Source organism: Hakea prostrata, chromosome 1 (genome assembly GCF_041222555.1).
Source record: "Hakea prostrata isolate BN-2017 chromosome 1, UWA_Hpros_2, whole genome shotgun sequence".
NCBI classification, from domain to species: domain Eukaryota; kingdom Viridiplantae; phylum Streptophyta; class Magnoliopsida; order Proteales; family Proteaceae; genus Hakea; species Hakea prostrata.
In genome coordinates, this window is record NC_142600.1 from 23,862,943 (window position 1) to 23,935,031 (window position 72,089).

Genomic DNA, 72,089 nt, shown 5'->3' on the forward strand with positions numbered 1-72,089 from the left:
AAATAGTTCAACACCAAATCAAGAAAAGATTTCCATAAGGAAAACACCATCATCAATATCCATGGGTTTTGGGTCAAACACCATATCTTCTAATGAGATGGCCCACAAAGACATCTTCCTCATTTTCAAAGATAGTAAAACTGAAATCACGGTCAAACTTCAAAGTCAACATTAAACAAAACCCGACTTCACCCAAAACACATCGGGTTTCCGGGCTAGATTTGGGCTGGGTGTCACATCTTTACATCAGGTGGAGGTGATCAAGGATTGTCTTGATTGTTTCTGCGTGTCTTCAAGTAACAAGGTTAGTGTGGAGAAAACTAAAATATTCTTCTTTAATAGTGTGGATGTTGGTCTTGCGCAAACTCTTTCTCTTGCAAGTGGCTTTGTTGAGACGAAGGAAATTGGGAAGTATCTTGGGGTGCCGATTTGGAGTGGGCATGTTAAGAGAAGGGATTATAAGTATATAATTTCAAATGTGAAAGGGAGGTTAGCAGGGTGGAAAACTAGCCACCTCTCATTAGCAGAGAGAGTGACTTTGGCTAGGTCACTGTCGTCCCAATCTAAAGGGGGGATTGGGTTTCAAGAAACTTTCTCTCATGAATGAAGAATTTATGATGAAGGTAGCTTGGGGTTTTTTGAAACAAAATACACTTTGGGCGATAGTCCTTAATGCCAAGTATGGTTCCACAAGGAGGAAGGGTATTTTCTAGGTATCAACACTTGATTCTCCACTTTGGCGAGCTGTTTGTAAAGTTGCCCTTCTCGTGGTGGATAATTGCTATCATAATTTAGGAAAGGGGGGTTCTACATACTTTTGGTTGGATGATTGGTTGGGGTTGGGCTACAATCTTGAGCGTATGGCTAAAGATCCGATTCCTCAATGTTTAAAGTGGAAGGAGGTAATAAATGTCATCTCTCCCGAGGGGCAATGGAGGTTTGAGGAGTTTGAACATTATCTTGATGCTCAGGTTTTTAGATAAAATTTGTATTTTCCCTCCTCCCACGGTGGATGGAGGAAGATATTTTATCTTTTCGAAGGCTATTGAAGAGGGATTTTGTCCATTCGATAAACTTATGATCTTTTGGTGGAAGTGAACAAATGGTGGTTGGGTAGGTGATATGAAACTATGGGAGGTGATTTGGAGTCTCCAAGTACTAATGAGGATTTCCTTTATTCTTTGGTTAACGCTTCATGGCAGACTGCTTACTAGAGCTCGATTGAAAATTATGCACCTGTCTTTCCATGACAGCTGCAATTTTTGTTTGGGGGGGGGTGTGTGTAGAGGATTTCTTATTGGGACTGTGGGTTTACTAAAGGGGTGTGGTGGGGAATGTTAGCAAAAAGTGCATAGAGTTTTGTTCTTTAATGGGGACCTTGAAGAATGGATGGAATTAATTTGGTGTTTTAGCTAAGGAAATAGATGGGTGGGCGATACTTTTTGCTTGCATAGTCTCACTTTTGTGGTTCTGGAGGAATCGAGATGTACATGAGGAAGAATTTGGTAGACCTCAAGACGGTCGGAGATTGGCCCTGAGTTATAGTGACTTAGTGGTGGAGGCTTGGGGAGCCTGCACTCTAGCTAGTTGTGATGATTTTGCGGGGCGGGGATGAAGTGGCCGGGGGGGCGGCCGGGGCCCCCCCCCCCCCCCCCCCCCCCCCCCCCCTCCCCCTTGGGAGACCCTCCCTGCGCCAGGAAGAAGAAGGCCTAGGGTGTAGACAGGCAAGGCAGCGGACCTCCCCACCGGGTGGATAAAGGTTAATGTTGACGCTGCGGTGTCTTTCAAGGGTGAAGAAGTGAAGATTGGTGGTGTCTTCCGTAACTCGGATGGCGTATTCATGGGGGGGGGGTTTGTTCGCAATGTTTTCATTGGCAGCATGATTGAAGAGGAGATGATGGCAATTTATGAGGATTTGAGGTTGGTGGTGGAGAGAAGTTACTTGCCTCTATAGTTTGGATCTGATTCCCTCAATGCCATCAACTTGTTGAATCCATGTTGTGTGGATCGAGGTAAGACTGGCAGGCTCATTGATGAGATTGGTTCTTTCCTTGGTGGTATGGATTGCATCTGATGTATCCATGTGAAGCGTGATGCAAATAAGGCTGTTGATTGGATGCCAAAGGTGTTTCTCAATCTTGAGACTGCTTGGACATTCTTTCAGATGCTCCCCTAAAGCTGAGGAGATCCTTTAGGCGGATCGTGTTTCTTCTATGGCTTAGGTTTTCCCTTCTTTTGGGTCTATGACCAGGTTTCTTTATACCTAAAAAGAAAAAAAGAAGTAGTTTATTACTATTTTTTTAATAAAGAAAGAAAAGAAAAAAAGAAGAAGCAGATAACTCAAACCTAACTGAATGAATCGTAATTGAACCAAGCCCACCACTCAATCCAACTCAATTGCGATCACTCAGATGGAACCCTAAGTATATATACGTGCATCCGCAGTCTGAATCCAATTTGCTGGGGATTAGGGTTGTTAGCTTTTCATCGTTTCGGAGTAGTTTGCTACTTCCCTGCGATCATGGTGAGCTGGAGAATGTTTGCTTTTACTCGGTTTACTTCTGTATGCTAATTCTGTTATCCATTGTTCTGTGTAGGCGGACGCGGACATCGATGTTACATCAGGGCAGCCGAAGAGAAGGACGTTTAAGAAGTTCAGTTTCAGAGGTGTCGACTTGGATGCTTTGCTTGACATGTCTACTGATGAGCTTGTTAAGCTCTTCCAGGCCCGGGCTCGCCGAAGGTAAAGCTCGCAAGCATCATCTGTTGTATGAATTTGCCGGTTTTTTTTCTTCTTTTCTTTTCATATCTACAACCCTTGGCTGGTCATTGTTATGGCAGGTTCCAACGGGGTCTAAAACGAAAGCCTATGGCTCTGATCAAGAAACTGCGCAAGGCGGTGAGTTTTCTTTCGTTTGTTTCTGGTTCTGCTTCGTCTCTTTTGAGATTTAGCTGTTTAGGTTTTAATTAGCTTTCCTCGGTGATTACTACTATGTCATGACTTGTGATCAGATTTATATTTCGACTTTCAACATGTGGTGAAGCTATTATTTTCCAGCAGGCATTTTTGCATTGCTTTTTGGTGTTTTATCTGTTTCTTGTCTTTCGACCATGAGCGTTATTTGTTTCTACCGTCTGTCATGTTATCTGCAGTTGAAAGAAAAGTGGACTTCAGTTTGTGGAATCGAGAAGATATATTTTGGGCTTCTCTCCTAAGTCTTCTATTTTGTTTGGGGAACATAGAGTGTTCGCCAGTTTGCTGTATTTCTGGGGGTCTTAATGGTGAACGGATTTTTCTTTACACATTTCAATTAAATTACCGTATCCTAATGTCTCCATCTACCTCAATACCACGCCCTAGAAGAGCGACAAGGCTGAGATCTACCTGTTCGGTATCATTATGGAGATCCAAGGCTGGCTGATTCTTAGTAGTTATTGGCAAGGATTTTAATGGGGCCTCAATGAAATTAAGTGAAAAAAAGGAGCATTTAAATTTTTTTAGGGGCAGGAGTGAGGGTTTTTCTGTTATGTAGGATGTTTCCCGTTTCCCGCAGGGTGATCTGTTGTTGCATTTCGTAAATGATGCTTTGTTACCTTTGCATAGCTCAATAGCATATATAGACTTGACACTTAGTGGCTTGAGGACGCTCATGATTTTGTCAGCTAATCTTGTTGCATGTGTTATGCATCCTGACCCACGTTTTAATCATAATCCTTCTGTGTGGCATTATGTTCTATATAGTTGTGGAAGCTTGTCCCTTATGCAAGATATTGGAGTTCAATTCTTCACTTAGATGACTATTAGAGAGCTGACTATGCTTGCATTCTGCTAGTGCTTTATAGGTTGGCATCTTTGAGTATAGAGAATTCTGCTATTGCTTTATAGGTTGGATTCCTTGAGTATAGAGTGGGACATTATATATTCAGAGGTTGAGAAGCTTTGGCTTGCTGATTGGGGGGGGGGGTGTTTTGTATGTGTATTAGAATCAAACTTATTTGGAGAATTAATGGAAGGAACTAATCAAGTGCTCTTTGTTAGAATTCAGAATTTGTTTTCAATATTGAATGGAATGTCATTGCTCAGCTTGGGGCTAGCAATGATGAACATGGGTTGTAACTTTCGTGTAATGACTAATGAGCTACTTAAACCTCGACTGTTTTTTTGTGAACCTATTTCCTAAACACCGGTTGGGTTCTTACTTGCAGTTATTATTGTTATGATTTATTATGATCTTCTTTAAGCTTGTCTAGAGTGTTGCTGATCCATGCATGATGAAAATTGCTTACAAAAAAGGAGTTTATTGGTGTTGTCATCTTGCAAGGTTCTCTTGCTATTTTTTTTTTTTGGGGGGGGGGGGAGAGTTTGGTTTGTTGGATTGGGAGGAGATTCTTTTCTACTGTTGCAGCTTCTGTTTGTTTATCAACGTTTTTTCAGTGGGATGTCCTTGTGTAGTTGCTAATTAGGGCTTTTATTGCCCTCCTGTCCGTTGTGTTCTATTTTATGCTTATTTACACATTATCTTTTAGATGCAGTTGGCTGTCAAAACTATTCTTAAAATGAGAACCCTTCTCCTTGCTTAAACTAAGTTGGCTTGGTAGTCTATTATTGATACCATCTTCAATCAGAATGATGTTTTTTGGAAAACATGTTTTATTTTCTTACGAGGTTCTTGCAGGAATTATTTTCTTCAATCAGAATGATGTTTTTTGGAAAACATGTTTTATGACTCTGTTTTCTTTTTATCTGGGCACTTTCTTGTGATCTTTTGATTGGAGACTTTATTATTGGCATTAGTAAGAAACAAACCATTTTTCTGATAATACAATTATAGCTTCTAAAGAAGGCACCATTTTCTCTTGGCTTTTTCTTCTTCCACTGGGTTGAGATTTTTGTTACATGATGGATCCCTCTTAAAAAAATAAAAATTACCATCATTTGATTCTAGTCATTTTTAAGTTTGTTTATAGTCTCTAGATGACTGCATCATTTTCTCCTGGTTCGTCTTCTTTGATACTAGTCAGGGGATGCCATGTCAGCATCCAATACACCAGGGGCTCCACGCCGAAGCTCCCGTATAACCAAACAGCCTACCTTTTTTAATGACTATACCATGTGATCTGTTATACACCATGTAATTTGTTATAACCAATTCTGTTTGTTATAATCGATTCTAGTAGGTGCTTCTATGAGTAATACTCGTAATATAAATGTATTAGCATATTTCATTGCCTTCTGAGTATTACTCATAGAAGAACCTACTAGAATCGGTTATAACAAACAGAATTGGTTATAACAGATCACATGGTATAGTCATTAAAAAAGGTAGGCTGTTTGGTTTTACGAGAGCTTTGGCGTAGAGTCCCTGGTGGATTGGCTGTTGATGTGGCATCCCTTATAGGCTGACTTGTATCATTCTTCCTCTGGGTTGAAGATATTTGGTGTGCAGGATCTATCCCTTGTTACTGATTCAGTGAAATTATGTAAGTAACAATGTTGGCTTGAATGGATTTTAGTTATAACAATTTACTGTTTTGTATTGGTCTTGGAACAGAAGCGAGAGGCCCCTCCTGGTGAGAAGCCTGAGCCAGTTAGAACTCACCTACGGAACATGATCATAGTACCTGAGATGATTGGAAGTATCATCGGCGTTTACAATGGCAAGACCTTCAACCAGGTTGAAATCAAGCCTGAGATGATTGGGCATTACTTGGCTGAGTTCTCAATCTCTTACAAGCCGGTCAAGCATGGAAGGCCTGGTATTGGTGCTACCCACTCTTCTAGGTTCATTCCTCTCAAGTGAGACATATATAGTGACGCACATGAGCTACTTTGGAAGACTGATGTGTGGTGCAAGGTCCTCCCTCTCTCGCTTTTTTTTCTTGTTTATAGAATTTTGACCAATTTCTGTTTAGGGTTGTCCTTTACCTCTATTAGTTGGACTGGAAGCTAGATTCCACCCCCCCCCCCACAAAAAAAAAAAAAAAAAAAAAAAGAAAAAAGAAAAAAGAAGGTACCTATTGTGTAGCCAAATTTTGAGTCTTGTGGCTTCAGTTGCTTTGAGTAGCTTAAGAGATCGTTGCCTTATTTGTTACTGGTTCAATAGGATAGGAAGTTTTCCTTGTTACTGGTTGAATAGGATAGAAAAATGAAAATCAATATATTTGCTATTTGGGAATGCTTTGCTCAAAGGGAAGCATGAAGTTTACCTGTACTTTGATGCTTTTGCCTGACTAATGCGGTACAACAGGGTTGAGTTGTTGCTGCCTACAATGTCGTTAGCTGGATCAAGGTTTAAAGTATTGTATGGGTCGGCCGGGTGATTTTGCGCATTGATGCGTGTAGAATGAACGGAAAGATAGGCTTTAGAGCCACAAAAAATAGATGATTATATTTATATCCCTTGGACCGCAATAGTGAATGCCAGTGAACCAAGTGGAAATCGCTAATAATTTTTGTTCTTTCTCGTCCTCGTCTTCTCTTGCGCTCGCTCACCATCCTTTCGTCTGGCCTTTTTCTGCTGCCGTCTTTTCTAATACGTCTTCACAAATTTTTTGTTTTTAATTTTTTGGGTGTCAGACAAAGTACTTGTACGTCACTAATGCATCATTGTGGAAATCCAAACAAACAAAAGAAAGGGGTGGAGGCATATGGATCTTGTGTTTGGGACCCAGAGAACGGGGAAAAAAGAAAAAGCCGTAGATGATATTGTGATAAATAATTGGCCTCTCTGCACTGAAATAGCGAGAAGATTTTTGTAAATTGTACTCAAATCAGCGTAGCAACAAACGATTTTTCTCAGGGATCAGTGGTATTTATCGAATTTATAACCAATCGTACCCAATAACCTATGAAGGAGGAACTTTCCATAATTTAATACTCCCATTTACTCTTCCATTCGTTAGAATAATCAGAACCACAACTATAGGATTTATTGACAATAAGACAGCAAACAAGCTCTCTGAGAGGCCAGATTTTATATTTGTAAAAAGTGATCTAAGGCAGGGATCTACTTGATCTAAATTATTCCTCACACGGAATGCAATATTTCTAGGGAAAAAGAAATCAAATATTAAGTCAGTCGCTACAAAGACTAAACTTGGACACTGAATGGACATATTTTGTTCATCCTTCAAGTTGCAGATGCTAATAGAGTTCCTCTGTGTGTGACAAAGAGACGAGTGACACACTGCTAAGTATGGAACCAAAATTCATTTTATCTAATTTGATTCTTTCACTTACATAAATATTGAGATAGCAATGGCTGCCTTAGCCAGGAGGAAGAAGAAAGCAGAAGGGACTGGGGGTGAACAAGAAGATGAACAAAGGAGAAGTCACCGGAGCAGTGGAGCTGCAGCTGAAGAGGAGGCTATTACTCTACGTCTGAGATAGCAAGAGATTACCTTTGTTTTCTCCCCTTCAAAGCCTTTACGATATGTATCAATAAATAATACATTCTTTTAAAACGATAAAAAAGATACATAGTATCATATTGCATCATTTCGATCCGGTCATCCAATAAGTAATTCTTTGTATCGTTATTGGAATTTAGAATGAAAATGATTTTGAAAAAAAAAAAAAATACTGAAACATGTGGGTGCAGTATCATATTGCAAGTTTGCTATAGAGATACGAAAGAATATGGGCCGATACTTTGATAGTCTTCCAAATTTACTATCACAAGTATGGCCAACAGTTCTTCACAAAGAGGACATAGGTTAGACTCGCCAAGATATTCACAAAGCTACCAGAATGATAAAATGAGCTTTCTTGAGTGTCTTTGTCGTTTTTACATTTTTTCTTTCAAATTGGGTACCTAGATCGTCAGGAATTTCATTTTCAACTAATTAGAAATTATTTTCGTGGAGTTGTAAGGGGTTTTCCAAATTGTTGTAACATAATCCCCTGAAAAAAAAACAGAAGGGGTCCCAGGCCCCAGGGAAAACAATTCTTTTTATGTTGGAGTCTAATAGCATAGTGTACATGTTATTTGCTAAGAAAAGACAGCGAGCGGTTTTTCGCAACGTAGAGCTACCGGACGACGACGCTTCTTGTTCTCGCCTAGCCGCATGAGAGTCCTCTTTATGAATGAAAAAGAGATTTGAATCGGTTTAGTTTAGCTTGAATTTAGGAGCGAAAAGGAAAGCACACAATCTACATTGCCTCTATTTGATGGAGATCTTTCGATCAATAGATAGGAGTGAGTGTTTTATATAGGGTATCCATAGATAGCTGCTCTTTCTCTCTCATTTAGAGAGCTCGTGGCGATTCCATTTTGTGTTGGAAGGGCGCCAAAATTGACGGTCTATTGGATTCTATAGATCAAAGGAGTTTTTGGTCTATCTACCTCTTCTCGGGAGCGAGGCCAAAGCCGAGCAAAAGATATAGATAAAAGGGATATTTCTGTAATTTGATCGAAGGCTGGCTTCGAACCAGACATTGAAGGTGTAATGTTTTTTGGGAGGAATAGTAGGATGGTTAGGAACCTGATTTCTCAGAGGTCATGGGTTCAACTCCTATATGTAATATCTTTATACCTATATATAAGAAAACAGCCCAAAAAAAAAAAAAAAAAAAAAAAACAAAACAAAACATTGAAGGTGACACTGAGGTTTAAGACAACTCGAAAAATATAACCGAGCAATTTGCTGATTTTGAATTCGGTAGATGGAGGCGGCGCCATTTGTTTCTGCAAAAGCTCACCCCTTTCGATCATGTTCCCCTGCTCTCCCCTTCAGCCGCAATGACATCACTTACAGAAGAAGTTTCAAATTCAGATCAAGAAAATTTTCAGTTCGCTCAGCCGCCAACGATGGGGGCTCCGGTGATAATGTCTCCTTCACTTGTTTTACTTCCCTTTCTCTGGTTAGTTCTCTCGCTAACTTGATTATTCTTCGTTTTCAGTGGTTACTCTGTTGGACTACGGTGCAGGCAATGTTCGAAGTGTCAGGAATGCAATTCAATCTCTCGGTTACGACATCAAGGATGTGAGCATTACTTCTTATTCTTCATTTGCATCTTTTGCTAATTTCGAAGACATGGCTATCATCCACTAGACTGCCTTTCATGCGGCATCTGGTGCAGGAAATTCATAGTTTGTAGTCAGATGATGGCTATCTTTGATAGAATTGCATGAATTAGACAAGTTTGATGGGAAATATTAGATCAAGTTCACTTGCATTTCCAAGTTCCAATTTCGTTTATTTTAACAGGTGCAAACTCCTCAAGACATTCTGAATGCAAATCGCCTTATCTTTCCTGGTGTTGGGGCGTTTGCTGCTGCAATGGACGTGCTGAACCAGACAGGGTAAGAGCTTCATCTCAAGTATGTTAGCTCAAGAAATATGTTTCTTCACGTTTCTTTTTGTAATATCATGATGCGGAGGATAGCCTGGAGCATAGAGCAGTACCCAGGCCACGTCTGGGGATGATGATTTATAGGACCTGTAGAGTGTAGAAAATCTTGGGAAGGTCTCAGGCTTAAAGTGGATTCTTTGTAAAGTTCTAGATACATGTAATCAGACCAGGGTGTCCTTTCATTTTGAAGATGAAGCATGAAAATAAAACCACTTATGACTGTTGATCTTGAGTTTGCATTGATAAATTTTCACCTCAATTGATCAACAATCTGCAATCTTTACATCTTCAATGGAAACAACAACGCCAGTGATCTTGGAAATGTGAGAGAATGCACTAGACTTGTTACTATTGTTACATGTAAAGAGCCAAAAGGAGGAAGCGAATTAAGGAATATGACAATCAGTAGTGCCCACTAATTCTTTTTTCTAGTAGTATAAGTTTAAGATATAATATTTCATAATCAAGAGTTTAAAGAATTATGGATGGATATATGAGAGGACGCATGGAAAATATTGGGTTTTAACTTTGAACATTTTAGGGGATGGAGATGGAGAAAAGTATGCAGCTTGATCCTTCATCCTTGACTTTGCGATGTTATGCACATTGAGTAGGAAGAGTTATGAAAATTTATTGGTTATCAAGATTCAAAAGTTCATGGTTTGGATGTATGCAGGCTTGTTAGCCTGAGGGAAGAGCCAGTAACATGCAAAAGTTACAGAGTGATAGAAATCATAGAACTATAAAGTTAATATTTTTTTTGGGGGAAATGGGGAATGCAAAACAGTCTTTGGCATTTTGCCATAAGAGAGCAAGCAGCTTTGTTCGGACTGGGAGAGTTTATTGTAAAATTTCTTCCAAGAGGCTAGGAAAAGGTTTTGGACTAAGAACTGTATAAGTATGTGAAACTCACACTAACACAAATTATATGGCCAAAATAGATTGAAATATTAGAATATTTTCTTGCAATGGGCTCTAAATTTTTGGGATATGGGTCAGACGTCAAGAACAGTGATGATGATGTTAGAAAATAAATTTATTGGTTCTAAAGCACAAGTTATGGTATGCTGTAAATTGTTACTGTTTGTTTGATGAAATAAAATGGGGTCGGAAAAGTGTTCTCTTTCCTATAAAATCCCAAAAATTGAATTTGTTTGGTTCACTACGGTGGGAGAATGAGCAGACAGGCTTCCTATATTAGGAGCATGTATGCTGATGTGGCATCCATTTTCCCACCTTATGTCTAAAAAAATGTCCTACTCAAAATGGTGAGACTTTAAACATAAAAATTAGTTTGTAGAGCCCACCTATTCTATTTTTCCCTCACTTTTCTATCCTTTACTTTTCTGCCCCCTCACCACCACTTCACATGGGTCCCACACTTTTAATTATGCTACCCCTTTTTCTCCTGTAAATAAATTGTCTCGTAGTGGATCAAGTTTCCTTGAAATGTTGCATCATGTGGTTCAAAGAATTGAACATCTATATTGTGGACAAGTGAGCATAATTCTGTAGTTTGGATGTAAATCATTAACCTTGCTGCTACCAAATTTTGTTATATATATATATATATATATATAATAGTGATGATTGACCTTCCCCCCAACCTCCACCTCCGCTCCCTCTAGAGTCTAGACCACCTCCCTTCAGTTATCCTTGCTCCGCCCTCCTATCCACCCCTTCATGTTCCTCTTTCTTTACCTCATCTTCCCATTAGCCAGATTTAGTTATCCCTAGTGCTTAATACACGCCACCATTATCGATGGCTAGATCATCGTGTTTTGTCCAGATGGAGTGCTAGATGAAGAAGCCTCTAAGTGGAGCACGTCTCTTGTAGGTCACTTCTTAGGATCAATACCTCCTTTTCACGTTGTCAAAGCCTCATGGTCAAGGAATGGAAGCCTCTGTTTCCTAGATACCCTACCTCTCGATCAAGGATTTTTTTTTCTCTTCAGATGTTGTGATGAAGAAGACCTACGTAAGGCCCTTGGATGGTTGGCAAGAGACCCCTCTTCCTTAGGAAATGACATTGCAAGTTGCTTCTTACTCGCGAGAACCACACTTCTCTGCTTCTTTGAGTCTCCCTCATAGGCTTACCGTTTCACTATTGGAACGCTAATGGGCTGAGTATTATAGGATCTACCCTTGGTACCCCTCTCTTCTCTAATTCCAGAAATATGAAGAAAGAGCAGCTCATGTTTTTGCTTGTCTGTGTATTGACGTCATTGCTGATTCTTCTCTTCCATCTTCCATCACCATTAATGAAGAAAATGGCCACTACTTCAAATAAACTGTGAAGTTCAAAGGGAAGCCCCCTTTGTGTTTAACCTGTAGATATTTTGGGCATCATTTATGCTCTAAAAATCATCAGTCAGCACCTTCGTTCCCTTGCTTGCTCCTCCGGTCAGCCCTAGCCTGCAATTCATCACCACTTTTGTTGGAAACCAAGGCAAAGTGCAAATTTTGCTATTCTAGTTGATCTCTTCGATGTAATAGCTCCTCTGTCCGCTCTTCTTCTGCAGTGTCCATTGCTGTTCAACCCATTTCTCTCTCTTCCATCGCTGCTAGAAACCTTCTCCTGGCGAATCCTAACCGGTTTGCCGTTGTTTCCTCTACTGATGGAGTCACGGCCTCTGACCATCCCCTTGACTCCTTGGTCCCTCCTTTATTCTCTTTTGTTGCTTCCTTACCTGCCCATTCCTTGTTTCCTGCTGATCCCTTTCCTCTTTTTGGATCTGTACCCTTTGCCCCCTTCACCATGCCACCCTGTCCCAACCTTTCTTTCTCCTGCTTCCTCCCCTGCCTTGTCGCCATCATCTTTGTGTGGTCTGAACTCTAGGGTTTAGGTGTTGGAATTATGCCTTAGAGTTAAGCTTTCCCCATGATCCTCTCTCTTGGGAACCAGCAGTCTTCTAGGGTTGAGAATGCCTTCGATGGTAGGTTTTTGGATGTTTTTGAGTTTACAAGGGTTAAGTATAGGCCTAGAAGAATTCGGCCAAGCTTTAGGGTTAAGGGGCTATTGTAAGTCAAGATTTTAAGTAAGTAGGGTAGTTTGGTCTGTTAGGATGCTTTATTGTTTTTAGTCTTACATCGGGTATTATTGTGTTCTTTCTTGCATTCTAGTACTATAAATAAGGGCTGCTATGTCACACTGAAATAAGTTAGGATTCTCTCAAGATTTCAATATGATATCAAAGCCATGACAAATGTAGGGCATCAACACTCCATCACAGAGTTCAGAAGAACCAAAAAAAGCTTCCGCCACCTTTAAACCTCCATACTTACCATCACCGACACCTCCAATAGGCCTTCGCTACCCATAATAAGCATCGCCTAAGCCTCCAACATCATTCTAGCCTAAATTAAACCACCAATCATCCCTTCTACACCCAACAATTGATCCTAGAAGTGTCTCTACATCATTTTGATCCTTTTAGGACCATCACGTACTCCTATTTGATCTAAAAACCTTGCGATCACTTCTAGGAGCATGATGTACTGCAACTCTCCTAGAATGATCGACATCCCCTTTTAAGCCAAAAATACCATTTGGTTGCCTCTATTTCTTTACCTTTTACCTGCAATAGTGGCTAGAAGGGTTTCTAGTATTCAACAGTCCTTGAAGTACCTATTGCCAAGCCTAACCAGACCTTGTGGATGTTTTTATAACCATCAATGTCTCCTAAGGGTGCTTCTAGCATCATCGTAGATTCCCTTTTTGATAAAATTTTTCTTCTTCTTCGAAAAAAAACCTATGTATGACATATTTTAAGTGGTGAGTAGTTTTTCTCGTACCAATTTTTTTCTTCATTCCTAATTAATTCTTGGTTTCTGCGATGGTTGAACAAACTACACCCAACTCATCTAATATATCTGATGATTTTCCTGTTTCATTTGTTCCTCGGGATCACGAGTTTTATCTGCTTCAGATGACTACTGTCAAGCTTAATGGGACCAATTATCTATGGTGCTCTCGTTCTGACTTTCTTGCAGTTGGTGCTCGTGGTTTTACTAGCCATTTTGATGGAACCTCTACCAAACCTTCTTCTCCAGGTCCCTAATATACAAAGTGGTATTCAAATGAGTGTTTGGTTATAGGACTTCTTCTTAGTTCCATTAAACCAAGCATAGCAGAGAGCTATCTTATTCTCCTAGATGCTGCTACTATTTGGAAGGTTGCTCAGGTTACATACTCTAAAGTAGTTAATGATGCACAATGCTTTGAAATCAGATTGAAGATCCATTAGTTGTAATAGAAGGACCTTACTCTCTCTCATTATTATAGTACACTTAGAGGATACTATAAGATACGAGATTTCTATGGGAAATTTACACCAACCAATGTTGTGGATGCTGCCGTTTATCAGAATTGGGAAGACAAACTTCAAGTTTATGATTTTTTGGCAAGTTTAAAGATAGTATGACCAGATTTGGGCACACATTCTTTCCCGGGAGCCTTTTCTTTCTCTAAAGCAAGCTTATGCCATGGTTGATATAGAGGACAGTCGGTTAACAGCTATGGTGCATACAAAGACTCTTGATAGGTCCACATTAGCTGTTGGTTTTGGTAATAATAAGCCTAGTTCAGGTGATTCTCGGCCAGTTGTGAAGTGTGAGTATTGCGGGGAAGAATGCCATACAAAGGAGAAGTTTTGGAAGTTACATGGACGTCCAACAAGTTCTCGTGGAGGAGGTAGGAGTGGAAATAGGGGCAGCAATCTTGCATCTGCAAATCAGGCTATTCCGGACACCCAAAGTACCCCAACACCAGTTTCATTTGATGAGATTCAGAATCTCTTTCATCAGTTGATGACCAGGCTTGATGGATCCTCTTCCGGTCAGCTCCTAATGCAAGTGTAGCATTTACTATTACATCTTCCACTGATTCCCAGCATGCTACAGGTATTTTCGGTTGTCACTATGTCAATTCCATTTATCCCTCCTAGATAATTGACTTTGGGGGCGACCAACCACATGACAGGCTCGTCTTATTTTCATATTTACTTCTTTATCCTTTTGCTCAGGATGTTCAAACAATTGATGGATCTCTATTTCCCATTTCTAGAAAGGGTTCCATTATCTATTCACCTACCCTCACCCTTTCTTCTATTTTGTATATTCCTAATTTTTGGCTAACCTATTGTCCATTAGTGGCCTTACCTGTGATATGAACTGCAAAATAATGTTCTTTCCATCTCATTGTGTTTTTTAAGATCTTGAAATGGGGCATACGATTGGCAGTGGTAAACAAAAGGGGGGGGGACTCTACTTATTGGATGGCTCTCCATCAGCTCTTTTAATGGCCCTCTACATCGTCCTCTCCTACATTAGTGTCCTTATTGCAGAATTTCTTTACTAGTTTTGTCTAGACTATTTCTTGACTTAGTTAAAAGATGTAACTTAAATGATTTTTATTGTAATGCTTGTATTTCGGCTAAGCAAACTATAAACATGCTTATCCCATTTCTGATAAAAGAAGTAAAGTTCCTTTTTTTTGTTATTCATTCTAATGTGTGGGGTTGCAGTCAGAATGTGTCTGTATCTAGTCATAGATGGTTTGCTACATTCATTGATTGTTGCATTAGAACTACATGGGTTTATCTTTTACACCAAAAGAGGGATGTGTTTTCCTGTTTCTAGAATTTTCACAATATGGTTAAAACCCAGTTTGGAGCTATCAAAATCCTTAGGATTGATTACAGGACTGAATACTTGAGTGGGGGTTTTCTCTTCTATCTTGCTCACCATGGGATTATACATCAAAACCGGTTGCATAGATATCTCTCCTCAAAATGGGGTAGTAGAGCGCAAAAATAGGCATCTTTTAGATGTGGCATGGTCTTTTATGTTTACCATGCATGTGCCTCCTCGTTTTTGGGTTGATGCAGTTCAAACCACCACCAATCTAATTAATAGGATGCCTTCCCGTGTTTTAGATTAGCGTTGTCCTCTTGGGGTTCTTTTAGGGACAACCAACTTTATAGTTCCTCCTAAGGTCTTTGGGTATGTTGCTTTTGTTCACAACTATCATAGTCATGGTAAGTTTGACCCCTGTGGGTTATGGTGTATATTCTTAGGCTATCCTCCATTCCTCCTACACAAAAGGGATATAAATGTTATCATATTGGCTCTCATAGGTTTGTTGTGTCTATAAATGTTGTCTTTCAGGAACATGTTCTTTTCTTTTCCCTTACTCTTCTTTAAGGGGAGAGTGTTAGTGAAGAAGCTTTGATGTTTCTTAAGATTCCTCTTGAGGTTCCTACTATTGAGTTTCTTTTGGTATATTCTCCTTTAAAAGATGGAGTGACTGGACAGGAACAACTGGTGGATGATGTGCAAGGGGAGACTAGACCTCCTCTAAAGAACTACCAAAGGAAGCAGAAAATACGCCCTTCTGAGCCACGCTAGTTGGAAGCATTGGCTCTTAGTCTTGAAAAATATTCTCCTCCTACCGAGTTTGTCTTTGACTTTGATTTACCTATTGTATTAAGAAAGCAGTTACATATTTGCACTAAGCACCCTATTTTTAATCATGTGTCATATCAGTCCCTATCTTTAGAGTTTTAAAGCTTTATTTACTCTGTCTTCCACCTCTATTCCTAACTCATGGTAGGAAGTAGTGTCTCACTCAACTTGGAAGAAAGCTATGGATGAGGAAATGCAAGCCCTGGGAAAAAACAAGACATGGGATTTGGTGTCTTTGCCTCTAAGGAAGAAGACTGTTGGGTGCAAATAGGTTTTCGTAATAAAAAGAAAAACAGATGGAACCATTGAGATGTATAAGGCAAGATTAGTAGCCAAGGGCTTTATTCAGACCTATGGCATTAATTACTAGTAGACATTTGCCCCTGTTGCCAAGATGAGCACAGTTCGGGCTGTTCTCTTATGTGCTATGAATCAAGGGTGGAATCTTCAACAATTAGATGTGAAGAATGCTTTCCTACATGGAGAGCTTCGGAAGAAGTGTATGTGGATGTGCCTTTTGGCTATTCTAGTTTAGAGACCCATGGGAAAGTGTGCAAATTAAGAAGAGCCTTATATGGACTCAAGCAGTTCCCTAGGGCATGGTTTGGAAGATTTCACAAGGCTATGATCTCCTGTGGCTACAAGTAGAGTAATGTAGACCATACCCTATTTGTCAAGTGGAATGGGTCTCATACAATAGTACTCCTAGTGTATGTGGACGATATTGTTATCACAGGAAGAAGTGAGGAGGAAATTGCAACCTTGAAGACCTTCGTGGGGACAAAGTTTGAGATAAAAGACATGGGCAAGCTTATGTATTTTCTCGGGTTAGATTTGGCCTACTGTGCTAATGGTGTCTCCCTCTCTTTGAGAGAAAGTGTACCTTGGACTTACTAGAAGAGACTGGGATGTTAGGGTGTAGAATTGCGGAGAGCCCAGTGGAGCCCAATCAACACTTGAGGGCAAAGGAAGGAGGACCAATTGACAAGAGTAGCTTTAAAAAACTGGTTGAGAAGTTGATTTATTTGTCACACATTTTGGCTTGACATTACTTTTGCTGTTAGCTTGTTGGTCAGTACATGCACGATCCTTTTCACATCTTGATGCAATATATCACATCTTGAGGTACTTAAAGGCATCGAGAAAACAAACAACAACAACAACAACAACAACAATAAGCCTTGTCCCAACTAAATGAGGTCGGCTGCATGGATTCTTGCCTTCCAATCAGTTCTGTTCGAGGCCATGCTAGATACTAGGCCTAAGCTATGCATATCCTTTCTCACCACTTCTCTTAAGGTTATCTTAGGTCCACCCTTAGCTCTTCTAGTTCCTTCAATCTGGATTATATCACTTCTCCGTACAGAGGCATTTATAGGTCTCCGTTGAACGTGGTCGTGCCACCTCAAACGACTTTCTTGAAGCTTATCCCTTATAGGAGCAACTCCCAAACCAACTCTAATATGATCATTCCTTATCTTATCCATCCTAGTTTTGCCACTCATCCATCTTAGCATTCTCATTTCTGCCACACTGAGTTTATCTATATGATTCTTTTTAACAGCCCAACACTCTGCACCGTACATCATAGTTGGTCAAACAATGGTCCTATAAAATTTTCCTTTAAGCTTTAATGGAATATGCCGATCACACAAGACCCCAGACGCACCTCTCCACTTCATCCACCCTATTTTAATTCTTTGGGAAACATCATCCTCTAAATCACCTCTTTTACTTATGATTGAACCTAGGTACCTAAAACATTCACTCTGAGGAATCTCCTTATCATCAAGTATCACCACCTCATCGTCTACCCGATCATGACTAAAGTTACAAACTAGATATTTTGTCTTCGTTCTACTTAGTTTAAAGCCTTTTGATTCCAAAGCTGCTCTCCATGATTCTAATTTGGTATTAATCCCCACTCGAGTTTCATTAATCAACACAAAATCATCAGCAAAAAGCATACACCAAGGGACCTCATCTTGAATGTCTCTGGTTAATTCATCCATTACAAGTGCAAATAGATATGGACTTAAAGTTGATCCTTGATGTAGCCCAATTGTAATTGGGAATTCATTACTTTGTCCTCCCACTTTTCTTACACATGTCACCGAACCATCATACATATCCTTAACTATATCTACATATTTACTTGCAACACTTATTTGCTGTGGTACTTGCCAAATTAACGCTCTAGGGACTCTATCATAAGCTTTTTCTAGGTCAATAAAAACCATGTGAAGGTCTTTCCTACATTCTCTATACTTTTCCATAAGTCTCCTAATTAGGTAAATAGCCTCCGTTGTAGATCTTCCCGGCATAAACCCAAACTGATTCTCCATAATTGTAGTTAAGTGTCTCAAATGGGTTTCAATTATTCTCTCCCATAATTTCATAGTATGGCTCATCAATTTAATGCCCCTATAGTTATTACAACTTTGAATATCTCCTTTATTTTTGTAAATTTGAACCACAATGCTTCTCCTCCATTCATCTGGCATTTTCCCTGTGCTCATAATCTTATTAAACAACTTAGTCAACCAAACTAGTCCTTGGGTCCCTAAGCTCTTCCATACTTTTATTGGGATTTCATCAGGACCTTGTGTCTTGTCGAGTTTCATCCTCCTTAGTGCTTCTTTTACTTTCGGACATCGAAATTCTATGTATATAAGTTTGAAAATTGGTGCCTTGGTGAAAGGTGTGATCTTCCGAATCATAAGTGCTTGAAGTAAAAGGCATCGCGAGAAAAATGTATCTTAATTTCTTCTCATGGACATTTTAGAGTTGAAGCATACACAAATGTAGATTGGGCGGGATGTCCGGATGATAGTAGATCTACCTTTGGTTATTGTGCTTATGTGGGGGATAACTTGGTGTCATGGAGAAGTAAAAAACAGGATGTAGTGGCACAGTTCAGTGTTGAAGCAGAATTTAGAGCTTTGGCTCAACTGCTTAAGGCATTTGTGAGGTATTATGGTTGAAGGGCCATCTTCAGGAACTTTGGGTAGATCTAGAAGAACCTATAAGGTCGTATTCTGACAGCAAATCGGCCAACAGTATAACCCATAATCCAGTTTAGCATGATAGGACTAAACATGTAGAGATGATAGGCATTTTATCAAGGGAAAGGTTGAGTCTGGGCTGGTTCAGATTTCTTTTGTCACATTTGACAATTAGCGTGCAGACGTGTTCACAAAGAGTTTGAGTGTCAAGTTGTTTAGTGGCATTATTAGCAAGTTGGGCATGATAGACATCTATGCACCAACTTGAGGGGGAGTGTTGTAAGTCAAGAGTTTAGGTAAGAAGGGTAGTTTGATCTGGTAGGATGCTTTATTGTTTTTAGTCCCACATCGGGATTCTTTCAAGATTTCAACAGAGACTTTAGGGTTTTAAACTTGAAACCTTGCTGTAAAGATAGTTTCAGATCTGAATTTGTGATTCAGGTTTAGGTTTTAAGGAATTTTAGGGTTGAGTTGAAGGAAACTAGGTTCAACTGCTGCTGTTTTGTATTTTCAGGAAGGTAGGGTTTAGAAAATAGGGTCTTAGTGTTTCGGTTTGTCTAGGAATGGGGTTGTTTTTTTTATTTTTTATAATTGAGCAAATTGCACTGGCACCCAAAATGGAGGCCTTAAAGCACTAACACCCCAAATTGGATTTTCATTTGACACATTAGTCCAATTTGTCACTGAAAACCGTTAAATCACTGTTTTTTTTTTCCTTCATATTTTGATAGGGATATTTTTGGAATTGAAAGAAAATAAATAGTGATTTAATGGTTTTCAGTGACAAATTGGACTAATGTGTCCAATGAAAATCCAATTTTGGTGTGTCTATGTTTTTCAAACATAAAGTGGGGTTTCATTGCTTTAAGGCCTCCATTTTAGGGTGCTGGTGCAATTTGCTCTTTATAATTTCAGGTCTAATCCTAATGGGTTTTGGTTTGAGGTTTCCTACTTGGGTTAGGACTCTTAAGAAGTCAACTAAGGTTAGGTCTTGGAAGGGGAAGTAGAGTAGCTGTGGGAGATATCTAAAAGTGTTTGAAGTTTGGTTGAGGGTTTTGGGAATTTTAAGGTTTTTAGTAAAACCAGGGTTTAGAGTTTCTAAAGGTTGAAGATGAAGTGCAGGAAATTCTAAAACCTAATGGAGGATGGCTTAGTGGAGAAACTAGGAGTAGGACAAGGGTCTAGGAAGGGCATGATCCAACTAGAAGGGAAAGGGGTGGATTGGGTTTGGGGATGTAAGAGTTTAGAAGAGAAGGGGGGTGGCTGCTGCCGTAGGGAAGATTGGAGGGACTTGGAAGTCTTATGGGTGCTAGGTGAGAGGGAAAAGGGGGCCTCGGAAAGGGTTGCGGATGTGGGAAATTCGGAATGAGAGAAGGCTGCTGGAGATTGAAGAAACTTGCTGTAGATGGAAGAAACTGCGGAAGTTGATCACACTAGAAGTGGCGCAAGCTCCCTCTAGGAGTGCACAACTTCCTCTCATGCCTCTGAACTCAATCGTCAATTTTATTAATCATATGATTCATATTAACTCCCAAATGCAGAGATTGGAGGCTTTACTTATGGCCTCAAAAAGGAAAACAAACTAGGACTCAATTTAAAAACCAACTTGGTTTCAACTAACGCTCTAATTCTACGTATGACTCTTACTTGACTAAAGACTCTAACTTAAACAAGGATTTTATCATATCTTACTTCCGGAGTATCCAATTTGGAATCTAAGAGTAGATATGGAATTCTAACAAGAAGTAGAATGGATTAGGGGGTTCCTATGCAACCAAGGAATCATACCCTTACAAGGACTCTTCAATAACTCACAAAATATTGACTTAAGTCGAAAAACAAAAATAGATCTAGGGTTCTAATAACATGTTGGATCCGATGACACCCTAACCTTGGATTCCACAAAATCATTAAAATGACTAGAGTACCCCTGGTATGACTAGGGGCCATAGGGTTTGGGAAAAGTAATCATAGGCCTTATGCTGCCCCTGTAAATAGTTTGCAGCATTGTTCCCTGATTGTGAGCCCCTCTTCCTCGCTCTTGTTCCCTCTTTGGCCACCCTCTCCTTTCACCCTCAGGTGGACCTGGCCCACCCTTGCCCAGCCCGCTCTTGTCTCTTCCCCCTTTCTCTCTCTTTCCTGCCCAACACACTCCCCCAATGGCCCAAATACCCTTTATCCCAACCCAAGCCATCTTGTCCCTCAATTCTTCTTCCCCTTCTTTAACTCCCCCCCTCCTTGGGTCCAGCCTATTAACCCTCCTCCCTCCTCTCTCTCCACTCCTCACTCCCCCTGTCCTTTGGTCTTCCCCCATCCTCCACCCTTTGGCGAGGTTCCTTCTTCTTCCCCCTTTCTTTCCCTCCCTCCCTCCTCTCTCTCCCTGTCCTCTTTCTCCCCTCCTCCTTTGCCTCTGGCCCCTAGGTCCACTCTGGATCCTTTTCAGGTGGTTGTGGGTGGCAATGTGGGCTCTGCCAACTTTGAGACACCTCCTCCTTGATGTGAACACAAAGACCCCCTTGGCCGAACCCTAAGTGGAACAATTGTTTTACTAGAGGGTGCTGCCACGTTGACAAAGACTTTATAATGGAGCTCAATAAGTCTTATAGGAGGCAGGAAAAGAAAAATAGGTGAAATTAGTGTCACACCTGACCTGAACCATCATGTTCAAGGCATGATTTTTATGCTACCCAGCACACCACACAATCTAAGATTGCATAGTTTTGGGCCAATCTCACGTCCACACCATAGATCTCAACATTAAGAGAATCTATTAATCATTAGCAGTGGAAAGAACCTAAATTATATTAATGAATGATTAAGGTTCTTGTGACTAATATCAGAGATTGTCTACTATCTTATTACGTTTAAAGTGCCGTTACATGGCATAAAAAACTAAGTAGGGTTGATGGATAGAAAATAACATCAATGTTAATTAAGTCTCTTGTGCCTATAAGTGCAGTCATCACATGCCAAACAAGAGTTGTATGCCTCTGCCTCCTGTGCCAACCAAGTGCACTCTTCCAAGGCTGGAGGTCTCTTGCAACACAATCTAAAAAGAAACATTTCCCCCAAGGGGTAAGCTTTCTAAACAAGCTTAGCGAGGACATATGCAAATTCATGCAACCCCTGACACATCATATCTTTACGTGCGCTGATAAAGCCATCAATATGAATAATCACGCAAGCAAGGGATAAAACAAAACCCCATTGTCCATGATAATGCACAATCAATTTATTAGAAAATAGAACAATTCAACCTAGCAGTCCATGACTGAGTCTATGCTGGTATGGTACTACTACAACAGATTAGGTAGGATTATGCCGCCCTCTCCACGTGCAATGAGGTGTAACAAACCCTGGTCGCCTTGGAAGCCGTCTAGGTGAACACCTGATAACCCTGAGATAATCCTGTGTTGTTGTCCCCTCATGGTACAAACTCACAATGGGCCACCTGTTTTTGAAAAAGGGGAATCAACATTATACTCTAGGACAAGTTTCTGATCTCATTGACATTCGACAATGCTTGCATTTCTAAGGATTATCCAGCACCTAAACCCCTGTTGGCAAGGGTCGAAGTACTGGGCATGTTCACTCAACCAAATGCACACACAACTCACGTAATGTTATGACCTATTATAGTTATACATGAGTCCCATCCCAAATGTAATCCTATAGTAAGTGTAGCAGAGAATCAATGATAAACCTCAACCAGATCAATTGCAGTATCTCATAATCTCATCACAACATAATCAATGACAATTCATAACCCATGCTGTATGATCTCATAAGGAAGATGATGCATAACATATAAACTTATACAGATAAACTTAAAAAACAAAACGGATCCCATTCTCCTGTGGTGATGGTCAATGTGTGTCAGGAATCAAGCACCTGATACAACCCCACAACCTCTGGACTTTGGACCTAATAAGATATCACCGGTAAACCAAAAATATACTTAGGTTCTGACTATCAAACCTAAAAGCAGAGGACTTAAATCTCCACATTATGCGGCAGTAACCACTTCACAGTTTCAGTTTCACAGATTCTGCTGATTCTATGCACCGAAACCGTAAGATATGGTATAAATGGATCCCACACTCTAGTTGCTCTAAATTTAATTCCAATTAAAACTAGGCTTCTAAATCTAACATCCCTCAAAAGACCAGAGTCATAATCAACTCCAGAATTGGGTTTCAGATCTCCTAAACTACAGTGTCCAGATTCATTCAGATTCTGCTCCTAGTAGAAAGACAACTCTAGAACCTAATCCTTGTGATTTTTAATATTTCTGTCTGATTTATTAAAGAAAATAGGTTTACTTAGAAACCTTCCCTAAAAATTTCAGATTAAAATTCATTATATAATGTCAGATATGATTTTTACAAAATTCAGATTCAAAAAGCATATTCAGTCTGTTCGTCTAAATTCTGTCATTTTATTACTCTATCAGATGAGATCAGAATGGTTTCAAATTTGGTATGACAGTTCATTTATGAGTTCTCAACGTACGAAAAAGGTTTCATGTAAAAATTCAAAGTGGATTAGGAGATATACACATTCTCCCATGATTCAACAGAATCTGTCCACAGTTGACATAAGATCAAACCCTAACATATCAGTAATATTGGAAGTTGGGTTTTGTCAATTTTAAACGTCAATGGGATGATTAAAATAAACTATTATTGGCACCAAATCATTCCTGTGGTCATATAGGAGCAATCCTTGGACAATCATACTTCTGCCTCAAATTTCTATTATGGTCCTAGGTTGAAGTTAAAGGTCAAAGGTCTTGATTCTCATAAGGTTCAGCCATCATCCCAAAAGGGATTAATGAACAACTAGCTAGGTTTATCCCATTGATAGAAGAAACCCACAAATGAGGTTTAGATTATTAGGGTTTCAAAAGTAAAAGGGAAAATGAGGGAAAAACAAAACATATCGTAAAGTTGTAGCTTTTTTTCCTATTCAGGATTTTCTTAATCTGTTCTTATTTCCTTTCTTTTTCCTTCCTTCTGTTTTTTGTTCTCTCTCTCTCTCTCTCTCTGTCTCTCTCTCTTTCTCTCTGTCTCTCTCTCAATCTCAAGTTTCCACTCTCTATAACTTCCTCCCCCCCCCGGTTGTGCGTTAAACTCCCCCACCACCCTCTTTTTATAATCTTTCCTTTTCCTAGTTTATTAGGATTCCTTCTTCTCCAGTCTCCACGATTTCTTTTCCTACTAACCTATTTTATCTAGGACTCAAGAACGTGAAGTACTGAACGTTTTATTTATTTATTGTTTTTTCTTTAATAATAGACACCAAAAGTAAAGAATTTTCACCTCTTAAGATTTGAACCCTTGACCTGATGTATAAAATTTATTGTTTTAACTATTGAGCTATATCACAATTCATATTAAAAATTCATATAAAATATAAATGTGAAGTGTTCAGCATGGATATTGCAATTATTTCTTTTTCCTTGAGTTTGTTTTGGCTTTTGGTTTCAGTTTTGCCTTGTTGCTTTTTGTTTTTCTTCTTTGCTTGATGCGTTGTTGGCTTTGGTATGGCTTTGGCCCTCGCACCTTGTTCTCTTCCCCACCTCCTTTTCTTTTGGTTAGTGAAATTTTTATTCATTCAATTTTTTTTTATATTATATAGCAATTTTGATTCATTGTCTGCTAAAATAATTATGTGTAGAATAAATATAAAATGCTAAAGAATGCTGGAGTTAATATCTTCATGTCATTCAGTAATTGGATTATGTGCATTAGCATTGCCTCTTCTCCCCCCCTTGCAAATGTATTAGCATTGCCACTTGTCACATAAATATATATGACTGTCTAATTTTATTCTGGATTTCATGTTTTGCAGGATGGCTGAAGCACTCTGTACTTACATAGAAAACGATCGACCCTTTTTAGGGATTTGTCTTGGGCTTCAGCTCCTCTTTGAAAGTAGTGAAGAAAATGGACCAGGTTATGTTGGATTCACATTTTTCCCACTATAATCTTCTTTCCTACCAGTTGTTCCTTTGAGAACTTCCTTGTGTTGAAATCGTTGATAGTCAGTTGATCTCTTTTGTAGGAAACAGTATGGGATAGTAGTCTCTCTTTTCCTCCTTTGTTTGATTACGTGATGGCAGATATTTCTGGTTGATCCCCTTCCATTATATGTACACGTGCGTGCACACGCACACGCACACGCGCACACATGCACATGCACACACACACACTTACTCTTACACACATATATATAATATTGTCTACATCCTTCTACGGTAAGTCATCATATGTGTGTTGGTCCAAAGAATGTGGAGGTGACTTACTCCCTCTAGTTTGGTTACCTGATGTATTCAAGTACTCTTGATGCATAGTGGTTCACATGTGGAGGTTACTTACTCCCTCTGGTTTGGTTGCCTGATGTATTTGGGTACTCTTTTAATTGTTAGTATTCTACTCTAAGTCATCATATGCGTATTTGGTCCAAAGAATGTGGAGGTGACTTACTCCCTCTAGTTTGGTTACCTGATGTATTCAAGTACTCTTGATGCATAGTGGTTCACATGTGGAGGTTACTTACTCCCTCTGGTTTGGTTGCCTGATGTATTTGGGTACTCTTTTAATTGTTAGTATTCTACTCTAAGATACTGCCTTATGCAGAAATCTTGGAGCCATTATTCATTTGAGGTCCTAGATTTTGAAGTAAAAATAATGAGTCCTTTTTTCACAAATTAAATTGACAGTTGCATCACATTCTTCTCAGTAAAAGGTCTTGGCTTGATTCCTGGTGTGGTGGGACGTTTTGACTCATCTAGGGGTTTCAGAGTACCTCATATTGGCTGGAATGCTGTTCAAATTACAAAGGACTCAGGAATTTTGGATGATGTTGGAGGCAGCCATGTCTATTTTGTTCACTCATACCGTGCAATGCCTGTATCAGTCTCCTTGTCTAATTCTTGATGATTATTTTTGTGCAGTATTTAGGTTTTTAGCCTGATTAATCGTTGTATTTCTTTTTGTGGTGTAGACAAATGCTAACAAAGACTGGATCTCATCAACATGCAATTATGGAGATAATTTCATTGCCTCTATCAAAAGGGGAAATGTGCATGCTGTTCAGTTTCACCCTGAAAAGAGTGGAAGTGAGAATTTGTTTCTTCTAAATAGTTCTCAGTTATCATTAATTTCTGCACTTCTTTCCCCCCTCCAAATAAAAGATAAAAAAATGAAAAGAATTCTATCCTCTTATATTTTGACGCTTAGCCACTTAAGGTTCTTAGTTGTCAAATTTCTGTGGAAGTTCTTGCTTCAATTTTTACTGATATGTTTTAGAAAAGTCAAATTGGAAAGCAAGTGTAGTAACTTTTCATGGGCCTTTCCATAAAGTGTATGCTTCTTTTTAAAGTAATTCCCTGCTCTCAATTTCTCAACTAATACTTAAATCTCTGTTCATCATTTAAAATTTAGTCTGCTTTAGAAATTCTTGTGGTATGCCAGAATGAATCTAAACTAGCCTCAGCTTCTTGTTCTCCTCACTCTGTCTGCCAACAACTCAATCTGGTAGCCTTTTGATTTTGCTTAATCATCTTTTTATGTCTTCATACTCATCTGAAATTGATATTAATTTTTCAGATGTTGGCCTTTCCATATTGAGCAGATTCTTGCATGCAAATTCTGATGTGACAAAGGTAGCTTCAAGAGTGATGTATGCATATAAAGATTCTATTATTGCTCTGTTGTATTGCCTGACATTTGCAAGTTTCATGTTATTACAGAAGCTGGGTAAAAGAAAAGCTTCAAAACTTGCAAAGAGAGTAAGAAGCTTTCGACTTGAATTATGTGTCGACTTAGTTGCTTTCTTTCCATGGGATCTTTATGTCATTATGTGCATAATTTCTTCTATGAGGATGAATATTAACTGCTTGGAAATGCCCTTACTTTATTAGACTTTTTTTTTCCCTATACCAAATGTAGTTTTATTAACCACTCTTGCTCTAAGATCAGGTTATTGCATGCCTTGATGTGAGGGCAAATGACAAAGGAGATCTTGTTGTAACAAAAGGAGACCAATATGATGTAAGAGAGCATACAGAGGGGAATGAGGTAAGGCAAGGAATATTTAGTTTTATATCATTGATTCTAGATATCCATTTAATATTTTATTTGTTTCAGCAACTCATAGTGATGATTAGGGGAGAAGCATACAAAGAGTATATTATGAGCTCATGGTACTCTCCATTAACAGAGAAAATGGCTTTACTGATAAGACAATTTGGAAGTCTTTTACAATATAACCTCCAAGACTCTTGTTAGAAAATAAACCTTAATGAGCAAAACCATGCAGCAACAAAAAGAAATGAGAAGAAGAAAAGAGAAGAAGAATTGAGAGGAACCACACAAGCCTGCGAGTCTAGCAAGCGGGACTAGAATCGCAGGCGGCCTTATTTATAGCTTTAACTTTACAACTTGAGAGACAAATAACTTGTCCTCCAAAAAAGGAATAAGAAATTACGAATGGACAGAAAATACTAGCATTCATAAGATCTGTCTGAAATAGAAACAATAAAAAAGGAAAGTTCTAGAATTAGTTACTAACAGAAAAATAGAAAGTAAGACTTCCAAAAATCCCAAACCTTGTTCACCAAGACTCCTACACCAAAATTAGAAAGTAATGCACATATCTAAAAGAGGAAAGACCCTCTTCTAGAAGCTTGCGCACCAAGGCATAGTGTCTTTTTGGCTTTCTACGCTTTCTTCAACACTCCCCCTCAAGTTGGAGCATACAAGTCTCCCATGCTTAGCTTGCAACAAATAGTCTAGAAACTTGGTTTGAATAGAGCTTTAGTGAACAAATCCGCTAATTGGTCAATTGAACTCACAAAGGGAGTCTCAATAATTTTCTTTTTGATTGCATTATGAATAAAGTGACCGTCAACCTTTATATGCTTTGTCCTCTCATGGAACACTGGATTACTGGTAATATAGGTAGCAGCCTGATTATCACAGAACATTTTTACAGGCGCAACAATAGGGAATCCCATTTCCCCCAACTAGGAACAAAGCCACATCAACTCGACAGCCGTGTGAGCCATAGCTCCACACTTTGCTTCAGCACTAGATCGGACAATAGTAGATTGCTTCTTACTCCTCCAAGTTACAATATTTCCACACAAAAAAAGTGCAATGACCTGTTGTAGACCGATGATCACGTGTAGCATCAGAAAAAGCCACCAAATCCATACTCTGATTTGGCCGATAAATTAGTCCCTTCCCTGGCGCATTCTTGAGATATTGAAGTACTCATCGCAACATCCCAATGGGCCTTTCTAGGAGACTGCATAAATTGGCTTAACACACCAACATAATAGGAAATATTAGGACGAGTAACGGTGAGATAAATAAGCTTTCCAATAATACTTTTGTAACGATGGACATCCTCTAGCAAGTCATCATCATCCACTCTAAATTTTTACTGAGGGTCTATGGGAATATCAAGTTTAGAAGCAAGCATACTAGTATCTATCAAAATATCTAATACATACTTTCTTTGTGACAACCTAACTCCTTGTTTACTAAGAACTACCTCAATTCCTAAGAAATACTGTATTTCACCCAAGTCTTTGGTTTGGAAAGACTTCTGTAAGTATGCCTTACCTATATTGATAGTTTCAATATCATTGCCTAAAAGAACAATATCATCAACATATACTACCATAATAACACCATCACCATCTTGTCATCTAACAAATATAGTGTGGTTAGAATAACATTAAACAAAGTCATAGGACTCCACAGTTTTGCTAAATTTCTTAAACCAAGCCCGTGGAGATTGTTTGAGCCCATAGATAGCTTTGTGAAGCCTACAAACACGAGTATTGTCCTCCCCTTGAACAACATAACCTGGAGGTTGCTCCATGGAAGAAAATTCGATCGAAATGGTTGAAATTTCAACCGAAATGCCTGCAAAAATCCAAATCGAAACGAAATGTAGTAGTAGGCACGAAATGTATCCATATCGTTTCGTATCGACTGAAATTTCGACCAAAATTTCGACATATCAGCATTCCAAGTTGTTTTTCCTTAGCTTTTGTTGATTTCTATCCCATTTTCACCTAATTTTTACTACTCCTTTGCCTTCAAACTCCACTTTTGCTCATTTTTTGCCTCCAAACACCTCCTAAGCCACAACAGCTACAAAGGAAACTCCAGCAACAATAGAATATGAAGCATGAGCCACACCCAACAGTTCCAAACTTCCCCTTTTTTTATTTTTGTTTTGTTCATGCCTTAAATGATCTTGTATTGCCTTGAAATTAATATATGTTTAGCCTAGGACTATGATCTATAATTGTGTTTTGTTAAACTTATCTTTTTATTATTTGCTACCATTTTTTCATTTTAATAATTATTTTCTAAAATTATGTATTTTTATTTTATGTATATATGATGTATAGGCTTTAGCTTAATATATTTGAGACACCATCACTTGATCTAGTCGGTCATTTTATTTTGTTGACTTGTTGTATATGTCCCCTGGTGTATGCTTTTTGCGGATGATATTGTGTTGATTGATGAGACCCAAGTGGGGATTAATACCAAATTAGAATCACGGAGAGTAGCTTTGGAATCAAAAGGCTTTAAACTTAGTAGATCGAAGACAAAATATCTAGTTTGTAACTTTAGTCATGATCGGGCAGATGATGAAGTGGTGATACTTGACGATAAAGAGATTCCTCAGAGTGATTGTTTTAGGTACCTAGGTTCAATCATAAGTAAAAGAGGTGATGTAGAAGATGAGGTTCCCCAAAGAATTAAAATAGGGTGGATGAAGTGGAGAGGTGCATCCGGGGTCTTATGTGATCGGCGTATTCCATTAAAGCTTAAAGGAAAATTTTATAGGACCGTTGTCCGACCAGCTATGATGTACGGTGCAAAGTGTTGGGCTGTTAAAAGAATCATATAGATAAACCGTGTAGCAGAAATGAGAATGCTAAGATGGATGAGTGGCAAAACTAGGATGGATAAGATAAGAAACGATCATATTAGAGTTGGTTTGGGAGTTGCTCCCATAAGTGATAAGCTTAGAGAAAGTCGTTTGAGGTGGCTCGGCCACGTTCAACGGAGACCTATAAATGCTCCTGTTCGGAGAAGTGATATAATCCATATTGAAGGAACTACAAGAGCTAGGGGTAGACCTAAGATAACCTTAGGAGAAGTGGTGAGAAAGGATATGTATAGCTTAGGCCTTGTATCTAGCATGGCCTTGAACAGAACCGATTGGAGGGCAAGAATCCATGTAACCGACCCCATTTAGTTGGGAAAAGGCTTATTGTTGTTGTTGTTGTTGACTTGTTGTATATGTAACCATTCTACCAAACAATCCATGTATGTTGTTGATTCTATGCATGTATGCAATACAGTTTGCACTTGTCGAAACCAGTCATTTGTTAGTATACTTGAATGATAAATTTTCAATAGTTTTGTTTTTTACAAAATACTAGTTCCATTGTGTTTATTATGTTTGAAATAGGTAGTATACAAGAATCCAAATCATTTTGAGTCCATATGAGGCCCGAAATTGAAGTTCCAATTTTCAGAAAAAGTGTCCAGTTTCGATCGAAATTTCGGCCTTTTGCAAGGTCGAAATTCCTGTTTCGGCCTTTTGCAAGGTCGAAATTCCTGTTTGGTCGAATTTTCTTCCTTGGGTTGCTCCATATAAACCTCTTCGTTGAGGTCACCATACAAGAAGGCATTCTTTATGTCAAGTTGAAACGGAGGCCAATCATAATTATCGGCTAAAGAAACCAACACCCGAACAAAATTAAGCCTAGCTATAGGAGAGTCTCAAAATAGTCCACACTATATGTTTGCGTATAGCCCTTAGCTACCAAGTAAGCTTTGAGCTGTTCAACTATACCATCAGAATGATATTTAACAGTATACACCCACTGACAATGGACCACACTTTTCCAGGAGGCAAGTCTACCAAAGACCATGTATGACGAGATTGTAAAGTGTCCATTTCCACATCCATTGCAGCTTTCCAGCCAGGGTTTTGAAGGGACTCATTATGATGGTTTGGAATACGAATAGCAGATAGAGAAAGGGCAAGACAACAGAATTTGGGAGGTAAATGTGAAACAAACACATAATGAGAAATAATATAAACAATGTTAAAACGTAAAATGCAAATAAGGGTACCTTTTCTCAAAGCAATTGTTAAGTCATTTGAAGCAAGGATTGGATCTCCACTAGAAAAATATGTTGGTGGAGAGGGTGAAGAAGGAACTTCTGTGGGACCAACATCAACCTCCACTAAGGGAGAGCTGCTAGTATCAACAGGAGGAATTGTACTATTCACAATACGCTCCGCTAACTTATGTCGCCGTTGATAAATCTGTAGAGGGACCCTTGCCACTGCCCGTTGAAGGAGCAAGAGAAGAATGGGAGGAGCATCATTCAAAACATGGTTTTCATTAGATATAGACATTAAAAATCACAATTTGTCCTTAATTGATATTTTTGGATACTTTAGGGGAGGCAAATGCAACGTGTCCATCTATTTGGACTAAAAGTGACATGGACCAAACCTTAGAGGGTCCAGTTGAAAATTAACCCCTTTTTTTATTTTTTATTTATTTTTTATCATACTTCCATAGAAATGTAGCATATAAATATGTTCATCTCGAAGAAATTAGATTGGTCAAACAATTTTATTTTTCCATGATAGAGCATAAATATAGCTTTTGAACAAATCCTAGATTGCTTGGTGTATATTGAAGGAGTTATGCTCCGCGAATCCAGTCAAACCTTGTTTGGTGTGCACAAATGTTATTATGATAAAAAATTTTACATACAAAAAAAATGGAAATTTGGTTTTGTAACAATTTTTACCATCTTAAGATTGATAGAAAGAAAAACCCCATCATGAGAAAATTGAAATTTTCACCAAAGTGGTGAAAATCCAGTTTTCCCCCCCTTCTTCCTCTCTCTTGATATTTGGTTGACTTTTGTGCCTTTTGAAATTTGATGTTTTAAAGTCTTCTTTTTCGGACTCAAATTGGGGATTATTGCTTAATTATGAATAATATCTTAAGTAATTAAATATAAAAATAAGGGCCAAAACAGGATTTGACACCTATTCAAATAGTGTAAGGCTCCTTGCAACAAGGGGACCAACTGCCTACCTCAAAAATGGCCTTGACGCTAGGGCAACACTTTGAGTACTATGGTCCGTAGCTCTAAACTTTGCCCCTCCACTAGATCTGGCCATCACGGATTGTTCTTTTTCTGCTCCATTTGACTAAATTATCTGCCATAAATGTGTAGTAACCAGATGTTGACCTTCAGTCAGAAATGGATCCAGCCCAATCAGCGTTGGTAAAGCCTTCTACTCTGAAGAGATTCTTTCAAGTATACAGTCGTTTTCTCTTTGGAGGGCAACATCCTTGTACGTGTTTTTGGTGTGATGAGAATTGGCTTCAGTCTTTATTTACTCTGTGGTGATTTGGAATACTCACTGTGGTGATTTCCATCTTGGCCATAGATGATGATTACTTTGGTCACGTTCCTCTCCTCTCTTCTATCTTATTTGTCAGATTATTAAACCTTGAATGCTTTCTTCTTTTGACTCTCAGTTTCTGTTGGATAATTGTGCTCTCTATTAGTTGCTGATTAGTTTCGGTGCATCATCCTTTCCAAGTTCAGGAATTCCTGGCCATCGACTGTTTTCATACTTGAGATTCCTTGTTCCAGCAAGAAATCTCAAGATCTCCCAGTTTCACAGTTGGAATTGATTGAATTTTATGGAGTTATTCTCTTTTACCAATAAGAGCCTTGACAAATTTTTGAGCATTTCTGAGTTATGCTTGATAAGGTATTATTAGGTTTCTCTGTGTTCTGGTTCTGAGATTCTGTATTTGGATTCGGAGGATTCTTCAGTGCTCATATTCCAATCAGTTGAATTGCTCTAAGCTTTTGATATCTGATCCTTTCATCAAGTTAAAGCCTTAGACAAGTTTCTGATTCTGTTTTATTGGTTTTCCTTGAATAAAGAAAATTTCCTTAGACTGCGATCTTCCTGTTTTGCTGATTTTTTAAACTTGTTGGCTTGTTCATTGGAGAACACACGTGAGCAGATTTTGAATTAAACTTTTCATTATTTTCATTTCATAGTTTACAAAGCAAAAATGAGTTTTTCTGGTTTCTTTGTGATATACTTGTATCAATGTAGTGTAATTGCATGTTATCTTTTACTGATTCAGTCACTTTAATCTAAAGGTGAGGAACCTTGGCAAGCCTGTGGAACTTGCTGGACAATATTATAAAGATGGGGCTGATGAGGTGTGCTTCCTCATTTATGTAATCTTCCTTTATAGTTATACACCTGGATTTTAAAGTTGTAATACTTTAAGCGTTTCATTACTGCTGCAGATTAGTTTTCTGAATATAACTGGCTTCCGTGACTTCCCTCTAGGTGATCTGCCAATGTTGCAGGTGACCAAATTAATTTTGGACAGCTCTTCCTATATCTTTTTTGATGGGATTCCATGTTGCTTTTAACATCTTGTTTCATCTGTGCCCATAATCATCTAGTGCTTGACATGCATTTTAGGTGCTACGCAACACATCAGAAAATGTTTTTGTGCCTTTAACTGTTGGTGGTGGAATACGAGATTTCACGGATGGGAATGGAAGGTAACCATTTAGTTCTCAAATTGGACCTGTTTGGATTTGACTGTTTGGTTGTAGTTCGTTTCCTTTTTATGATCTTTTTCATGAATACCTTGGCATGTGCTTGGCATGTTAGTGGTAGAAAATTAATTAAAAATTGGCTCTTCAGTGAGTAAAAATAATTCATGTGTTATCTATCCTCAGGCATTATTCTAGTTTGGAGGTTGCTTCAGAATATTTTAGGTCTGGTGCAGATAAGATTTCCATTGGAAGTGATGCTGTTTATGCTGCAGAAGCATATATAAAAACTGGAGTATGTGCCCTCAGCTTTTCATAAAATGTTTTTCTTTGATTTCTTGCTTTCTCCTTTGTTTTTTCTGCTGATATTTTCGAAAATGAATTTTAAGGTGAAGACTGGAAAGAGCAGCTTAGAACAAATTTCTAGAGTTTATGGAAATCAGGTATATGAAATTGTCCAGTTATTCTGAAACTGCTAATGGCTGTAACTTGTCATGAGTTGTCCTATTTCTCTAACTTATGTTGACACTCGAAGTGACTGGATCAGGTTGATTCATACTTGCCTTGTGGTAGAGTTTAGTCTCCCGGTATCCCATCCTTTTTAACTCATCCTTCTCATCTGAGGACTTGAATCTTCATGCTGATATCTTTATTAGGATATAGGTGTATCTCAAAGCTGTCATCTTGGTACCAGACTAGCAGTCCAATTGATGACTTTTTTTTTGGCAGATGAAAACTTATAAGCCTTTATGCTTGATCTTATTTGTGTGATGTTACCAGGATTTAAGGTATTGATATCAGATATCATACCACACAATACTATACTCCTATTATAAAAGAATGAACTAGAGAAGAAAAGCTACATTTTCTTTCCTAAAATACCCTCTATCTCACTGATTAATTGGATATCGTTAATATGTCTATTACTTAATATAACATATAGCATTTGATAATTAATATTGGATATGATTATTAAATCTGCTATTAAATAGAATTTGAAAGGGCATCTAAAACTGCAATCAAGTCACACTCCTTTGCATTCAATTTTTCTTTGAAAATGTGGATGCATTTTTCAAATAGAAGTTGAAAAGGCATCCAACTCACAGTCCTTCATTCCTTTTGTTAATTAACTTATATGTACACATTTTAATTTATTATCGGGGAAAACCCAGAAAATTTCTCGTACGATCAATCAATCATAACATTTGTTGCAAACCTTTTCTTTCCCCCTTTGACCCTAGAACCAACAAATCGAATCAAACGGTTTAACATTGACTTGATCCTAGATTAACACGTGTCTGCATGCGCAATTTTACTACTTGTATTGAACAGTTAATTACTAGAAACAAGTCATATTGTATCATATCATATTGAGAGATGCAAGATGTGCAAAAAATGTGCATTGAAATGCTTAGGTTTTTTGCGGAACACACAAGTATAAAGCAATATAAATAACATGTCAAATTATCATGTTTAAAGTGGAGATTAAAGTACAACGAGAGATGCATTTTATTGATTATGTATAAACTCAAAGTTCAGATGGTGGTGTTAATAAGGGGCTGTTAAAATACTGGGGAAGTTTCAACAGTTTGAGGTAGAGAGATCAAATGAAAATGAGGCTGATAACTAGAGGCAGAGGGAGATATTCTAGAGGTGAAACAACAACTAGAGACGGAGAAAGTAGGGGTTATAAAGAAACCCTCCTAAAGCCCATCAAGCTTATAAAACCCTCTAAGTGCCTCACCACCTGTCATGCTTATTGAAAGTAGGATTGTCTTTTTATTCTTCAAAATTGTCAATTATTGAGGTTGACACTTTCCTCTCATATGTTGTGTGCTGAAAGAATTTACTCAATTTCTGAAAGGTCCTCATGATGTGTGCATTTCTTTTTTCAAAAAGAATATCTGACTCTTTATGCTGATGCATTATCTGTACAGTGAACTGATTTAATGCTGTCATCTTAGGCAGTGGTTGTAAGTATAGATCCCCGTAGAGTGTATGTTAAGGACCCAAATGAAGTGGAGTGCAAGGCTGTAAAAGTAACAACTCCAGGTGAGTTTGTGGCCTTACTTCCTGGATTTAATTTGGCTGTTGCTGGGGAGCATTGTCCATACCTCATCCACTGTTGGTTCTGTGGCTGGCTAGTTCTACTAGCTCTTCATATCTCACTAAAATCATTCTTTCTTTTCCTTTTAACTTCCTTTTCCCACCTTCAACTGAATGGTCTCGGCTGAAATCTTTATTGTTACCTTTGGTTTCAGGTCCAAATGGAGAAGAATATGCCTGGTATCAGTGCACGGTGAGTTTTTTTTTTTTTTTTTTTTCTCTTTAAATCTTATGCTAGGGTTTCTGGTGTTTTGGAATAATGATAACCTAAATTTTTTGATAATCATTTAAACTATGTACTAGAACTCCCAAGATGCAGCTGCTCTTGAAATAAGTACGATTTTTTTTTCAAAAGCAGTTGAAAGTTTGTAAAGTACTATTAGTGTTAAAATAGATGATGTAGGCTGTATGTCTCCAAGAAGATGACATTACTGGTGCTACTGTTTGCCTTGCGATTTGATACGTGGCAACTAGGTGGAAAGAAAAATTTGAAAACCACATTGAGCTTGAAAAGAACTGGGGAAGTTCTAGTCTCCAGTTGCATCTATCGCAATCACCGATGCCAGTGGGTGCATGGGAGAGAGTGCCTAACTGTTGGTATGCAGGTAAGTTCATGTGTTCATAGAGGGGGGAGAGAGCGTGTATGATAGCAATACGCACGCCAGTTATGATTGGCAGAGGAAGTCTGTTCAGTGCTTTGATTCCATAGCATGTGAGGAATACTAAACTTCCTATTCTAGTTTGTCATTCTTATGAATTTAACAATAGAAAAGGTCTTGCTTTAGATTGAAATTGTGGGTGGGAAAGGAGAATGAGCTCCATAGGTTGTTGGAGTTCCTAGCCATACAGCTTTGGCTTCAGCTACATGGTTTGATGATGTTGACTACACACATGATGACATCAGCACTGCCTTAACAAAACTCAGGTTATATTTCTTTTGAGTACCTTCAGGTCTTATATTTATTTGTAAGCCAATGCTGGAAATATATGGAATAAAAAATTTAGGGTGAAGAAAAGCAAACGAAAAGAGAATTGTGATAGTATGTTACCGTTAGATAGTTCCCTTAACTCTATTTTTTGTTATTCTTAAGTTTTTGCTAGTGTATATTATATAGAGCAAATTGCATTGGCACCCCAAAATGGAGGCCTTAAAGCATTGACACCCCACTTTATGTTTAAAAAGCATAGAGACCCCAAAGTTGGATTTTCATTGCATATATTTGTCCAATTTGTCAACACTGTTTATTGTAGGGATATTTTTGAAAATAAACAGTGTTTAACTGTTTTCAGTGATAAATTTGACAAATATATCAAATAAAAATCTAATTTTGGGGTCTTTGTGCATTTTAAACGTTAAGTGGGATGTCAGTGCTTTAAGGCCTCCATTTTGGGGTGCCAGTGTAATTTTCTCTATTATATAACTACAATTTTGTTAATGTTGTAAGAAATAAGTTAAGAGAGGAAGGGTTCTCATGGCTTGAATCGAACGGGAGACTACGTCGGTTTAGCTGGGGCCCCTTTGGTCCACTTCCATGGTTGTATTTTCTAGTTTGGTTGTATGGCTATGGGCCACTTGTGCCGTGCAACTAGTTTGCTTTTATTGTTGCTCTTAGATAGTTGCTAGGCTTGATGCTTCTTAGTTTGGCTTTGGGCCACTTGTGCTTGTGTAACTAGTTTGCTTTAATTGTTGCTCTTAGGTAGTTGCTAGGCTCAATGCCTCTTAGGTTGCTTGTTAGTTGAGGCCTCTGTCTCGCTTTGCCTGGGCTTTGTCCATTGTGCTCTTGTATTTGCTTTTATTCTCTTTGGTAATGAATTATTTATTCATTAAAAAAAAAAGTTAGAGAGGACAATTTTTAGCATCATCACAAAAGATTTAATCTTCTGCAATGGAGACCTCCATGTAACTCAAAAAGATGCTGTGGGGTTATCAGGAGAAACTAATGGGGGAACGGTGCAGATGTTGATGAGATGGGGAGGAAGACAAGTGCTCGAGGGCATTCATTGCAACTCTTCTAGGCTGTTGTGTTGCGAGTTCTTATTGACCTGAAAAGGTAGAACTCTTTGAGGTTCTGATACACCAAGAGACAATTGATGTAACCCTGGTTTATGGGGCCAGTGATAGGGTCTTTTCTAAGAAAGCAGCAAGCAATCTAGGTCTCAATACCTTGCTGTGAATTAACAGACTGCAACTAAAGTTTTCCTATGCTCACAGTAGGTCAATAAGTCAATTAGAGCTTAGCACCTTGCTGCCCAGGTCTGAATCTCAATGAACAGTAGCTAAATCACACCCAAAATAGTCTGAAAACCCTGCGGCAAGGGTTGGGTGTGACTTCCTCACCTTGGGTATTGAAGGGAGGGGTTTAGGATTAGGTTTAGGTTTTGGCCAAGCAAAAAACTAATGAATTCAATTCCTTTTTTTTTTTTTTTTTTTCTTTTTTCTTTTCAGAATTGATCCTAAGAGGCTAGGTTTAGAAAATAGGTCTCCTAGTTGGTTTAGGACTCTCCACTGCCCAACATGAGTACCAGTGACAACCCATCCCTTACCCTAGAGCAAGTGAATGCTTAAATGCTTAAGGTGTTGAATAGGGTTAGGGTTTAGAGTGGAGGTAGAGAAGGTGTCGGAGAAGGTGATCATAAAAGGGTTTAGGGTTTGGTTGAGAGGTTAGGGAGATATAAGTGTTTAAGTGAAACTAGGGCTTGCGGTTTCTAGAGGAAGAAGATGAATTGCAGAAAAATTCTAACCTAATGAAATGCAGGTTTAATAATGAAACCAAAAGTAGGAATGAGGTTGAGGGAGGGAGGGATGCAATCCTATAGGGGGAGAGAGAGGCGTGGGGACCCTTCTTGGAACCCACAACTCCAGCAATCCTATAGGGGGAGAGAGGGGTGTGGGGACCCTTCTTGGAAACCACAACTCCAATTCTTCTTCAAATCAGCTTGCAAATTTTATTAATCCAGTTTGAACAGTTACAAGGCATAGCCTTATCACATTGAAGGAACATAACTAGGACTCAATAAAGAAAACTGATAGGAACTTGTGTGTCGAATGTGAAAATTACTAAGATTTAATTACCAAAATAACAAGAACAAACACAAAGACAAATAACGCTGGTTACAATGGTGCCAGTCACCCCTACACCTCATAGTGCCCTCAGCCAAAGGCTGCCCAAAACCTTAAAATGTTTGATATGCGTCCTCACATATTTCCCTCTATTAATAACCCCCCCGGTTAGTTATGGTAACTCCCCCCCTCCCAATTCTCTTTCTTATCCTAGGGCCCTAACATTACCGACCTGGAATTCACCTTGTCTTCAAGGTGAAGGAAAAGCAAAAGCTTAGTCTTCACATGTTTGCCACATAACCATGCTAGTTCAGAGTCTTCAAGAACTACCATCCTTGTACATCTCCAAATCAGCATAATATGGATGGTCAATATCTTCGCCCACATTGTGAAACCCCTCGTTATAGCCTTGAATTCCAGTTTTCTTGAGGTGTTGAAATGACTCTTTGTGAGAGGATACTAGACCTCCTCCCTCGCCCCTTATTCTAAACTTGACCATGGAAAAGATTTTATCTGCAAAAACTTCACAGGCCGATTCTATGAGTGAAAGCTGGGCACCTCAATCACCAACAGTTAAGTCCATACTCTCACGAATCATCTCTGCTAGGGATAGCAACAACTTGAAATCATGTGCAAGGTCCTCTTCTGCTCCTGTGAAGTCAAGCCAATTTGGCTTAAGTAAAAGAATGAGAATCCAACAACCATATGGGTTCCCACTTTGGTACTTGGTTTTTATGACCTCTGAGATTACCTGATTGAGAGATGAAAATAGGTAATCTTCAAAGTGAATCTGATTTTGTGCTCGACATCCTATCGCCTTAAGACCAACCCCTTATCCAAGAATCCTTGTTTTGTGAAGAGGAGTTTTACAACTCCTAATCTCAATTGCAAACCTGCACACATGAGCCATCATCCTCCCCATTGCTGGAATCTACAAAGACTAAGTGGAATAGCGCCGGTCGCCAACTTCTTTTAGTAGATTTTTCCCCTTCCTTTGCGGCTACTTTAGGTCACACCTCCGTTGGTGTGAGGTTGAAGGTGGAAGAAAAAGAAACAATTACTGCCACTGCCATCGGCTTTCGGGGGCTCTACGACGATTGGTTGCCAGTCTTCGACTCCTGGTTTCCGCCTGCCTATGTGGGTCTCCTTGGTGCACAGATCTGGTGGAGAAGCCGGAGGTAAGGGATGAGGAAACAATATTGTTCCCGAGTTGCCCTTGGGCATAACCCTTATCAATGGCTCATAAGCTTTTTGGGCTGGCTGTGTGTTTTTTAGCCCCTTTACTAAGCTTAGCCTAACAATATATCTTTCAATGGACCCAACACTAGTGACACTAATATTCAGCCCATGGCCTGAGTAATTGGGTCTTTGGTCTTTTGAGTGGCTTGGGCTTCTTATGGCTCAATTACCTTATTTTAATATTTCGAGCCAATTCAATCAACCAGACCCAAATCAAGGGTTCAGCTTCCCACTGATCCAACCGTGTCTTCTTCCTCACTTCCCTTGCAATGAGAAACCTAACATTGTCCCTAAATACTGCCGCCGACTTTGTAACTCCCAACCCATCACTTGAACGTGGCCTTTATGAATTAGGAACCCTTTTCATAACCGCCACCAAGTCGCAACATGTTTTCTTCCTTCTTGGCATCACAACCAAACATGGTTTTCCGTTGTTGCTACCATCCTTAGCCATGGAGGCTTCTCTAGTGGTTGCACCCTCCAGCCAAAGTAGTCTCTAGTTTGACATTGTCCCGTTATCTCTCCAACCCCATCGTCCTCATCTTCTTTTGCTTCACTCTTCACCTTTTTGCATCCTTCCCGAAGTCCTTTGTTGTTGGCCTAAGGCACTTGACCGATTGGGCTTCTGCTAGGGGCATCGAACCTGAATCGATCACCACAATGGCAGTCGACATTCTCTTTTGAACTCCCCACTGAAAACATGCTTTTCTCATTCTCATGAGTCTCGTTGCTTTGTACGGAGTCTGAATGGCAGATCTTCTATCTTTCTCATCGCTTTAGTATTGTGCTTCACCCTCTAAGTCAACTTGCTCTCGGAACCCTTTCACTCTGCCCAACCTCTCTTCTTTGCCATGAAAGCTTCTCTAATCGGTACCAAGCATGCTATAGGCTCCACTGTGGACGCCAAATTCAAGTAGAGGGGCTCCTTGAAGCTTGCCCAATTGAACCCTAGCCATTTCCTTTGATAGACCAACTTGAGTGCATCTCCTTCTAGGTGTTGGAGAGCCACACCCAACCAATAATCATACTCAACCTCATGCTGCCAACATAAAATTATAATCTCCATAAACCATGCATTCACATTCTCTTTACTAGAAAACATAGACAATTTGGTCTCCATCATCTTCCCTTGGATCGATACACGCTTTGATACTAATTTGATAAGATCTCGCGTATTGACTACGAAAATTACTAAGATTTAATTACTGAAATAGTAAGAACAAATACAAAGACAAATAACACTGGTTACAATGGTGCCAGTCACCCCCTACACCTCATAGTACCCTCAGCCAAAGGCTGCCCAAAACCTTACATAAAGCGTCTGATGTCCTTCCTTGCATATTTTCCTCCATTTATAACCCCCTCCACTTGTTAGTTATGGTAACTGCCCCCTCACTCTCTTTCTTATCCCAAGGCCCTAACAAAAACCCACTTGAACTCAACTTGGAAAATCTACTTGGACTCAACTTAGGGAATCCCATTGGGGTTGGAATTCCATAGTACATCTAGACTTAACTTTTAAACTAGAAAGGACTCTTAAGTAAGAGTTCCTAAACAAATAAAACTTGCGAATAAGAGATCAACTTGAATGAGGAATCCCACTTGAAATTGGATCCCAACTAGGAATCCTAATTACATCATGACTCTCACAACTAACTTAATTAAGAAAATAGAATTAAATTCTAACTCCTAACAGTATGGGGAAACCGACTACCTCTTTGACCCCAAGGGGTTGGTAAAGTGACCAAAATACCCCTTTAGGGTTTTTGGCCAGCTCTAGGTGGCACACAGTCTGGGGTTTCTTTTGGGCCCAAAATATGGGGTGCCCTATACTTGCTGACCCTGGTTACATCAATGATAATAATTTCAACTGTGTAATCTGCTTTATTGATATGCCTTGTATGTATTTACAAATTATAGTATGAACCTTAGAAAAGAAATTCCAAAAGAACGAGGAAACTGATGCACAAACTAAATCAAAGACCAACTAAACTTGAAAAGAATCCAAAGCCAACTCTACTTTATCAAACCCAACTGAAGAATTATATTTAAAGAATAAAACTAGATGTACTCCGATTTGGTCGCTTGACGTGACTAGATTGACTCAAAAACCGACGCTGCATCGTTCGTCCTGGGTTGTCATGAATTCGTACCTGAATTTGAACCATCATTTGAATGTGGACCACCATAATCAGGAATAAAAGGCCAAATATTGAAAACATCATGGGTGCGCCAATCTCGCGAGCAGAAGCATCCATGCTGGGGATTTTTTTTCTCCCTTTTGTTATTCATCTCAGCTGAAAACATGGGTGCTGATCAAGAGGATCAGTATCATCTAATATTATCCCACTATGAGTTGGAACCTCCAAATTTTGCCTTTCCAGAATTACCGGGCTTACCTATTTGCTCCAAGGATCATTTAACCATGTTTGAGTGAGGATAGGTGATGTAACCCCAAAATTTAGGGTTAGATTTTCAGGATCTTCTGAAGTAGGTCCAACACTCAATTAGGGTTTCTAAGGGTAAACTAGGGTTTCTTGAGGTTTCGGCCAGGATTTAGAGGCCAATAAGCTCTGGGATTGTGATTTCAGGTCTGAAATTTATTAGGAATTCAAACTCAGATTTGGAAATTTGTGTCCTTAGGCCAACTGGGACTCAGTTAGTGTTAGGATTTTGGGAATGGGTTTAAGTTAGGATTCAGGAGGGGCCTAGGATTGCTGTTCAAACCTGCTGTGATTGAGTTACAGATCTGAAACAAATGATGTTTGAGGTTTAGGTTCGAAATTGGAATCCTAATGCAATTGGGATTGGGTCAGGGCTTCAGAAGTTTCAGCCAGTGGGCTTTCAGGCTCTGACTTTGCTGGTTTTATGTTGCAGATTTAGGACTCAGGGTTTTGGAAAGGTTAATGTGGTTTGGAAGGTCAGTTTAGGGTTTTATGAAGCTTCTAAAAATTCTGCAGAAGTCCAAGGTTGAAGAAGACTTGCTGATAAATTCAGATTGGGGTAAAATTAGGTTGGACAAGTTATTTGCTTAGGGGTTATGTTCTAGGGTTGGTTGCAATTCTAGGAAAGGGGATAAGGGCTCAAGAGGGGCTGGGGTGGTGGGTTTAATTCAAGGAGAGGTGCTGCTGCTTGTGCAGAAACAGGGATAGGTAGGAATGGCCTACGGTTGCAAGGGACAGGTCTCTAGGTGGAGGGGAAAGGCTGGGGATGTTGGGGATGGTTCAAACTTGTGAATGGATGCCTGGCTGGAGTTGCAGGAGAATGCTTGAAGAAGACACTGAAATCTCAGAATTGAAGAAGAAAAGAGCTTCTAACCCAACCGCAGGCCAGCCTCCCTGGGATCCCACGACTATACCAGTCTGTTCTTAAAACTCAGTAATTCAATCAATCAAGTCTGTAAATTGTAATGCAGAAAAAGGCTATTTATACCCTAAAATTAAAAACTCTGACTCAAATTGGGATCTCTTTACAGATGAGATCCAATTACAACTCAAACTAGACTCTTATCAACACTTTAAAAATGAATCAAATTACTATGAGATTCCAGCCCTTAGATTGGAAACTTTTACAGACACTTATTTGTGACTCAACAAATACTTAATTAAAGTAGAACTACTTTAAGATAAGGTTTCTGAAAATTAAGGAACCCTATCCTAACAACTCAACACGAACTTTAATGGACTATAACTCTTAACTGACTCATTAGAAATAAAAAAAAAAAAAGAATAAAATCATATCTCTGAACGCAAAATAAGACCCATATTGGGCCCCAAAAGAAGGGCTTGGAAAATGACCAAAATAACCCTGGGGTATTTGGCCAGAGTTAGGTGCACTTTTTGGGTCTAGGTTTGGCCCAATTTTTTTTTTTTTTTTTTTTTGGGGGGGGGGGGGGTGTCCAACCCAGGATGCATCAATAGGTTGATGTGGAAATTAATTCTGAGAGTACAAAGGGTCATCCATTCCATCCTGCTGCCAGCTGATTTAGTTGGAGGAACAGTAGACTGCCAAGCGTGATTAGTCTCTAAGGCTGCTCTATTTTTAGGGGGGGCTCGTCCCACGAGGACCAGTTACAAAATCATCAAAATTAGATGCACCCTTCATGATTTCTTCGGATCTCCTTTGATTAGAACTCTTGGAATTCAGATCCTGTCTAAAACTCCCCAGCAAATCATCGAATGCAGCACATTTTGATGCAATTGATGCGAACGCATCATGAGCAAATAATGGAGGAACAGTGCATGCATCAATGAGCTTTTATTGACATGTGCGGTATGTATTTATACATTACAGTATGACCCTAGAATTTTTTTTCTTTCTAAAACAAGGAAACTGAGGCACAAACTATATCAAAGACCAACCAAACTTGAAACCTAATTAAACTAGATTCCAAAGCCAACTCTACTGAATCAAACCCAAAGGAAACTAGATGTAATGCCGATTTGGTTGCTTGCAGACTCTGCATCACAAACCCTCTAAGTGGTTAGTAGTAAACCATCAATCATAATAATTGAATTAATTTGATTTGATTTTATTATTTATTACAAAGATTAATAAAATAATTCACTCACCAGTTTATGAAGCTGTTCTGTACATTCTAGAACTTTCAAACGTGACTTCAAAAATAGGACTCTAGATGCTTCTATCTTCTACAGCTATATTCAATTACTTATCTTCCAACTATTATAACAGTTGGGCTAACTTTACCTGTGATTTAGATTACATGGAATACAAGATCAGAATCTATTGTCGGATAACCTAATGACAAGATAATAAAAGTCGCAGAACACCTAATACTTTTGCAGCTGCTTATTCCAAAAGCTCGAGCTGTTACATAAGCAATATGCCCCACACACATGAAGTACAACAGCCCTGCCATTGACATGCATTAATGCTGAAACACCATTACTTGTTACCGAGGGGAAAACGTGTCAGGGAACCCTGTTGCACCTTCTAGGGATCAAATATTCAACTCCATACCATGTTCTAACATACAACTTTTTATTCCAAAAACTTGACCTAATATGTGTGGCAACAATACATATCAACAGTTAACTAGAGTATCTGACACCATATGTCTTTCTATGAGATTATTTCTCTCTCATTACCGTCACTTGTTTGGATATCATAGAGACACTTCATTTGTTTTCAGAGAAGTAAACTGCAACAAGCCCTTAGAGAATCTCATGCTTTTCAAAACATTCCCTAGATCCCTGTTTTGTCATTAATGTGACTTTAAAAAGTCGGTGTATAGCTTCTCTGTTGGGAGTTTAGAGATTCAATTCTTCTGACATGAAATGCTCTAGATACCATGATATCCCTCTTGATTTTCCTTGGGAGCAGGACTATTAAAGGATTTCATCATGGCAATTCCAGTTGTCTTGGTTTATCTCTGCTTTTTGGATGTGAGGTCTGAGATGGTGGCTAGTGGTGAAAGAAGCATCAACCGAGTTGCATGTTACGGCAATAGAAACAGCTGTGTCAATTCTGTTGACATATCGAAGGTCCATTCAGAATTTAGGGAAAGCTCTGTCCAGTAGTAACAAGATTGGCAAATTTTGACTGATATGGTTTAGCCATCTGTAAAGAACAAGAAAGTTGAAAGGTCTAAAAGGACAAGAGGAAGACAGAAGTAATTAGTATGCTAGAAGACACAAGGACATGATTTTAGTGTAAGAAGTGGCTTTTGGTAGGATGGAATGGTGAAACAAGATTTTTCTAGCTAACATGAGTAGTATTTACAACAATAAGCCTTTGTTGATAATTCATGAAGATAGACTCCCTCTTTTTGGGGTTGCAAAATCTAATGTTTTTGGACCTGATTTCTTGATCTTTTTCTCTAAACAGGTAAATGGTGGGCGAGAAGGACGGCCAATTGGAGCATATGAGCTTGCAAAAGCTGTGGAAGACCTAGGGGCTGGGGAGATTCTTCTAAATTGCATCGATTGTGATGGTGAATGAATTCAAGTCCTTTATTAAATTAAAGTTCAGTTATTTGTGCATCTGAGTGCAAAATCCTAATTTTCCACAATTTGTTTGGAGATTACATTAAAGGGCCTTCTTTTTCTTCCCATAATTTGTTTGGTTTTAACAATCAGCTGTCCAGTTAGACATTTTTTTTGTGTTTAGAATTTTCATTTTTAATTTAATATTTTAGACGTAAGGGACAAACAATAAGAAGCAGCACTCCAACTAGATAGAGTCGACAGCATGGATCCCTGCCTCCAATCAGCTTTGTTCGTGGTCATATTAGATACAAGGCCTAAGCCATGCATATCTTTCCTCACCATTTCTCTTAATGTTATTTTAGGCTTGCCCCTAGTTCTTTTAGTTCCTTCAACTTGGATCAAATCTTTCCTTTGTATGGGGGCATTCAAAGGCCTCCATTGAGCATGGGCGTGCTACCTTAAACGACTTTGTCGTTGCTTATCATTTACGGGGGGGGGGGGGGGCTACACCCAAACCAACTCTAATATGATCATTCCTTAACTTTATCCTTCCTTTTTTATGGTCAAATTACTTTATCCTTCCTTATTTTATCATTTATCCATCTGAGAATCCTCAATCCTGCTGCACTAAGTTTATCTATATAATACTGGTTGACGGCTCAACACTCTGCACCATATATTGTAGCTGGCCGTATGATAATCCTATAAAATTCCTCTAAGTTTAAAAGAATATGTCAATCATACAGAGCCTTGGATGCACCTCTTTAGTTCTTTAGGAAACATCATCCTCAATTTCACCTTCTTTATTTATGATTGAGCCAAGGTACTAAAACTACTGCCATGTGGAATCTCATTCTCAGGACCTGTTTTAGCGTGACCAAGGTTACACACTAAATATTCCGACTTTGTTCTATTTAGCTAAGAGTATTTTGATTCCAAAATTGGCATTAGTTCCTGCTTTCGTCTCATTTACCTAAACAATATCATCAGCAAAAAACATACACCAAGAAACCTCATCTTGAATGTCTTTGGTTGATTCATTCATGACAAGGGCAAATAAATAAGGGCTTAAAGATGCCTTGATATAACCCAATTGTAATTGAGAATTCATCACCTTATTGGACCATCATACATATGCAACTATGTCCACATATTCATTTGAAACATTTCTCTATTACTTGCTAGATTAATTCTCTAGAGACATCATTGGCTTTATCTATGCTAATAAAGACCATACGGAGATCCTTCTAACCCTCTCTATACCTTTCCATAGGTTTCCTAATAAGGTAAATACCTTCCATTGTAGATTTTCTTGGTATAAAACCAAATTGGTTTCCATAGTAATGGTTTCTTTTCTCAGATGGGTTTTAATTACCCTCTCCCTTAATTTCATTGTATACTCTCAATTTTATACTTCTATATCTATTGTAGTTTTGGATATCCTCTTTATTTTGTAAATTGGGACCACCATACTTCTCCGTTCATCTAGCATGTTCCTTAAGCTCATAATCTTATTAAACAACTTAGTCAATCAAGATAGCCCATAGGTTCTTTTGCTCTTCCATACTTCTACTGGGATTTCATTTGAACCTTGTGCCTTGCTTACTTTCATCCTCTGTACAGTTTGTTTTACTTTGACATCATAATTCTCTGTATTTATGTATGAGCATTGGTGCCATAGATCATATTGTAATCTTTCTGAGACACTAATACTTGAAGTATGTTCGTTTAGTAAGCTAGATAAATAAACTTCTCATCTCTTCTTGATGTCTTCATGCCGTACTAGTACTTACGTTCATTTAGTAAGCTGGATAAATAAACTTCCCATCTATTCTTGATGTCTTCATGCTGTACTAGTACTTAACCATCTTGCTTTTAATACATCTAACATGGTGGAGATCTCTACTCTCTCTCCCTCTTATTGTAGCTATTCTAAAAATAACTTCTGCCCCTTCCTTTTTGCTAGCTTATTATATAAATCTTTATATTTCTTCTCCCTTGCTTTTAGCTTCATTTTTTTGCAAACATTTACATTTATAAGTCCTTTACATCCTTTGTCCTTTGCCATATTTTAGAACTAGCTTTTCTATTCTTAATGACTGCTTAAACCTAGTCATCCCATTACTAAGTCTCTCTATAGGAATGGTGTATTCCTTTCCTTTCTCCTAGGACATCTTTAGAGACCTTCATAATACAAGTAGCCATTTCATTCACATTGTATAAGTGTCCCCCCTCAAACTCACTTTCCTTGTTTGGCTACTTCTTTAGTAAATGATTTCAAGCAATATCTTTTTAAGCTCCATCATCTTATCCTAGGGTATTTAACATCAAAATTATGAGTTTGTGGAGTGAGGCATTCTTCCAAGACCACTGGTCTATGCTGTGTGGTCAGGCTCTTCCTTGGTATCGCATCGCATTCCTTGCACTAGAATCTATCAGATCTTGTAATCAGATATGAAGAAACTGGACAGGAAAACCTTCCACTTAATTAAATAGCACAAGCATGATTCCCGGTAGTTATCTTGCTAAGAAATCCATAGAGAGAATTTGTTGTAGTATTGGTGCTGAAAAGTTATATTTGTTGCTGTGCAGGTCAAGGAGCTGGGTTTGATATTGAACTAGTAAAACTAATTTCAGATGCTGTGTCTATACCTGTTATAGCAAGTAGTGGTGCTGGTGTGGTTGAACACTTCTCAGAAGTTTTTATGAAAACGAATGCTTCCGCTGCACTTGCTGCAGGCATTTTCCATCGGAAGGAGGTATTTCTGAAAATTTAATATCTACATGCTTTCAACATTATTGTCCATCATCTTCCCAGCCCCACTTTCCTAGCCTTTGCCAACAAAATGGAAAAGGGAAAACTACTCTATTGCAGTCATCCTCATAAATTTGTAGTTTGACATGTCACAGAAGTGCGACCAAAATGGCGACATGATTAGAAGTCTAGAACATGGTGACAAAATCTCTTATTGTTATTGTTATTCTAATAACTAATTTATCAACCTGGTAGCTATCCTCTGATCATTTTGCCTAAAAATCCAAGATCTGTTTGCTTAATATATATATACCTATTAGACCAAAGATAATCTTTGTTGCATGTGAGAATGGCATGCATCAATGCAAAATGTTGATGAGTTGATGTCTATTGTGGGTTTGCAGGTGCCTATTCAATCTGTGAAGGAGCATTTATCGACGGAAGGGATAGAAGTTAGGATGTAATTGGGATTCTTGCTGTGAAACCATCTTTGCTAAATACAATATCCAATGCCCCAGCTACTATTTTCTCAGTTGTCTTGCGTTAGATGATCAATGTATATTACAGGACCAGAGTAAGATCTTTCTATAAGTGGATTGGGACTTTTAAAGTGCCCAATACGCTTCAGTTTTGGGAAAATGTTGCAAATCCTTTTTGATGGATTGGAATTATTTTTATTTACTAGATTTTAAACTTACGTAGGGGAATTCACCTGAACAAGGGTTTGTTTGGACTGAGATTTGGATTTAGAGTATGTGGAAATTTCTTTTTTGTTTGATTGGTCCTTCAATGAGAAAACATTGCTAGCAATGAGCTTCACGCAGCAGTACCAAGTGCTGGAGCCACATTATTGTAGATGGTCTCTAACAGCACAAACCTGGACTTTCTTGTCATTAAGCCCAAGCCAATTGCTGTAGTCTCAGATAAGAATGTGGCATCTGAAAAGATGAGATGTCTTTCTAAACTGTAGTGCTTGATGAGGTGGATGCCTTTCGTATCTTGGTCAGCTGCAGCTCCTGAGATCGTAGAAAACCTCTTGGTATTCCAGTTAACCATACAATCCTAATTCCTGAAGGGAGGAGGTAGAGTCTTGTTGAAAACCACGGCATTACCACGTTTCCAGATCTTCTACATAACTGGTTCTACATTCTTATAGGATTAATATGCTTGGGGGATGAAGTCATCAGAAAGGGCTATCTATTGCCAAGTAGAGATCATGATGGAAAAGGGGGGAACAGTATAAAAGGAGATGAAGCTCATGTATTCTGATCATGTAATATTAGGACAGACGTGGATCTAATGATCAGCAACTGAGTTCGAGTGGATGAAATTCAAAATTCAAGTTTTGGGGTTAAAAAATGAGCTTTACCAATCATAGGATCAAGATTTGTGCTAATGTGACAACTTATAGTTAGGGGCGTAAAAGGATCGGATTGAGATTGGATAGTGGTAATACGATATTTGCATCCTATTATATTCGACCAGATTTGGATAATATCCATCGGTTTTCGGATAGCTCAAGTCAAATTGGAATGATAGTCATATAGTTACTTTCGATTCTTTTAAATGGGTATGAATATTCAATATAGATTGAAACAGATTTTCTCATTACCTTTGACATTTTTATCATTTTATTTGTGAGGGCTACATTTGAAATTTATAAATTTAATAACTTTGGTAATTATTTTCGTAGAAAATCTAGAAAAATAGTCACATATCTTAAATAAAAATAAGCAATTTAACTGGATAATTTTATTAGACGGATAATAATCGGGTAGGAAAAGAGTATATCATATTCACATCCTATTAGTAATCGGACAGATTCGAATATCCCTAAATGGATACGGATGTGAACTCAATTATCCATTTACACCCCCCCGCAACTCATAGTGCATAAGCCCACAGTAGGCACATCATACATAGAAATAGATGAGCTTGATCCATAATAGGTTGATCATATTATTGTCCATAAGGACAACTGGACAAGGTATTTGGTTTATATTTATATGATCTTAGGTTCTCTCATACTATAAACCGATTTTTAGGGGCAATCTGGATTATAAATGATGCCCAGTTTCTACTTGGATAAATTGAATTTGGCTTTGCCAGCCTTGGAAGCATTTTAAAAGTGCTAGTGAGTCGGTAAGTCTAATTTTGTCACCATGAACGCTTGAATCACAACAATGGATCGTAGACTCAATGACCTGATGGAGTTGTCCCTAAAATGGATTTGGACATTGGATACTCAGGTAAAGAAGTCACTTAAAAGTCATAGACAATGGGTTATATAGTCGGTGATGCATGTTTGTTGAGTTCAAATAACATGGTTCGATAGATAATATCATTAAAGTGCGTTGTGACATCTCGAATGGACTCAGAACGGCCTTGCCTCAACACCAAGAGATTGTCCTTTGTCTTGTCCCTTTTTATTCCACTCTTGAACCAGGTAGCGAAGGCATAACCCAGCTTAGTGAAGTAGTGAATGGATTGGCAGGTGAGAGAACCAGGTTGTTGTAGGGCCAGTTAAGGAGGCTAGGAAGCACCTACACTTTATGGCATCACCCCCACCACACATAGTCATAATAAAGTTGAAATGATTGATATGGGCCATGGGATATGCCGTTCCATTATATATTGTGAAAGTAGGAGTTCGAAAACCCAACGACAAGGGAGCCATCATGATTTTAGGGATGAATGGATCCCGAGTTTATACCTTATGCATCTCATTTGATATTTTCTCAAATGTTCAGTAATGGCTTTGATATGCCGGTAGTGTTTCATACATCTAGGTATGGTTTTTGAGGATCTCCATCAATGTTCATCGAAGCATTTGACTCTTGTGTTCCCTTTGGATTTTCTTGTCTTTTTGAGGTTGGTGACCTCCCGCTATAGCTCTTAGGAACGAGTGTTTGACCCATGATGCTCCTAGTCTGTCAAATATTGAAAGATGGTCTCCTTCTCTCCTTCATTCTTTTTCCTCTTGGACTCTAGCAGAGTCAGTGGGGAGCAAAGCTACTCCAACTCCCTAGGTATTGTCTTGCAGATTGATAGGTGAGGGTACCACTGTCTCCGGAAGAGCCATGGTAGGACCCCTAGGGGGCATAGTTTGAATCCATCGGGTCACCATAGTCCGAAAAGAGCTGTCATCTCCATCATTCTTCGTTCCAGGGCTTGTGCTTGGGTGAATTCATATTCAGGGGTCAAGGTCGTTCCCTGCAGGGGATTACCTACATTCAAAGCAGCTCCATGTTCTTGGACCTAGACTTCACGTGGAGGAATGAGAGAAGTATCCTTGGATGGACCATCCTTTTGAGGGTTAGCTTTCTTCTACCCACCACGCACAGATCCTTGAGATTTGGAACCATTATTGTTTGAATTTTCTCCTGCCATTGTTACTTAGGGATAGAAAGCACAATAAAGAATGAAATTTTTTTTTTTTTCACACAGATGGCATCAAATGTTGTTCCAAAATCTTCCAACTCTAGTTTAGCCAAAAAGCATGTCAAACCAGGGATTTGTAAACAAAGAAACACATGAGAGCGAGTTGCCTCCGTGGATGGGAAGCCACCTCTGATGGTGAAGTTATATTTTGGGTAACACAGTTCCTCTCAGGGAGGAGTAAATGCCTGGAGAGATGAAGTTCTCTTGGGTAGGTGCAGGAGTTAATTTTGGGTTAACTTGGCTTAACAAACAAAGGCCTATATGACCGTTCTTATAGTTGAAGAAGATACCATGGAGAAGATGGATGACACCCATTGGATAGCTTGATTCGGTTCCCAAGAGAAAAACCAAAGCGAATGTTAGGGTTGTGCATGAAGCAACTAGTTTGAGGCACTCTTTATGAGATCTGCAAACATCCTTGTCAAAAGTTGACTCCAGATGTGACATGTTTCATTCTGAACTCTCTGCAAGCTGGCATAAAGCAATACACAAAGGGATTTTGAATTGCTGCTTATCTCTTAGTAAATGCAAATCGTTAAATGCATAGGTAACATGTATTAAATGTTGAATTTAATGCTCTAGCCACGTACAGTTGTATAAAGATAGCCTCGTATCCAATTGGGATCTTGCCAACCAATAAAAATTGAGAAGTCATTGAGTAGCGTCTCCAAAATGACACTACCGCCAAGTGGCTGGACTAGAAACCATTCTCAGGGGAGTGCCAAGCAGCTAATCCGATGATTATTTTCCAAGGAGTGCCTATGTGTGGTAATTTACTAAGCCAAACTCGGTTGACCCTGGTTCATGTGGTTCGTACCGGTTCGGAAGTCTCAAAAACGGCTTGGCATAACAAATATCAAGAGTTTTTACTCATTGAAAGAAATAGAAAAAAGGGTGTGAGCTGCATAACAATGTATAATATAGGAAAATCATCTAGCTCATGATTTGTTGATTTTGAAACTATTTGAGATTCTAAAATGTCAGGGTAGTAAAAATAAGACCTTTTCATTTTGTAAATAAAATATAACCATTTCAGAGGTGTTACTATATGGGAGTTTTAGGGGGAAAAACGTGTCATATGGATAGAATTTAGTTTAGCAGTTTTTTTTTTTTTTTTGGTTGATCAGATTTGGAGTATCATGACAACTTCCTTGGTTTTGGTAGATGATCCACCCCTTAGGGTATACATGGGATGTATATTTATAACATAGATAGAAAGCTTAAGCCCAAAAAATTATACAACACCCTAACAAAATTGCCTTTTGATCATCTGTTAACAATAGTAACTGACAATAAGCCATTTCAATAACACAATTCGTTGCTTTTGGTGATGATAATTTTCTTACTATTGTGATCTGGGCACTTCTATACCCTGTAATGGATCTTGAAACAACAACAAGAAGAAGCATTGTCCCAACTAAATAGGGTTGGCTACATGGATTATTGTCTCCCAATCATCTTTATTTAAGGCCATTCTAGATATAAAGCCTAAGCTATGCATATCATTTGTCACGTAAGGTCATCTTATGTTTGCCCTTAGCTCTTGTAATTCCTTTAAAATGGATTAAATAACTTCTCCATACATGAGCATTTATAAGCCTTCGTTGAACATGACTATGCCATCTCTAACGACTTTCTTGAAGCTTATCATTTATTGGAATTATTCCTATACTAGTTCGAGTATGATCATTCATTATCTTATCCTTCCTAGTTTTGCAACTCATTTATCTTAGCATCCTCATTATAGCTATACTGAATAGCTATATGATGTTTCTTAACAGCTCAACATTTTGTACCATACATCATAGTTGGTCGTACAACGATCTAATAAAATTTTCCTTTGAGCTTTTGAAAGAATGCATCGATCACCAAAGACCCCCAGACACACCTCTCTATTTCATCCACCTAATTTTAATTGTTTGGAATATATTATCATCTATATCAATTTTTTTTAATTGATGATTGAGTCAAGATACCTAAAACCATAGATCTGAACAATCTCCTTTTCATCAAGTTCCACCACCTCATCATCCACCCGATCAGGACTAGATTTACAAACTAGATATTCTATTTACGTTCTACTAATTTTAAAACCTTTAGATTCCATAGTTGCTCTCCATGATTCTAATTGGTAGTAATCCTTACCTGTGTCTCATCTATCAGCAATGTCATCGACAAGATGCATATACCAATGAATCTCTTCTTGAATGTCTTTGATTATTTCATCCATTATAAGTGCAAATAACTACGGGCTTAAAGCTTATCCTTGATGTAGCCTGACTATAATTGGGAATTTCCCATCTCGTCCTTCCACTTGTCATTAAACCATCGTACATATCTTTAACTATGTCTCCATATTTACTTCAACATTTTTTTTTTCTAGTATTTGCCAAATTAACGATTTAGGGACTCTATCTGTCTATCATAAGCTTTTTCTAGGTCAATAAAAGCCATATGAAGATCTTTCCTATACTCTATATACCTTTTCATAAGGCTCCTAATAAGGCAAATAGTTTCCATTATAGATCTTCTCCGCATAAAACCAAATTGGTTCTCCGAAAAATATTCTAATTAAACAGAATGGGTCAACATCAAATAGCAAGCGGTAAAGACCCGTTAGACAACCTACCAATATTGTTTCTACTTCAAAAAAAATCCAAAAGCAGTTTTGAATGTTTTTGGAAGTAGAAAAACCTTTATAGGCCTTTATAGGTGTTTGATAAAAATTCTGGAAGCAGAAACAGTAGCAACGTGCATTTAGTAGCAATAACTAGAGATGGAGGAAATGAAGAACAAAGACCTTGTTGGTGCAACTTAGGGGTGAATAGGTTGCAACTAGTGAAATTGCCCAATTTTTTAGTTTGATTGCAAATTTAAGGTAAATTGAAAATTCAAATGAAATTAAACAATAACAAACAACCACAACACAAGAATTTATAGTAGTTCGATTTTACAAGTCTATGTCCACTCCTCTCTTGGCCTCAAGAGAGATTTCCACTAGTGATTTTCTTTCATTACGGTAGGTAGAAAAATCAAACTCTTACAATCTTTGTTCAATATAGAACAATAGCACTCTTTACAATATTTGTTTATTCTAGGGCAAGAGCACCCTCTTCAATCTTTGTTAAAAAGAGAGCACCCAAACAATCTTTGTTCACGGGCAAGAGTACCCAAAACAATCTTTGTTCATGGGCAAGAGTACCCAAAATCAATTCTAATATACCTATACTAGAATTGAACAAAATACAAGAGAATGATGTTACCTAATAAGAGGTGTGACACTTTACCTCTTGTGTGAGTGCAATGCAATGAGATTGTATGTTCAAATGGAAATGAATGCATCAGTAACACCTTCAATCACCTCAAGCTTGGCTTCCACAAGTTTGCTCAACACCGTGGTATGTTCTTTAAGGTTGAGTGAGGATGAGAGGCAAAACCCAATTAATTCTTGTAATTTGAGAGCTTGAGAGTACTTGGGGAATAGTTGATCAATTGGCAAGGTTCAAGGTTTCAAATGGGTTGAACTGGACTTATATAGATGGCCTTTGAGTGCCTTAGCCCAACCCCCAACGGATAGAAAACGAATAAAGTTTTCTCCCAATTTATAGTTTAGATGAACATTCGTCTGAATCAAACGGAGCTTTGTCTAAAAAAACTAGCCATTGGGCTTGCTGTAACAAGACGGATTTCCGTCTAGCTCTCTGTGACCGGACGGAAAACCATCTGGCTCAAACGGACTTCCATTTGAAGCACAAAGTGCACAGTAATGTGCATTCAAGGACTTGATTGGGTTTTTAGGATTTTTTAGCCAATCTTAAGCCTCATACATTCTCCTAACATGTCCTAGGTCAGTCTAATGACATGATAAATGTATAATTGAGTGCAAATTACATATGAGTGTACATAAAGTGACTTAAGTCATAATTTGCTAAGTCTTCTTGCTTGAACTTGAGTTGAGGATCATTGATGTTCTTTGAGTCTTCTTGTACTCCATTCTTCATGCTCATCTTGACAGACTTCATGTCCATCTTGACTTGGACTTAGGCATTTGGCATTGAGTTGAATTTGGTCCATTTGCTCTTATATTGAACTAGACAAACACAACTCAGTATATCCATTAGTAATTCATGTTTGTGATCATCAAAACTAATGGAGGTTGGTGTGGTAATGTTGACATGGCATTTCCCAACAGACTTCTTTTTGCAAAGACAAGGGCTAAGGTTTCATCAGAGATAAAGAAGATGAAGAGGAACTTAGGTCACTGGAGATAGGGAAAATGAAGAACTGAAGATCCATATCATTAAGATTGAAGAAGCAACTAATAGAAGAGTTTTATCACAATATATATCAGAGGGTTTTAGCAGGGTTCTTATGTTTGAGATGCCAAATTCTATCAGTATCCCTCTCTAAAACTATTTGACTTAAACCCCGCTTGCCCTCAACTTTTGCTATGAAAACAAGCGCAACACTAAAAATGCTCCTCCAAGCGAAGTTTTCATAAATTTTAGTTGATATTGCAAAAATATTCACAAAAAACAAGCAGTTCTATCAAATGTTTTTTAGCCAACTTTATTCCTCAAAACAAAAAACATCAAAAACTATTTTTTGTGAGTTATAAAATAGGTCCTAATTTCTCACCATTTATTCAACCTAATCCAAAGAAGTGCAACATGCTAAACAAATCCATTCCTTAACTGGGTGCACCATACTCATTTGAGAACGTTAAAATTAGAGTTTTTTTCAAGAGCTCACTTAAGTGGGCAAGATTCCATGGCGCCCACCTTTGGGTTGTTGCATATTTCCAAGTTACCCACTTTTAGTTGTCAAAGGTTTGACTATTAAATTTGTTAGTTAAGTGACTAAATTACCCTTATATGAGTTAAATGACTATAATGCCCTCTCACTCAATTAAGTGACTTAACCCCTAGGTGCAAATCTTCTTCCTATATCTCACCGGAAACCCCACCACCGCCCCTCCCCTATCATTGCCGGAAACCGAACCAAAGTTGAGAAACCATTAGTGGCATCTTCAAGCTATCTGTAAGTATACCAATGGCCCCAATCCAAACTAAGTAGATAGTGTTCGTGGAAGTAGTTGTGAAATAGATTCTCGGGTTCTTACATTGCCAGCTTCTCCCATCATTTCGCTTGCAACAAAGCTCATCCTCAAGTACAGTGCCTAACTTAACCTCCTCATTTTCTTCCTCCCAAGATGAACTCATCTTGTAATGTACTTCGCAGATATTCTGTGGCCCTAATCTTGGCTTCCTCCGAAGCTCTCTGCCTATCATCTTACTGCCTTGCATCTCCTCCTTCTTGATTCTAAGACGTCAATCGAAGCAGTCTGAGTTTGAGCTTCGATCGTCCCGCGTTCATAGAGAGTAGTTTTGAGTTTGACAATTGATGTCTCAAATCTATTATTAAAACATTAATCTTATTAATCTATGGTTTCTCAAATCTGGTTTGGTTTCGCGCAACGACAGAGGAAGGCGGTGGTAGCCGGCGGGGGAGGGGCGGCGATGGACTTTTTAGTGAGATATAGGAAGAAGATGGGTGAAAGGAGACCCACCTAAAAGGTTTGATCATTTAAGCGAGTGAAATGACATTTTAGTCATTTAATTAGTATATGGGATATTTTAATCACTTCACTAATACAATTAAAGTCAAATATTTCACAACTAACAATGGATAACTTAAAATTATGCAAAAAGTAAAAGTGGATGCCATGGAATTTTGCTCACATCAAGAATTATAGGCAGGCTTACTTAAGTAGGTGCCCTAAAAAAAACTCTTAAAATTATTTTATCATATTCATTAGCCAAGCAGATCTTACCAAATGTTTTCATAACTACACGAGTATTAAATTCTTGGTTAGGTGCAATGGCAAGTGGTATTTATGTTATTTAACTTATATGCTAATTAATGTGACTAGCCTTTTCGGCTTTTAAATTACTTATCAAGTTCTCCATTTCTTTTGATAAAACAAATCAAAGTTGTTCTGCAATTCTGGTTGAAAAAATATTAATATTTAATAACAGTGGGTCAAGATGATAATATGAAAATTTTCAGCGCCACCCTCAATTATTCCTTAAAAATAATGCCACCTGGATCTAATTTATCAATCACATCTCTGATAAGGTAAAAATACATTTGAAGACATTATCGGCATTAAAATATTATTGTTAAGTGTTTGATGTAAGCAGATTAGATACTTCAATGTAAGAAGAATAATCTTAACAAAGAAGGGGTTGTTATGTCATTTTATCTGAGAAAATGAATGAGAACAGCCGCCCACGAGAAGACGAGAAAACGAAACCGAGAACAGCCGCCCACGACCCACGAGAAAACAGGTACGTATGTGGGTTCCACTCCACTCCCGCATGTCAGAATACAGAGAGGGGCCCCCATACATAATCTTGAAACTTGAAAGGATGGCCACCACATCTCGGCATTTTTTTCACTACTCCCATGCAATTAATACATTAAAATTTTAAATAAATACATAAAATATAATAATAACATTTTTTTATTTATTGGTGAAATAGAATAATAAGTTGCAATGAAATAAAACCGCCTGTCGGGCTTAACAAAGACCATCTGCTCCGCTATAAATTCTCACCCTACCGCTGTTTCTTTTTCTTCACACACAAATACACAAGCAGGGGTAGCCTCTCTCTCTCTCTCTTCTCGTCATCTGAGAGTCTTTCTCTCTCTAAAGGGACCACTGTTGCTTCCGTAAACTCCGACCACCCTACTTCTCAGTCAAGAAGCCAATGGCGGTAGAAGCGTTTCATGTGCGTAAAAAAGGAAGCATGGCCGGTTCCGGGGATAAGGAGACGATGAAGGTGGCGCCGCTTCTGAAGGAGGTTCATTTTAGAGGTGTCCGCAAGCGTCCTTGGGGACGATACGCCGCCGAGATCCGAGATCCCTGGAAGAAGACGAGGAAGTGGCTAGGTACCTTCGACACGGCAGAAGAGGCGGCTAGGGCTTACGATGAAGCTGCTAGGACTCTTCGTGGTCCTAAGGCGAAGACTAACTTCGGCAACGGAGGTTTCGCAGCTACCGGATCTTCTACTGGTACAACTTTCCAGATGCAGATGCAGGATTGGAGTCCCAAGTATGTTACTGCTGACGGCCGGAGCTTCCTCTCTGCTCTTGGATCCGCAGATGTTCCGGCGAGTTCTGGTTTTACTGGTTATAACTTCGAGGCTGTGGAGATGGTGGTGAGGAACGAACACGAGAAAATGAAAGAAGAGAAGAAGAAGCCGTTGTCCTTCGATCTCAACCTTCCTGCTCCTCTCTACTGACCGTATTTGTGAATGTGAGGCGATGGTCGAAACACCAGCGCCGCCGGCGCTTTGTCGTACTCCGTTTAGAGTTTGTTTTGCCGTTTTTACTGTTGTAGGTTAGATCTAATCTGTTTCCTATTCTGTACAGTTACAACAAATTGGAAATTTGGAATTGATAAAGAACTGATATTTTGATCTGTTTCATTTGTATTTTTGCATTTGGATTGTTAACGAAGATTCAACTGTGGAAGACATGAGAAGAAGTACAGAGAGATTCAGGTACAGAAGAGATCATGAGTGGGGGAAGTGTTGGGAAGTGAGAACCGACCAAGGGGATCGTATCATTCACCCCATGACCCATATCTGTACCTTGCTAAACTGACAGCTTTGAACGTCTGGTTTTGTCGGTCACACCTCGCACGAGCAAGTGAGCAACTCAGCTTGGTTTTGTTTGTCACCGCCTACTCGTCGACTCGATCGGTGCAACTGTCGCCGGCAGTTCAAGATAATTAAATGTGTCATTTTAATTAATTCAAGTGTGGTTGGTTTAATTTAGGTATTTACCCAACAAATAAAAAAGTAATTAATTTGAGCAGAAACGGAATCTTTGCTGCACTAATTACCCAACGGACTTGGTAATCAATGAGCCTAAATTTAATGAGGATGGTTTCCCACACGTCTCCACCGTCCATGGATTGATCATCCCCACGCTACAGTTGTTTTTATTATTCTCAAGGCAGGCAGGCAGGCAGGCAGGCTTGTAGATTTTGACTCTCGTATTGGTTGAAACTTGAAACTTAAAACACTAAATTTTGCATTACCGTGGTCATACAGTACTCATGCCTAATCCAATTTTGGTTCCATTACCATTAGGTAAAAAAAAGTATTAAAAAAAGCGTTGTCAATTAAAAAGAAAAACCTTTATTATTAAACTTTAACATCCGCGCAGCGGCGGCGGCGGTAGTAGTAGTAGATGAAGAAAAAGTGGCAGCAGCACAGCTGGTGAAGAAAAAAACCGCAAAAAGTATGCCGGCACGATAAAGCGCCGTACACATAAGACATGGGAGGCGAAAAGGACACGCCTCCGCAATAAAGATTCATAGCAGCTGGCGGTGGCGGAGGCGGAGGCGGAGGCGGAGGTAGGTGGCGTCATGGGTGTGGGTTTGAAGGGTGGGCCCCACCTCAAGAAAACGGGTATGAGTCAGTGTATGACCGTGTTGGGTGGGGTGGGGTGGGGAAGGAGACTTGGCTTGATGTGAGTAAGTGGGGGCCGGGTGGAGACGGCAACATGACGGGCGAAAGCGGCAGGGAAAAGGAAAGGAAATGAAAGGGAAAGGAAAAGTGGGTTGGGGCTTTCATTCTGACACGTGACGCGGGTTCTTTCTTTGATCAGTTCTCGCCATCAGCATTCGCCGCCGCGTTAATGAGCTTTTATTAATCCTTAGGATACTTTTAATTAATACATGTGACAACGGTAGTTTTCGAGACAGATATACGTCAAAGATCTTGCTAACCAAAACCGGTTTTTTATTTTTATTTTTTATGCGCGGCTTTGCTTTTGCTTATCTATGTCATCACCTAGTAAGTCTTCTTATCTTGGTATCTTCTGAAGTTTCAACTTTTTTTTACACAAGAAAAGAATATAAATATATATATAGTTTTTCACACGTGTCGTATATGCACTCGACTGTCTTTGTCAGATGCATGCCGTTTTCAGTGGGTTAGCGTGGAGGGGATGACCAAAAGGACTACCCACGTGTCGTCTTAGACCGTCAGATCCTGTATATGATTATAGGTCTAGCTAGGGTACGTAGGATGGTTCAGCATTTAAGAGACGTTGGATGACTGGTTGAGGTTGGAGTCGTGTTGTATTGGTAAGGTGGATATTGAGGCGGGGTCCACGTAGGGGAGGTGAAACCGTGAAAGTGTGGGAAGCGTGATGAGGAATCGAGGGAGGGAGGGAGGGAGGGAGGGAGGGTGGGGTGTGTGATTCAGTGAAGCAGCTGAGCGGTGTAATAGTCCTAGTAGTATAGGGTAGGTTGGGGAGGTGGGGGCGAGAAAATTACTCGTTGGGATTTAAGCCGACAGCGCTGTACCGCAGGGCATTGGTGGCGGTCACAGGGCGTAGTGTACGGGGTAGCTATTTTATTAAACTCGAAAAGTTGAAACAGCTTACCGGCCTCTCGCTCTCTCTCTCTCTCCCTCACTCTGTGTGCGTGTGGCGTGTTTGATTTCTACACGCCAGTGTTTGACTCTGCACGTGCAGGAAGACTACTGATCTGATCTGATCTGATCTCTGATCTGATCTGATCTCTGTTATCTGTGCAGTGCAGCAGGCAGGGAGTGTTGTGAGTTGTGGTGGGGGTCGCAGCAGGCAGGCAGTAATGGAGGAGGAGTACGTAGCAGGTAGCAAGTAGCAAAACGGTGAAGGAAGGTGAGGTTGGGACTAGCTTGGCTGGCGCCTGGCTGGGCGGCATACGTATCGGTTAACCCGTCAACGCCGATCTGCCAGTCTACTCTGGGATTGTGTCAGTGCTTCAGGGGGGACCAACTCAGCTTAAGTTTTGATCAGGTTTAATACGTGTCTGAATTCGCCGACGGTCAGGATCCGCTTACGGTTGCTCCAGTCGAGATATTTATATCTCATGGGAGAAAGTTAAGGAAGATTTTTCCCAGCCAATGCTTGCCATGCCATAATGAATTCTTCAGGCGTCGAAACTGGGGTGGGACCCAAACCCCAGCGACACAACTTTAGCATTAAACCGACGAAATTGATAATAAATCGACCACGGTAAAAACAGTCGACCGGAAAACCAGGAATTTTGGAAAATGAGACGGGAAATCAGGATCGTTTGGATCGTTTCTCGGTGGTGTTTCTTGCCAGAGGTAGTCGGTGATGGACATGAATGTGGCAGTGGCAAGAGAGAAGACAATTCGAGGGATGTTGAGCTGGGATGCGAGTTTGTGAGTCCAATCGAGGAACATGTCAGAAAAAATGGACGTCCATGCCCCCATCCCTAACATATACAATCCTACTATTGCATGAACAACAGTGGACCATTGGCTTCAATTCCCCAACCGAAAGGGTAGTAGTATGTGAGGTACCTAGCCATGCAATTCTAGACTCTCTACGTATGTTATCCAGTAGTCATGATAATGCTGGAGGTATCAGTGAGTATGTGTCCGATACCACAGCCCTCTAATATTTCAAGCCAAAATATCCCAATGGAATACCCTTTCCATCTCAACTACATTACACCAATCACCATCATACCACAATCAGTTGTTCAATACCATAATTGATAAAGTATATCAAAGATCATCACAAACAGCAAGTATACAATAATATCAACATGTCTTATATAGTTACAGCAAGATACATGATTAAGAATAAATAAAGTGAACAACTGATTCATCATGTATATGTAATTCATAAAGACAAGAATGTATATTCTTACCTATAAATAAGTAGAAGTTCTTTAGAATACAATCCAATAATAATTATAAAACTTTCAGTAGAAACAAAGAACACCTATAAACAGGGTTACAAGATTATATAAGTAACATGAGTCAAACGGACTAAAAGCCACAAGTCACATATCTACTGTGACCCTCAAGCGACCGCCTTGAGCAACCGCCCCAAAAACAGAATGTTTCCAATCCAAAACTCAGGCTTTTGATTATCTGATTTCAATATGGTTTTGGGATAATCTCAATCTGAATTTCGAACCAACATGTCTATAACCAAGGGGTAAATCAGAAACCCTAAATATTTGTCACCCAAATCATCTCCCTTGATTGGATTTATCCTTTGTAAGAATGCAGTGATTCGTTTTAGGACAGAATCCTCTCAAACACATTAATTAGGGTAACCAATTAATCATAAAAAGCCATTCCCACATGGTGGAGATGAAATCAACACCAACCAAAACTAAATAAAGAGAATGAGTGAGAGGGGAATTCACTTACCTCAACTAGAACTGCAAAAGCAGAGGGGAAGAGGTTCCAGATCTCAATCCGCACTTCACTCACCTTCCAGCACGTCTTCACTACTGCCTAACCGTCCAAAATAGCAATCCCGAATATAATAATTTGTTAATAGGGCGAGGGTTGCTATTTATAGAGAACAAGGGGCAAAAGAGAGTATTTTCCCTCAATCAGGATCTAGCGGTCGCTTGGGGTGGTTGATTGGTTCGATCAATCGCCTTAAGCAACCACCCCCTAGTACATTGTTGTACAAGGGTGCTTTGCTCAAAGGGTTGATACCCAACCTCAACCTAACCCTAATCAACACATGGAGGATGTCTTACTTTCATTCCGAACATCTCCAAATGTCATTTGCCTTCCACCAGATCCAGTTTTCCAGCAAGACAGATTCATCATCAAGAGAATCCAGATCCATGGGTTCAAGATATAGATTATGGACATCTATCCTAACATTCCACAACTTAACCCGGCTAGACCTTCGGGTTATTGGACTTGCAATACCGATTCCGGGTTAGAATTACGGGGGTTTGTTACATCATCAGTTCGCCTCCCCCAGGAGAGTTGCCCCAATCTTAGATTTATGTATGCTAGTTCCCGACCGATGTGCACCGTTTGACCATCATCCGTTCGAACGCTATCTCTACCTCAATGTTGAGAGGTTGGTGTGTGAATGCGTACTCCTCGCTCCTGTCTAGTGATGGTTCCGGTTTGGCTTGTTTGCTGTCGATCGATGGCGACCATCTCTCCTGGGTAATTCTACAATTCTACGTTCTCGGGATCGACCTCTACGACCTTCCTGAGGGCTTTGCCTGCAATTCTAATCTCCAAGTGGTCGCCTATCTCCTTGCTGAGTAAGTCCTTGGCAGGAGACAAATTTCTTCCGTTTTTGCGTATGCCCTCGGGCTTCCTCCTAATCATGAAGATTGGAAGCTGAGGAGTGACTACGTGTCTCGTTATCGTCTGAAGCGTCTGTTGCATTTCCAGGAACTACAGCTGCATTTGATTCATCTGTTCTTGAAGATTATCTAGGTTGTTGGGACGTTCGTCTCCATTCAAATCTACAACTGTTGTTGCTGCTGCCTTTGATCTGGTAACCATGACTTTCTGAAGCGTTTCCCACAGACGTCGCCAAATGATGTGTCCAAAATCCGCTCAACCTTCTGGTCTCTGGAGATCAGCTTGCAAAACAGTGTTAGGAGTGGCCCGACCGTGGGGTCGAGAGGCCACCTCCGAAGGCTAAGTCAACTAATGAACTGGTTACAAGACTCTGGTTAATTGCAGAGTGTATAGTAAACGTAATTGTATAGGAAACGATTTAGATACCTCGTAAGGGCGTAATATACTTGTTTATATAGGTTTTACCTCTGATTCCCGACCGTTGGATGCGTTCAGGATCCCTCTTGGTGACCGTCAGATCTTTAGGGTTTTACCTTGCTTATTCGGAGCTCAAAATTTACCTGCCTTGGGACGATCCCCACTTAGCATTAATGGAAGTTACTTATCGTGACTTGATCACGTATCTCGTAATCTCCGGGATCACGCTCATCCGCTGCAACTGTTCTCCATGCGTAATTGCTGAGATTCGGTTAATCCAATCTCGAAAGTGGTCCTCCTTGGGTTGACGACCCGAACCCGGTTGACTGTGTTTTATCATGGGTTACCGGATTCGATATTATTTGACCCATATCAACTACGAATACTGAATAGTACAAATAGATGGTTAAAGACTTGAAACTTCTCCCCAAAAGTAACCTTGAATTAACCAATGCAGAAATAACTCTACAACCCCCTTGTTTCATATGTCTTAATTCACCTAGTAAATTTGGAAACTCACTAATACTAATATGTGCAGGTGTATCTAGTGAACTAGATGGAGACAAATGGAGCATAGGACATGTTTGGAATGGAATCATCCAAAAAGTAAATATAGCTAGGGACAACACCAGCAAGATACCTTTTGGAGGAAATGCTAAAGAACACTTGGACAATGATACAAAGAGCCAAATTGAAGAAAGTACATCTACAGTACATCTGGTGTGATGATACAACAGTAAAATATCTTATCAAAGGCAAAAAAAATAAACCACTTATCTCCTACCCTTTACCCTATTTTGGCAATGATACTATCAATTATATCCAAGTTAGAAGTCTGTAATTTAAGACATGATGCAACCAAAAAATGGCTACTTAGTTTAACAAATGAACATGAAGGGATTGCTTAAAGGCAATGCTCTGGGGTGGGATTTAACCCTGAATTTATAATACAAACTGTTTCTCTCTTCCTTTAAAAAAAAAAACAAGAACAAGAGGGGGGGGGGGGCGGTGGGGGGGTGGGTGGTGGGTGGGGGTGTTTTCTTTCTTCCCCCCCCTGCTTAAGGGAGGGATTCACAAATGGGAGATTTATACCTGTTGGGTTTTGTGAATCTCTAGATTCATGAAATCTAGAGATTTACCTTTTTATACTAAAAACGTGAATCTATAGATTTATGGGTATAAGGTGAAATCCATAGATTTCATCTCTATAATAAAAGTATTAAACATTTGAACCATGATTCTATAAATATTTTTTTAGGATAAATCTATAGATTTCATTCCAAAGATTCAAGCTAACCAAACACTTAATTTTAAAAACCATGACTCCATAGATTTGAAATCCTCAGACTCAAGTAACCAAACATGCCCTAAAGTGCATTTGGACCTCTTGAAATTTGATTCAAATCATTTTAGTCTAAATAAAATAATATTTTACATTTACAATTTGACAATGCGTTCTTAATTGATATTTTTTAAATACCATAAGAGAAGCAAAATGCAAAATATCATTTTCTTGGACTAAAATTAACTTGGACCACACATCACTGGTCTATATGAAAATTATCCCAAAATAATAAAATAACAAAAAAATTGAAGGTAATTTTCATTCCCATGAATCCATGATCACACTAATGGGTTTTTTTTTTTGGGCGTAGAGAATCAATGATGGGCTCTTAAGATATGTATGTATCATGGCATAACAAAAGATATGCCCAATAAGCCTTAAAGTCAAGTTGGGCCTCTATAGATTAGTTTTAAGAAAAAAATGAAATTAAAACATTTACTACCATAGTGGATTTCATATTACTTTCTACTAGAGACCTTTGGACATCATGTTGTAGTGGTATGACATTTGTGTCATTTGGAACTCGATATGGTATTGGATACATATTATTATCATAGACTACTGATATAATGGTATTTATATTGGGATGAAATTGATACAGTATACATGGTTAGTTGTATCATTTTTCAATACCAATATCATATTGAAGATATGCTTGGGTAAACACTTGAATCATCCCTGATTAGTTGCTCTTTCTAATCCACATAAAAAAACACATCACGAAACTTCTAGGGTTTTGGCAAAAAAAAAAAAATGCATTCATAATCACAGTGAAACAAAAGTTAGGGTTTATGAACAAATGCTCTCTCATATGCGATTCAAGGACATCCTAAGCAGAGGTTTGAAATAAAAAATTGATCAAGAACAAATTAATGAAGGTCAAGAAATGGTTCATCCAAATCATCAAAGAGTTGTGATTTTCGGCTAGGTGCAAAGAAGTAGGTTGAGGTTGCCGAATGGGAGTAAGGAGGGGGGGGGAAATCCACTGCTTGTGTACAACAGTGCGTTTTTGTACTAAATGATTGGCTGAGATTAAAAACTTAATTTTAAAATTTAAAAATCTTCAATAGTCTTGTATTTACTTTGTTTTCTTAACCAATCATTTAGTATATATGTGCACTATTGTGTATAGTAGAGGATGTTTTCCCAAAAAGGAGATGTAGAGAGCCGAGAGAGGAGAGAATTAACCATGGAGCATAAGTTGTTTGGTTAGGGCATAATGAAGAGTAAGTTTGAATAAGGATATAATGGTGTTTTTAATTGTACAATTTACCATTATAACGGAATAGGACCTGTGTTTTTAAACATAAAATGTGATGTCAGTGCTTTTAGACTTAAATTTTGGAGGTGTTCGTGCAATTTGCTCTAGATTTTATTCAATCTAGTACATTGGATGCTACTCGTAGGAAAAACCTTGCTGCTACTCTTTGGAGAAACCTTGCTAACCAAACTGTATGCACAATTTCTAATGAATGCATTTTATTTTCTCATAAAAAAGATAATAGTAATAATAATGAAAGGACAACAATTGGGTATATCGAAATCATATCAAATAATCAAATCAAGAAAGGTCTATTTTTTTTTTTTTTTCTTTTTTGTAAATTGTAATATATCAAGAAAGGTTCGTTCTCCTGATATCGTAATCTGTGTTAGTAACGAACTGATTCCATTCAAATTCAAATCAATACGGTTTTAATATTAAGAAGAAAAAGAAAAGAGGAGAGCGTTTTAAACGGGTTTCTAATCGCAAGTTTACTACGAATTACGCTGTAGAAAATTGCGAATGATTATACTTCTCGCGACTCACGGCATTGGTATTTCTTCCTCTGCTTTCTTCATCGCTGTTCTTCTCCCTTCCTCGGTTTCTTGCTCAATTGCTTGCACCACTCCATTTGGTTCCTAAAACCCAGATCAGAGAACCTGTTTTGCTGCTTTGCTTCGATTGATTTCATCAGATTCTAAAGTAATTTCTGATGAGGATCCGGCGTTCTTCAAGGACCTATTCTTCTTCTTCTTCTTCTTCTTCTGCTGATGCTGATGCTGCTGCTGCTGCTTCATCTTATGCAACAGTTCCTGCAAATTCTTTTGTTTCATCGTCATCGAATTGTGCTTCTTCTTCTTCTTCTTCTTCCTTGTATTCAATCGATTGCTGGACCCGATGCGTAGGTCTCGATATTCTTGCGGATGCTGTTCAGTTCGTCGTGGGATCAGCATTGCCAATGGGTGTTCCAGTTACTCGTAGAAGAGTTGTTATCAGAAGGAAGAGCGCTTTCAAAATCAACAAAATAGATGTAAGTGAAAATGGGGAACAAGAAGAATTCCAACTGGAAGAGGAACTTGGGGCGATTGCGAAGCCAGAAAGGCAAAAAAGAGTGATGGCTCTGCCATCCAAGTACCAGGATTCAGTTCTTCAACCTTGGAAACGTCAAAATCGTCAGGTTTGTCGTCAGCTCGTTGGAGATCAATAGGTAGGCAAGCCAATGGAACCCTTTCCATGGATGGGTATTTTGATGTAGTTCTTGTATCTCCGATTCTGATGTTAAGTTGATCTTCCCTTCTCCCCTCTTCTCTTCTCTGGTCTCTATGAAGAAGATCTGCAGAGATCAAGGGCTGAACGAATACCTTTATCTGCTTGAATTTTTTTCTTCCGCCATTGGCCCTCTTCTTTTGTTATTTTGATGTTAAGGAGCAAAAGAAAAACCTGGAGAAATAGCTAATTTCTGTTGGGTTTTAATAGCTGTTGAATAGCCTTGCAATCTGAGATGGATCCATGGACTTTTGATGTAATGCTGGCATAGTCGCATGAACATTTATTGCAGAACGGAGAGCCTGATGCATTTACAGATTTAGCAATATATATCACTTCAATTTCTTCTTGCCTATTTGGTTTATTGTGATTCTTGTTCCCGTCTCCCCACTCCTCTTCTTGGCATCCTTGCAACTGCTGCAAGTCGTGGATAGTTAACGTTTAATCAGAATCTTATGCAATGTTACAATGTAGTTTTAGAATGTTCCCGACTGAAATAGAGACTGTGTTTTTTGATCTTCTTGAGGGTGAAAAATGGATTTCAACATCAGGACTGTCTATCAATCTTAATTCTTCTTGTGGGTCATGAAGTGGGTTTCAGCTTAGCAGAAGGATTGCTCAATCAAACATAAATCCTTCTGGGTAATGCATTCGATATCAGGGAATGGCTCCTATTGGGTTAGCTGTCAATTTTGATATGCCTCTTTCATGAGAACTTAATGCATAATTCTAACCCTGATGAGGAAAATTAATACCCTTAACCCTTGATTTCTCTGTGTAAACTTGACTACAATTTTGTACACTTTCAAGCTATTATTAAGTGTTTCTGATCTCTGTAATGATCTTTCAGAGCATTTCCAATGGATGCGGTAGTATCATAGTATATGATAGTTTAAACTGCAGTGTTCTTCTTGTCTTGATATTACGTTTCCTCTCTTTTCTAGCATTGGATAGTCAAATTCTCTGCAACCAGGTGTGCTTCTTTGAATTGCCATGATGTGAAATGGATGCCATTATGCAAGAAATAGGCTGGAAGAACTGTTTCAGCAAGCATATACAATAAGTGAGTTATAATCTATGGCATCCTATTTGAAGGTAAGATCATGATCCCTCATGGTTCTGGAGTGAGGTTTAAACTTTCCAAGAGTCAGTGATTAACTGGAAACTGGCCGTTTATTCTTTTTAATTCTTCCCTTCTTCTGTCTCACATGGTTGATATCTAAGATCTGATCTCTGTGATTTTGGACTTTTTTTTTTTTTTGAAGATTCAACTTGAAGGTACCACCAGCTTGTTAAAGTTGGTAATGCATAAAGTTGAACAGGGATATAATGGGATAGTAACCATGCTGGTCCATTAGCCGGATTCTTTTGACTGTATGGATCTCGAATTTTTTAGTATAAGTTGGCTCTGTTTCATGGTTAGCCCCAAGGTTTTTAGAACCCTGAACAGGGCATTGATCACCCTTCACCAATTCTGATTTGAATCAGATAGATAGTGACCAGGAATCCACTGAAACTCCGGAAAATAGAATTGCATAGAAGTATGGATTGTCACAGATTTTTGACTGGTTTTTTTGACTATTCAGAAGTACTGTTAATCTGTCCTAAAGGAAACTAGACAAGTGAGATTCATTGATTTTTTGCTTTCAGTACTGATTACTGACTAGAGGGGGGGGGGGGGGGGGGGGGGAATGATAACAACAGTAAATGCATTAAATGGATACATGGGCAATTCATAAATAAGTTGTTGGAGACTCGGAATTGACATTAATCAGAATTGAGTTATTGTGGTTGAACCAGTTAGTTGGTTCTGATTCAAACCAGCTGATTCCTTAGTGAATTAGATACCAAATTATACCCTCTATGGCATGGTAAAAGCATGGGTTCAAAAATGGGTCTAGAGTTGGACCAATTGCTTTCTGTTCGAACGCAGCCGGGTTTCGTTCTAGTTAAACCCGTGGTCCGATTTTGCAATTATGGTCCTAACTCTTACTTAAAACATCATTTGTTTTCAAGAGAGAGATTCTGGATTTAAGAATGTGAGGGTTGAATTTGGATTACTATAGAATGTTTGGCTTCAAACTGCATTCTAGACTCAGAATCTATTCCAGTAATGCATTTTAATAACAGCCCAAATTTCTGTATTGAAACCATAACAATTCAACTGATGGGAATCCATACAAAAGGTGGTTGGAGTTGTATTTATCTCTTAACAATCTGCTTATCATTGTTCAAATGAATATTGGTCTTGCTGGGTATTCTTTTCTTTGCTAGAATGATATTCAGTCTGAGTTTAGTAATCTTTCTTCAGATTTTTTTGGTGAAATTTTTTTCTTCAAATTGAATTAAGAAAGATGGACATGACCTGTACTTCACAAGCTTGCTCTTATCACTAGGCATATTTACCTTTCCTGGGTACAAAAAAGAGAACAAGAAAGCATAAGATCACTCTTTGAACACAAGTCATATCATTCCCAAAAAGCCCATTTCATTTTGTACTAAAAAAAATCAGAGCCGACCATTGTTAACTATTGGAGATGAAATAAAACAGAACTATGATCCAGAAGATGACCTACTTCCATCTGTCTCTGCTCAAAGAGCAGATTCTGCTGTTCTGCCCCTCCTTCCCCTGCTTCTTCCCCTGCCCTCCTCTTCTGGGGTTGGGCGTCAGCTCTTTTGATTGGAGCATGAGAAACAAGCTAATCATCACGGTTAACAATGGAGTCTGTCTGCCCACACCTCTCTCAGGGCTATCACGAGAGAGATTCTGATGTGAGGGCTTGTCGCTACTGCGGATCTACCAGCCATGGCTGGTAGATTCCTTATTTTGAAGAGTCACATAAGCAGTAACAGCAATCACTTGCACTTCCAAAAAGGGAAGAACACCAAACAAGACAAAACAAAGGGCCATGATCCAACAACCTCTCTGAGGACTGCTGGTGATGGACTCTGCAAGGTGGACCACATAACAACAGACACCAACACGCAAAAGATTTCAATTGGATAAAAATTGCAGAGCTCTCTTTTCTTAAGTCTCTTATTTGTGGAGTCAAAGTCATTCTATTCTGTCCATCCTAATCAAATTGCTCTTTTAAAGGACCCAGCTTCCTTCCATCATATTTCTTATTTCTTACACCTACACGGCTTACGATGCAGAGGTTAAAAGTTAAAACCCCATTGAATGCTTAAACCCAAATTTAAGGAAATAGGGAACAGAAGAAACAAGAGATTGAAGAACAGTTTCGGATGAGAGAATTTGACCCAGATCACGGATGATGTTCCATTCTCACTAAAGACAGTTGCAGTTGCAGATACATGGGGACAACAGGGCCCATATGATCAAAGAGGGAATATGTTAAAACACACTAGTCAATTAATGTGGCCTCCCCTGAATTTTTTTTTTTTTTTTTTGTTTTTTGGTAGAAGGCCTCCCCTGTTCACTGGAAGAAAAAAGTGGTTGTCCTGAGAGAGAAGAAACAGCATAAAAGAGCAGGTAAATGTATAAATAAGCATGGTAGAAATCAAACACAGAATGGCTTTTTAAATCGTGATTCAACATGAATATTTATAATTTTTTTTT

At 38.9% G+C, this 72,089-nt stretch overlaps 4 protein-coding genes across 4 annotated transcripts in view; 3 read left to right on the forward strand and 1 right to left on the reverse strand.

Moving 5' to 3' along the window:
• The first annotated feature begins 2,374 nt into the window (after window positions 1-2,374).
• Window positions 2,375-6,010, forward strand: LOC149028383 (small ribosomal subunit protein uS19). The gene is made up of 4 exons (XM_089136206.1): window positions 2,375-2,524; window positions 2,598-2,743; window positions 2,842-2,899; window positions 5,553-6,010. Exons 1-4 carry the CDS (start codon window positions 2,522-2,524, stop codon window positions 5,799-5,801), a joined length of 456 nt encoding a protein of 151 aa, XP_088992332.1. The 5' UTR covers window positions 2,375-2,521; the 3' UTR covers window positions 5,802-6,010.
• Window positions 6,011-8,590: 2,580 nt separating this feature from the next.
• Window positions 8,591-50,014, forward strand: AT-HF (HIS HF). The gene is made up of 19 exons (XM_089136219.1): window positions 8,591-8,822; window positions 8,903-8,985; window positions 9,211-9,305; window positions 24,679-24,782; window positions 25,570-25,739; window positions 25,834-25,948; window positions 26,439-26,494; window positions 26,582-26,620; window positions 26,811-26,909; window positions 33,087-33,149; window positions 33,240-33,302; window positions 33,421-33,503; window positions 33,684-33,792; window positions 33,887-33,940; window positions 35,462-35,549; window positions 35,759-35,796; window positions 45,751-45,856; window positions 48,444-48,610; window positions 49,011-50,014. The coding sequence occupies exons 1-19, from the start codon at window positions 8,666-8,668 to the stop codon at window positions 49,068-49,070; spliced, it is 1,749 nt and encodes a 582-aa protein (XP_088992345.1). The 5' UTR covers window positions 8,591-8,665; the 3' UTR covers window positions 49,071-50,014.
• Window positions 50,015-58,701: 8,687 nt separating this feature from the next.
• Window positions 58,702-59,975, forward strand: LOC149028385 (uncharacterized). The gene has a single exon (XM_089148343.1). It carries the CDS (start codon window positions 58,821-58,823, stop codon window positions 59,352-59,354), a length of 534 nt encoding a protein of 177 aa, XP_089004469.1. The 5' UTR covers window positions 58,702-58,820; the 3' UTR covers window positions 59,355-59,975.
• Window positions 59,976-71,952: 11,977 nt separating this feature from the next.
• The window catches only part of LOC149028386 (putative WRKY transcription factor 21), a 4,529-nt gene continuing 4,392 nt past the window's right edge, over window positions 71,953-72,089 (reverse strand). Inside the window, exon 3 of the mRNA XM_089136229.1 lies at window positions 71,953-72,089. This exon is cut by the window's right edge and continues 2,033 nt beyond it. The gene's annotated coding sequence lies outside the window, so the exon portion shown is untranslated.

Excerpts from the sequence above, each read along its gene's own strand:
- LOC149028385 (XM_089148343.1), top strand. The coding sequence starts at position 58,821 with ATGGCGGTAGAAGCGTTTCATGTGCGTAAAAAAGGAAGCATGGCCGGT.
- AT-HF (XM_089136219.1), top strand. The coding sequence starts at position 8,666 with ATGGAGGCGGCGCCATTTGTTTCTGCAAAAGCTCACCCCTTTCGATCA. Across the intron at positions 25,949-26,438 it reads TCACCCTGAAAAGAGTGGAA|ATGTTGGCCTTTCCATATTG; the intron begins GTGAGAATTTGT and ends TTAATTTTTCAG. Across the intron at positions 33,504-33,683 it reads TTCACGGATGGGAATGGAAG|GCATTATTCTAGTTTGGAGG; the intron begins GTAACCATTTAG and ends ATCTATCCTCAG.
- LOC149028383 (XM_089136206.1), top strand. Across the intron at positions 2,744-2,841 it reads CAGGCCCGGGCTCGCCGAAG|GTTCCAACGGGGTCTAAAAC; the intron begins GTAAAGCTCGCA and ends TTGTTATGGCAG. Across the intron at positions 2,900-5,552 it reads TCAAGAAACTGCGCAAGGCG|AAGCGAGAGGCCCCTCCTGG; the intron begins GTGAGTTTTCTT and ends GTCTTGGAACAG.